Here is a 72,089-nt window from a genome sequence, read left to right on the forward strand (position 1 = left end):
CTGTGCAGTGACAACCGTACAGAACAGAGGAGCTCTGGACTGCTTCAGCCGCAGTCAGAACCAATGAGGAGGACTGAGCTGCTCTCTAAGGAGGACTGAGCTGCTCTCGTGGGGCTGTCAGTGCACGGGCTTCGTGGATTACTGCTGGACAAAGGCTTCAGGTAGGTGTTTGGATTGTGGGTTTGCTTCGGTCGCTGGATTTGGATTACCAGGTAGGTGTTCGTTCGGTCGCTGGAGTTTGGGCTGGTAGGTGAAGGCTTTATATCGCTGGCATTTGGGCTTTTATACTGCAGAACAAAAGGTGTGTGTGTAAATTGCCCCAGTTACTATATACTGGTGGCTAGAGAGAACAAATGGTGGTGGGTAGAGATACTCAGGCTTGAACCCTGTACCTTATATGCAGGTGTTAAGGACCTGAATTCCCTACCCACCATCATTTGTAAAACAAAATTGCAGATTTTTGTCTCATATTTGATCTGATCTGTTCCTCATAATATCTGTGGTTTCTAAATGTTGCAATGCTTGATATTTGATGGTGCAGTGGTAGCATTGTTGCCTCACAGCTGCAGGTTCTCAGGTTTGATTCTTGGCTGGGGTGCCTTCTGTGTGGGGTCTGCATCTTCTCCTTGTGTTTGTGTGTGTTTGCTTTTGTGTCCTCCCATGTTACAAAGACATGTCTGCATTATTTCTTCCTGGGCCTCTGCTGAAAATAGTTTTTTTGTTCCAAGTCAGATTGTCCTGATTAACATATGTTAAATAAAATTGACAGGCATTTGAATTTCAGACTTCAGGTTTCTGAATGTTTAATTCCTTGCATATTTGATGGTGCAGTGGTAGCATTGTTGCCTCACAGCTATAGGTTTTCTGGTTTGATTCTTGGCTGGGGTGCCTTCTGTGTGGAGTCTGCATCTCATCCCTGTGTGTGTGTGTGGATTTGCTCTGGTGTCCTGCCATTTTACAAATACATGTGTCTGCAGTATTTCTCCCTGGGCCTCTGCTGAAAATTGTTTTGTTCCATCAGAAGTAAAATTGACAGGCATTTGAATTTCAGACCATATTCTTCAGAAAATACATAGTAACACAACCTTTTATTCTAGCAATCTTCTAGGTTTATAAGATGAATATTTGAAATTTGTCCTTATTTGTGGGACTGTATTACCCCATTATTGGCTTTGTCCAGGTTTTTTGTGCTAAGGTTGACAGCTATGGCAAGAACTGAATTCACTGAATATGTTTGAGGGCTGTATTCCCTCATTACTGGGTTTGTTCAGGTGTTTTGTGCTAAGAGGTTGACAGCTATGGTGAGAACTGAATTTATTAAATGATAGCCGTTTAAGTTTCAGTCTTCCTCTCTTTCACAAAGCAGCTGATTTGGCATAGTGGTATGTTGCTCTGACTGTTTTGCACAGGGACCATGGCAGTAAAATGTATGGTAGTAACATGGCATTTTTCTTTCAGAAAGCAGGTGATTTGGCATAGTGGTATGTTGATCTGCTGTTTTGCACAGGGACATTGGTAGTAAAATGTATGGTGGTAACACAGCATTTTTCTTTCACAAAGCAGCTGATTTGGCATAGTGGTATGTTGCTCTGACTCTTTTGCACAGGGACCTTGGCAGTAAAATGTATGGTGGTAACACAGCATTTTATTCTAGCAACTTTCCAAAATTATACAAGCAATGTTTAATGTGTCCCTGGTTTTTGGTCTTTTGACCCCCCCCAATAAATTTGGCTTTTTCCAGATGTCTTGTGCTGCAAAGTTGAGATGCAGTTGAATATTGAGTAGATTTTACAAGGAGCTGAGAGCTGCAGGGGAAGAGAAGTTTAGTGCTGCTTATGCTAAGTCAGCTTGCATTGTTAATAGCACAACAGGTTGTGTACTTGCTTTTGATGCAGAAGGTTGTTGGTTCTACTCCCACAAGGGGTGAATGCTGCCGCCCTGAAAAAGTTAAGATACCAACTATGAGCCTGTTATCAGTTTGTCATCCATTTCCTATTGCAATATTACTATCTTATCATTTTAATGTAATATAGGCAATTTATTCCTCAGTGGCATCAGACACTTTATTTTTTGATGAAACCACGAAATATAAAGTTGTTTGCTAGCAGCAACCTCTTCATTAGTTACATATTTATTTAATGTGGAATTATTTAGATGACTTTTTTACTTCTTCAGAGATTGTGCATATTTACTGATAATGGTGGAATGTAGAATTGTGCATATTTACTGATAATGGACTGTAGAATTATGCATATTTACTGATAATGGTGGACTGTAGACGTTTGAGTAGACTTTTATGATGGAAATGTTCTGAACTGGGCAGTTTTGTCATTATAGGTGCATGCATTTTGCTTCATTGTTTACTGGAAATATGTTCTGAATTGGGCAGTTTTGTCATTATTGGTGCATGCGTTTTGTTTCATTGTTTACTGGAAAAATGTTCAAAACAATAGGAAGGTGTATCAAAGAGCACATGTATGTTTCATATGCAAGGGGCCTATGATTTGAAAACAGCCCAGAATTAATCTTTATCTGCCACTGGTAAAATGTATTTTCTTTGAATGTGGGTTTCAATGCTGTTTCAATGAATGTCAGTTTCAAGGGCAGAGACGTTTTAATGCTAAGTTTGTTTAGCAGATGTCTTAGTGTTTGGGCTGTAAAATGCAAAATAAAACTTTCAAATGAAGTCCAAATCATCATAGAAGTAAATCAGTATGCACATTAGTGTTTATGGTAAATGGAGTGAAATAGCCAAGTAATGGATCATTGGAATGGCTGCAGGGGGAGGCTCCATTCGACCATGATTTTGTGAGGGGGAAGGGCGGCAAACTTAAAGACAGCCCCAGCTGAACTATACCTCCCAACTGTCCAGATTTTCAAAGAATGAATAGATTTTTGCTTCTTATTTTTGGTTTGTTCCTCATAAAATTTGTGGTTTTCTGGCAAATCATTTAGGAATTAAGTCACTAAATAATGACACACTGAGTTAAAGACTTTATAACCTTCAGAAAAATGCATGCTAAAGTTAGGCTGTTGTTCTATCAACTGTCTCAGTTTATACAACAGCAATTTTTACTGCTGTGTATATGTTCCCCCAATATATTTGGCCTTGTCCAGATTTATTGCATTAACAGGTTGAGAGGTACATGCAAATAAATTGCTTTATAGAATTAGGCATAGCCAAACCTCTCAACTGTCCCTGATTTTGGCTCAAAATGTTGCTTTTCCCCCTAATAATCCCTCAGCAAAATAGCAATTTTGGAAGAAAACATGGAGGGTTTACAATTAAGAAATAACTGTAATAATCAGAGTTATAGATTACTTTTATTTCAGAAATGCATGTAGATTCTTTTATTTTTGTTAGCTGCTCAAGTTAGCAGTACTAATATTAAAGTGTCCCTTCTTTGACAGGTTCCCAGCTGTATTGTGTGGCTATTTTATATTTGTACATCATATTTTTGGTCCATTTTTCATAAAATTGTGAATTTTTTTGGCAAATTAGTGACAAATCATTAAAGACTGAAGTTAGAAAATAATGAGACATTTGAGTTTCAGATTTCATACCATTCAGAAAATTCATACTAATGCAAGACCTATTCTATTATCTTTCTAAGTTTATAAGAGCAATATTTTAAAAATTGTCCATATTTTTGGGGCTTTGTCCCACTTCTTTGTATGGCTTTGTCCAGATTTCTTGCTCTGAGGTTGAGAGGTATGACAAATGTGTCAGGGCCATCACAGTTAGCCAGTGACATTTCAAATTGTGACATACTTGTTGCACCCCACTCCCCCATGTAGTGACTCTGGATGTGTCGAAGCAAGGCAAGGAGTAGTTATGCAGTGTAAATGTGCAGAGTATCACCCCATCCAAGGTAGACACAAGTACTAGAGTGGCTTTTCATCTGTCCTTGATTTTTGCAGAATGGTCTGGTTTCTGTCATATTTTTTGTACTGTTGATTTATGCTTATTACTCAAAGTGCCTGTTGCTCTGTGTTTAAGTAGCAATACTTTAATGACCATCAGGTGAGCATGACTGAGATTGTAAGATGCAAGTAAGCTTTAATAAGCATACTGTTAAAGAATTGCCAACATTGAAAGTCTTTCTGTTGTTGCCATGTAGAGAATACTTAACTAGGTAATGTATAAGCCTTGGGTATTGAAATGCATATGCCAGTATTTGTAATAAAGGACAGGATTACATTATTTTAAGAAGCTCATTACACTTGGATACTTCCAGTCATCTCTGCAGGCTTTACCCGTAAACTAAACAGAATGCCAATTGTGTGGTCCATAACCTGTACAGTAATCCTTTTAAGCAATGTATCTTGAGCTTATTTCTTGTTTGCTTTTCATTTTTTACTTTGATCATGTTTTCCCCATCAAACAAGTAGTTGTCAGGCAGCAGGTCTTTTTTTGGATAAGAAACATTTTTACAAGTGGGGGCATCAGAGATTTCTACTTTCAGCATGTTACTTGGTACTTTAATAAAGCTGAATATAAATTGTAATTAGAACTGCAGTGCAAGAAGTGGTTTGAGTTGAGTGCTGCTTGTTTTTCTTATTCTTGATTTTGACTGCCATTCCATTAATGTATTTAAAAAGTAATTTATTTGTTCATGCCTCACAACCTTTTTGTTTCCATCTAGATATTAAGTAAACTGTCATGCAGCCAATGCACTGAAATATTTTTATTCTTCTACACTTCATTTTGTCTTGATTGGACTCTCATAATGACAGTTTGGCACCCAGGGCAGTGTATTTAGTTAGTTTTTGTGGTTTTGAGCATAGCTCCTCCCCTTTCTAGTTGGCCACACCCCTTCCAATTGACCCCACCCATTCAGCTGTCTCCAGCAGCCCCCCTTTGATTTGAAGTCACCAGCCGCCACTGGTATAAAGAATGAATGTGGCAACTGAGGGTGAATGCCACTAATCCCCCTGGGTTGAATGAGGCTGTATCCCTGGCCAGTTATTTGAAATTAAAATATGATTTCCACCTATAACAATGTTTTAAACAGCTTATGTACATTCATTGGTATTGCATGTAATATTAGTATTTTTATGGTGTATTTTATGACCTGTTTTGCTTGAAATATCAAATTATTTGCTATCAGCTAGTTAGGATGTTTTTATCATAGTAGTAGTATATTACATATATATATATATATATATATATATATATATATATATGTATGTGCAATTTTGTATGTATTTCAGCATTGCACTTTAGATAGGAAAATGTACTTGACATTTTAAATGTTAGCAATTACAGTTCATAGATTAATTGGTTAATTAGATGCATAATTACTTGTAGGCAGAGGCTTTATATTGTAGTTTTAACATTGAAGTGTCATTATGATGAAGTCATTTTGAACTGACTGATGAAAGCACTTAATCCATTAAACATTTTGTTCAGCTTGAAGAGCTTCCTTGCTACTGTGTTTTTTACTTCTTGGTTTGCACTGAATACTGGTTTGTGGCATATCTTCAACTTCTCTGTTTGTTTTTACTTTTACTTTACAAATCTTCTGTTCTACATTTCCTGTTTGGGATCTTATTTTTTTGTATTGTAAAATTTTCCATAACTGGATGCCTTTGCCTTTATTTCTCTTTGAATATCTTTGGGACTGCTTTTTTGTACTGATTAATTTGGCTTTCTCCTTTGCATAAATTTAAGGTCTTCCATAAGACTTTGTTTATGAGCCTGGCCCAGTAATCAAGGAGCATCAGTCCTCACCCACTGGCAACATTGGGGAACGTACAGACTGGGAGGATAACACACACAGTAAAGTGCCATTTCCCTTAAGAGCACACAGAGATCCCAGTCAGTCTGTGGCTGATTTTTCTCTCTTTCTCCAGATCCCCAATAAGACTCCTCACTGGCACAGCTATAGGGTTGAGATCTCAGCTGAGTGGCCAAATCAAGATCCCCAGTACCCTCTCTGTCCAACCAGTGCTTCGTGTCCTTGCCCAAGTAGCTGATTTATACACACACACACACACACACCTGGGGAAGGCTGGCACAGGTTTACTAGCTATGCCCCCTTCTGCCCAGACTATAAGGTAGTTCTGACTGCCACCAGCCAACTCTTATCAGCTACTTTAAGGCCCTTAACAAAGGGTGTCCAATCTTACTGTATAATGTTACTATTAATCCAAATGGTATTCTGACCAAGAGCAATGCTATTTAGGAGTGGCCTGTACAGTGTCACCAAATAGATATGCAAGTACTCTAAGAGCTTAAATATCTCTAAACATACCAGTCACAATTAAAAGGTTTAAATACATTTAATAATAAAAGAGCAAGACAATACACAGTAAACAAACACGGTTACGTCAGAGTTCAAAATCACATGAAATATTTAAAACATTGCAGGACAGTCTCAAATAAATAAAGAAAACATCTAAGCTATACTTTACTATATTCCTATCTGAATCTAAAATAGTTACTATGCCCTAGAAATTTACTTACAGCAAGACAAGTGCAGAGGTGGTGATGAGTGGATGTTGCTAGGTCAAAGACAAATACAAAATGCTCTCCCTCTCTCTCAGAGAGTTCTTAAATTAATATCAAATATTATTGCTGGGTTAGCTTGGATGACATCACCTTTTGTCACCTGACTTTAGTTCCCAAGTTAAATGCCCTTTGTCAGAACCTAACAGAAATGCCCTTTGTCAGAACCTAACTTAATTTAGCATCTCTCTGTGAAAATACATAGCCTTCAGATGTTTGCAACTGCTAGGAGACATAAAACAATAAAACACTTACAAAACAATGCAGAAGGCACCCTAGTTCTAGACATACTATCTCCTTGCTGCATTGAAACTAACTTTTATGATGCAATAATAAACAGATTTAATTTCAACTATTTTCTCTGAATTGTTTTCACATTAACCTCCTGTGTTTCAGTTTCTGTTAAACATAAACATCTAAACAAACACAATAGTGCAGGTACATTCCTGTTCTATTCCAATAGGGCATGCTGTGGTTACATTTTAGCTCAGTACTTTACACACACTTCTGTATAAATCATAGCAATATTCACAAATGACATAGAATTATTTACAAAATTCCAGAAAGCTGGGCTGGCAGTGTGACATAATGGAAGAAGATAGAACAGAAGGTGGGAGCAGAATGTTACTGCATGTAAGAAGAGCAAGCAAGATAGGCTTATTTCTACTTCTACAATCAAGCAAATGTAATGTAAAGTAATTTAAAGAGGAATTTCACATTTTATTCTTTTCCAGTGAATATAATAGAGCTCAGCAAGTTCAAGGTCTGGCTGACTGCTTAGCTAACTTTCTTATTTGTAGCAGGACCACTTCAGGAGATTGGTAGCAGAAGCCAAGATATCATCAAGCCAATTTCCACAGCATGTGGAAGGATTGCAGGAATATTAGAGTGGTGGCAGATGGCTACTTTCTTAGATTCAGGAAAGTAACAAGAGCATTTTATAAGATGGGGGAAATATGTCACTCTGTTAAAATAAGGCAAGCCCAAGAGGGGCCAGTGAGATGGCCCACCCACTAGGACAGCATTAAATTTACAAAGAAGGATTAACTCACATGAAGGTACTTGCCCACATAGCAGCCATCAGGTTGTTTTAATGGCCAGTGGGTTTGGAGGATCATACCAGGGTGTTTCAGTTAAGGAAGATATTACAGGGCTGGAAAAAACAGTGCACAAAAGAACTGGACAAAAGACAGCCTACAGGACAAAATATCTTTAGGTGTTCTGGAAGGAGTTGCTCAGAAATTGCTCTAGCAAACAGTGGCAGATTATAATAGAAGTGATTTGGGTGGTCACCTTGGGCCCAAAGATAGATTTAATGCATGTAAGCTAACTCTTTCCAGTTAACTTATGTGCTGAAAGTAAAAGTGACTGATCACTTACTAAAAACTAAATCCTTTTTTTTAGACACGAAATGAAAGACAAAGTGAATATTTAATATACTTGCAGTTACCTGTGATTTTTGCATGTGCAACTTAGACCAGTAAAGATCTTTATCTCAGGTCTCAGGTCTTTTTATTTATTAAGTACAGAAATATGTATTTACTTAAAAGAACATAGAAATATATGCCTGCAGCTGCAGTGACCATTTCTAAAGCTCTGCAACTTTCTGTTCATTGCTGTTCCATTATCCATTGGGAAAGCAGAGAACAGGAAGACTGTGTGCATATTAAAAAGTGCATCTGAATAGTTGCAGGAGCTAGTGGATTGATGATTTGAAGGCAGGTGTGATGTTAAGAGAAAGGGTATAGGCTAATGTGAATGTGTTCCCAGACAGGTCCATTTCTTTCAAGTAACGTTTTTCCAGGGTCACTTGAAAAACTAGCTTGAGCTTTTGGGGGGGGTGATGTTATTAGGTAGTGCCATCTGTGTGAGGGAGATTAGGGCAGTACATGTACATATGCCAGCATAACTAGCTGGTGTTTTGTAAACAATTTTATGTTATTTGACTATCACATTGATTTGTAAAGATGTTTGAGTTAAATATATTTGTAAAGGTACTTGTGTTAAAAATGCATCAACAGTAGATCCTGCTGGACAGAAAGAATGCATGCATGTATGTATAATAGGTTGTATTGTTGTAATTAATCAAATCGGCATGTTTATCAGAGAACCCTGAAAGGGTGGAAAGTGTGAAATTGTATTATAGCTTTCAGATGCTGCCACAGACCTTAGCAAAGCTTTGTGTTTGTACTGTACCAGAGTCAGATGACCAAAGGTAATGTCATCCTCTAGCCAGCATCTGATTTCTTTGGAACCCTCACAGCAGCACTTTAGAATCTGATGGGAAACATTTCTGGCAGAAATATATCTCACATATCCACACAGACAGATAGAGACATAATCTGGCTTTTGCTGTGGTAAGACACTCAGCACATGTCCGCTTACCGTGCTTAGTAAGTAGTCAGGGAAAAGTAATTCTTTAGTCAGTCAGGGACATTTAGTGAGAATACTTTAGCATTGTTTTCTGCATCTGTGAGAATCAATCCAACTGCATTATTTTTATATCTCTGTGGTTGAAACTATGTTGTTTATTGTATTCAGTATTCTCTATTTCCTGTTTTATTATTTATCATTAAATATTTTAATACATTTCTTTGTGGCTGGTTCTTTAAAAAATACTTTTAACATCTTGAGAGTAGTTAAGCTCGTTTTAGAGGCACTGGGCCACTCCTGAAAGCCTTGCTGTTTTGGTCATGCTCTACCATTTGTGTTAGTATTAAGTTTACACAGTATAATCGGGTACCCTTTGTAAGAGACGTAGGGTAGCTGACTGGTGGTAGCATGATTACCTCAGAGTCTGAGCAGAAAGCTAATAAATCTGTTGCAGTCTTTCCCAGGTGTGTGTGTGGGGGGGGGGTTCCAAAGTGCTGGAAATTTCTGTGGGTCTGGAGCATCCTCCCTGTGTGCACTTAAGATAAATTGGGTTTGGTGCAGGGAGCTCCATCTGAAAATAATGTGTGACTCCATCTTTGCTCTTAGTGACCATCCCTCACCAGAGTCGGTGGTGAGGGTTGAGTCTCCTCGATTGCTGGCCTGGAGTACGGGCCCATCACAGCTATTATTTTTTAATGCTGGCAGGTAAGGGGGCTAGCTGGGTTGTAGATGAATGCAACCAGATCTCTTCAATTGCACAGTTTCAAATTCTTAACCTTCTACTCAAAATGGTGAGTCCCCTGTATTATGAGCCTTTGTTTGCTTTTCTGTGAAGTGTAGAACCACAGATAGTACCCTTGGTACCTGCATAGTTTAAAGCCTAGCATGAAGGCTAGCATGTATTTGGGTGATATAAATTGTGATACTTTGTTTCTAGTATGTTTCCAGTCAACCACATTGGGGGTGATTGACTTGGCTGTGGATGAAAGTAATTTGCTCAATTTAAAGCCTGGCAGTAAGGGCTGATGTGCATATGTGTGAAATAAGTTGGATTACTTTTTGCTTTAATAAGCTGGCATGTGACCATATTGGGGGGAGTGGGGTTAGCTATGCTGTCAATGAATGTAACTTGCCATTTTCATCTGCTCAGTTTAAAGCTTGGCATTACGGGCTAGTTTGTATTTACATGAAATAAATTTGCTTATTTATTCTCTCTCTCTCTCTCTCTTGGGAGGTATAGTTGTGCTGTGGATGACACCAACATGCCTTCTTCATTTTTTCAGTTTAAAGTCTGGCATTAAGTGCCATTTGGCTAGTGTGAATTTGCATGTAATAAATTGGAATTTCTTTTCTCTGTTTTTGGGAGATGGTTAGCTGTGCTGTTGATGAAAGCAACTAGCCCTCTTCATTTGTTCAGTTTGAAGTCTGGCATTATAGCTAGTGTTTAATAAACTGCAATATTTACTTTCTTTTTAATATGCTGGCAGATGCAAACACATGAGGGCAGCTGTGCTCTAGATGAAAATAATTTGCCCTTTCATTTGCTCAGTTTAAAGCCTGATATTAAGGGCCAGTGTATATTTCACATGTCTGTGAAATAAATTGGAACACTTATTTTCTCCTTTTTGAGGTAGTAGTAAGCTGTGTTGTGGATGAAAGTAACTTGTCTTCTTCGCATGCTCAGTCTGGTATTAGGGGATAGTATTTATTTGTGTGAAATTGAAATATTTTGTCTGTCTTTTTAATATGCTGGTAGGTAGTCACATGGGAGGGGTGATAGATGTGCTGTGGAAGAAAATAACTTGTCTTCATTTGCTCAGTTTAAGGTCTGGCATTAACTCCTACTGGGCTAATGTGCATTTGTGTGAAATAAACTGGCATATTTACTATCTGTTTGGGAGGTAGCAAACTGATTGGCTGATGAAAGCAATTTGCCCTCTTCACTTGCTCAGTTTTAAAGTCTGGCATTAGGAACTAGTGTCATTTTTGTGAAATAAATTGGAATATTTACTCTCTTTTTTAATATGTTGGCAGGGGCAACCACGTGGAGGACCCAGCTGTAATGTGGATAAAAGTACCTTGTCCTCTTTACTTGCTCATTTTAAAGTCTAGCATTATGGATTATTATATATTTCCTTGAATAATTTGGAATGTTTACTCTTTTAATATGCTGGCAGGCAACCAGATGGTGAGGGACTATCTGCTATAGTTAGAAGCAACTTGCCCTTATTTGCTTTGTCCGATGTCTTGCATTTACAGCTACTATTCATCTGTGTGATATAAATTGGAATACTTACTCTCTGGATCTGTTTTAATATGATGGCAGAGGCAACTACATGGAGGAGCTAGATGTGTTGTACTGTGAATTAATGTAACCTGCCCTCTTCATTTGCTGAATTTAATGTCTGACATTAAGGACTAGTTCTCATTAGACTGAAATAAATTGAAATATTTACCGTCTGCCCAATCTTTGTATGAATATATTTGCGAAATATTTTTGGTCTGCAACTTATAATTTTGATGTTTAGCCAGCTTGCAGTTGGGCTTTACAGGACTAGATTGCTATTTGTATACTTTAGAATATTTACTCTCTATGTACTGTTTTATGAAACCAAGCTGAAACTTTTCATGAATTTGCAGAATGTCTTTGACTTTGCCTCACATTTTTATTCTGAGCCTCTTAAAATTTGTGATGTTCTGACAAATCACTGGCTTAGATGAAAGCAACTTATCCTCTTGTCATTTGCTCAGCTTTAGGTCTGGGTTCACTAAACTGCTTGTGTGAAACTCTCCCAGATTTTGCAGAACATCACCGGGTTTGTCACATTTCAATATGTCTATAGTAAAATGTTGTTTTTCTGCAAATTATTGAGGTTTGCAGTCAATAAATAATGAAAAACATTTGAGTTTAAGACTTTGCATTTTTCAGAAAATGCATGCTAATGCAATGCAAATAATGCTCAGGCAACTTTAAGTATATCACAGTAATTGTTAAAATATGTCCCCAATTCTAGGCATATATTCTTCACTATATTTTGCTTTGTCAAGATTATTGCTTTAAGAGGTATTATTTTTTACCACAATCGGATGAGGTGTACAAAGCAAAGTGGCTATAACTGCATGGTGGGTGTGGGGATGTCTCTGGATGAAAGTAATTTACCCTCTTGATGGATCAGTTTAAATAGCCTGGTTTTGCAGGCTAGTGCACATTTTCCTTTAATAAACTGGAATACATTTGCTACTATTGGTTTGTGTGAAACAAACCCGAAATGCACTATTGTGTCCATAATTATTTTACCACAATTAGATATTGGAGGTGTACATGGTCAAGAATGAGGCCATGCTTGCCGAGTATGGGGGATGTCTGTAGATGAGAATGGATTACTAAACTGTCATGATGCCATTAAAAAGTCTTTTTTCTGTCTTTGCAAAACTAACCCACGGTGGTGGTGCTGCGGTAGCATTGTCGCCTCACAGTAAGACGCTGTCCGGTTCGATTCTCAGCTAGAGCGTCTTCTGCGTGGAGACATGCGTGAATGGGTGTACCTTCATTGAAGGTTGTGCGTCAGGGCTGGTAACTCGGCATGAAAAATCAACTACCAATCATTAGCGGACCGGAGTTCCACTGTGGCGACCCCTAACCAGGAAAAGCCGAAAGACACAACAACATTCTGTCTTTGCAAAACTAGTGTGTTTATTTAAAGAAAGTTAGAATACTGTACAGTGGTCACTTTTTATCTGAAGTGGAAATACACAGTGAGCTGCTTTTAACTGATGGGTATGTGCATTTGTGTATTACAGAGGCAGCAGTTTGAATAGTCTTAAATCAGAAAGTTGGCTACAAATGATCATGTACGTTAATGGTTGGTACCCCCATTCAAAAAGGGGGGACATGGCTTGAAAACTATCCAGGGCCCAAGGCTCTCTTAATCCTCCCCTGCTAGCAATTATTGGACATTGCTGCTCAGAATATGCTTCTTATCAGTACTGTCGGGAAAATTCAAGGCTTTGGAGATTGTACAGCCAGGTAAGGTGACGTGGCAAGATGACAGATGTTTAGATAACAGATGGTGGGTAATGTATCTGCTTGGTGAGGTCCAAATTAGCGGTCTTTCTGAGAAGTACAGCAAAGAGTCACACAATTGTGATACTTGTGAGCCTGAACAAGCAAGTACAGGAAGAGTGATGGGCAGAAAGGGCCTCATGTCAGTAACCTATAGAAAGTCACACAATATACCACAATTTCGCAACATGTCGAGAGAGGTTAGCAGATTGTGCAAACACCAATACTGAATAAAAATGTCAAGTCAAGTAAAAAAGAATGAGGTGTACTCAATGAAGGCAGCAGTGAAATAACCACACAGATTACTATAAGGAGCTGCAGCAGAAAACATCATATGTGAAAAAATATACAAACACAGTCACAAGACAGATGACAATCACAAGGAGAATAGCACAAAGCTCACTGGCTGGTAACAGCACAAAGCACCTTGCAGGCAACAATGGAGCAACAACCAACATACCCACTTATGGCTACTAACATTAACAAGCAATGTACACTCTCACAACAAACACCAAAGAATAAACAGTTCTACTTTAGACAAAAGCATGCAGCACAAATGGTGTGAGAGACCAACACACAAACAGTACAATTCTGTACAGCTATATCATGACACACCCCACCTCCTAACAGGGTAAAATGATTCATGTTGCTCCCCTGCAGCAGGGCCAGTTGGCAGCTATCCACTCTCTGATTACATTTTTGTAATGGGAAAATACTATGAATATGCATGTGTAGAATACAAACCCAAACACAATCCAGACAATAACAGATACACCTGATGTGAACGGAGACCGTTCCAATGACCAGCACTTGCTTGCACTTGGAACAAAGGATACTACCTGTTAATCTACACTTCACAGAAAGGCAAACCAAGACCTATAGTACAGAGAACTCTCTGTTTTGAGTAGAAGGTTAAGAATTTGAAAATGTACTAGTACCATGTAAGAAAAAACAGATACAGATGCCAAAGTCAAGCAGTCATTGTCATATCAACTGGCAGGGAGAAACAGTAAACACCCCATCATTATGCCCCAGACAAAGACATCCAGTTCACTATTATGATTCTTCAAATGGTACATGAAATACCCTATGGCACTAGAGATATCCCATAGAAAGTTGCTCAAGATGGCTTAAGAGATGTGCCACAGCAGGTAATCAAATCTCTAACATCATGGAAATCTCTGTTCCAGTCTGTAAAGACATAAGAAGTAATCCACTGGTCTAGCTGAAAGCCTTACATATATATGAGGGACTTCATTCTTGTATATTACCCTCAAAGGAAGGGTTTGCTCCTGCACCAGGTACACCAAAATGACAGCAGCAGTATGGCTGTATAACTCCTAATAACAGCTTAGAATGTTAGGGGATCTAAAAACAATAAGATAGTGCTTATGTTATAGATGGGACATTTCTCAACTCAAGCATAAGCAGACAGTTATAATGTATATATATATATATATATATATATATATATATATATATATGTGTGTGTGTGTGTGTGTGTGTGTGTGTGTGTGTGTGTGTGTATGTCAGCTTATGGGAAACAGACCATGCCTTTCATTGCTATTGTGATGCTCTGTAGCTTGTAGTATATGATATCATTGTATTGTTACTGCTCAGTATAGGATCATAGGATGTTACCAGGCTAACGGCCCTGAGGCCCTTATAAGCCTAGCCAAGAGTTTAGCCAATATTTAAACAAGTCAGCACCCAAAGCCCCTGTCCAGCAGGGACACAAGTGAAATCCCATGGGTGTATTTTCTACTTCCCATCCAGTTATCCAGGTTACACTTAAAAAGGGATAATGAGGTACTCTGCTTGACATGGTGAGGGAGTCTATTCCACAGATGGGGGTTCTCTGAGATACAAATCCGTCCCGCCAACAAATCCCATTGATGTCACACACCAGGTTAAGGTTGCACGTGTAGGTTACTCAAATGGAGCTTGACTTGCAGATATGCAGCAGTCCCATCAAGGCAGGGACTGAGATTGCTTTGCATGCCAGAGGTCACCTCTGAGGATTGTGTATGAAACTGAGTAGAGGTACAGGGATTTCAGCCTATCTGTGTAGGGTAAATGTTTGAGGTCCTGGATTCTCCTGGTGAGGAACCTCTGTGGTCTCTCCAGCTACTGTGTGTGTTTTGTGAGGTACATGCTGAAGGGGATGTTGTACTCAATAAATGGCCTTATAAGGGAAGAATACAGAGATGTTATGACCTCCTTGTCCCTGGATGAGATACCCTTACTTATGAGGTGGGCCATGTAGAAAGCTTTCTGTACAATGGAAGCAACATGGTGGTCAAAAGTCAGGTTGCTATCAACCTGGGTGCCCAAATTCCTCACGACTGCAAGATTGCATGCTTAGGAAGTTGTTATTAAAGTGATAATATGTGGGAACGTCACTCTCCCCAAAGGGGATGATGATGCATTTTTTGCCATTCAGCTTGAGGACATGTTTCTGGCACCAGTCTTTTGTGGTGGATAAAATGCCAGATGCAGAGAAGGATCTGAGGATAAGACTATCATCTGCCTGTATTGTTAATGATTAAGAAAAAAACAGGTATGAAAACTATTGCAAAGTTCTTTCCGAGGGCAATGCCATGTTTACATAGTTCATATTATGTGGAGGTAAGGAAATAAGGCTTGCAACGTTGTATGGCATAGATACAGATTTCCCCCTGTTGTGCATGTGGTCAGCTTGCTCTGGTAAACCTGCTGCCAAAGCACAATACCAAGTGTATTCAACCAGCCTTCAATTACATTTTCTGGTCATCAGAAAGCTGATCCAACACGTGGTGGAGAATTGTACTCATGGGCATTGGAGAAAGGAGAGAATTAGGGCTGCCAAGAAAAGAAGACTCCTGCATATATATCCCTCCATCATCGTATGTTATGATTATGTATTTAGGCTTCCAATGGTCACAAAATGCTCTTGAGCTTATACCACAGACTGTAAAGCATGATGGGTACAAGGCAGTCTTCCATGCAACAGCTGCAACACTGTTTAGAAAAAAAGGAGAACATTTTCTGCAAGGTGGGGTAGGGCCGTGCACTTCTCCTGTGGGATTCATGCCCCCCTCCTCTTGAACACATAGGTTCATACTAGGCTACCTGCCCTGGGGCATTTATAAGCCTAGCCAGAGTGTGTTTGGCTTTCGCCAAACATTTTAAATTAATTTCGCTATGCCCTTTTTCGAGGTTAGTATACTGTGCCTCTGTCTAACAGTGACACAGAAGTGATACCCGGGGTAAACCTACGATCTCCCATCCACTCATCAAGATTCCTCTTGAAGAGAGTTAATGAGGGACTCTGCCTAACCTGGACTGGGATTTTATTCCAGAGTGAAGGGAGCCTCTGGGTTATGAATCTGTCCCTCCAGCATGTCCCATTTATTTCAGTGCTGAGGTTCAAGTCTCTCGAACGCGTAGCTCGATGGGATTTGGATTTTCTGAGGTGCAGCATGTCCATTAATTCCAGGTTGGACATGGCTTTATATGTCAGGCACAGATCGCCTCTAAGCAGGCGGTATGCCACTGAGTAGATGTGCACGTGTGTGTCCTTGCGTGTGTGCGTGCGCACGTGTGTGTGTGTGTGTGTGTGTGTGTGTGTGTGTGTGTGTGTGTGTGTGTGTGTGTGTGTGTGTGTGCGTGCGTGCGTGTGCGTGTGTGTATGAGAAAGAATGTATTTTATATATATCAACTCCATGGTTGTGCAGTCATAAAGAATGAAGAAATCTCCCTAAAGAAAGGATCACTGAGGAGACACACATGGAAACCACAACAGCAGTGAACAGTGTGTTCAGCTTCACCGTGAGTTCTCCCAAATAGGCAACTCATCCAGTTTAAGTTACACAAGGTGCATGGCAGCCATAGCTGTGTGTGTGTGTGTGTGTGTGTGTGTATACGTGTGTGTGTGCGCACGTGTGTGCGTGCACGTGTGCCCTTGCGCGCGCGTGTGTATGTGTGTGTTTGTGTGTGTGTCTGTACGTGTGTATGTGAAAGAATGTATTTTATATACTGATGTTTTATTTGGAATTAGTTCCTCTAGCTTGCACCCTTTCCTGGAAAGGTTATAGCGCCCCTGTAACTCAAGAGATGAATAAAAGAATGAATGAATGAACCAAGTAATTAATTAAATTGTTAGTTTCTTTATATTTTATTTGGCACTTTTCTCTCTGTGCCTCCACTTAAAATACACAACCTGGTGAACAAAATATAAATACATTGATAAAAGTGATGTGAATGGATATAAAATGCTTTCTCAGTGTGGATAAAGGAACTTGAGTTCCCTAACCATACAGTATTTTCTAGAAATACTGCTGCACAAGAATGATGCACACCCTGCTGTTTCATGCTGCTTAAAAAGGAAATACTTGTTACCTTTTATTAAGAAGTTGTTTTCCCTTCCTAAATCCTCTTCATTGCATTGTAATTGTTTTATTAGAACTGACACCTCAAGCTGCCAATAATTACCACATGCATACAGTCTCGCAATATATACAGTTAACTTTGCATTCAGATACAAGACCCAGTTTCTGTACTTACAGATACCTGTACTTGCTGACTCACCCAATAAACATTCTTTCACTGGTAAATGTCAGTGTGCTGTGACCTAACAATTATGTCCTTGACTGAGCTTGCAGTAGAAAGATTACAGAGTGATTCACCCAGAAAGCCAATAACCAACACCCTCCCCAAGAACTCTTTGATCTCTTCCTGCTGTCAACCTGCAATCTAGTGCAAATGTGAGAAGCTTCAGCTTTCAACTGCTGAGGTGTCTTCACAGCACAAGCTACTTTTTTACTGCAGTGAAAAAAGTGGGGGAAATTACTTTGTCTCTTGCTAGCGCAACTTTGCAGAATGTGACTATGGTTTCAAATGTTTGTTGTAAATGCACACTTTTGGCCAATAAAATGTGCAAAACTGATTTTAGAGACTGTAACTAAATCCAGGAGGCCTTGCTAAGCAGCTAAGATGTCAGCTCAGATGCAATTATGTAACGCAGGGATATACTTGTGCTATAATAGGACAGGTACAAAGATAGCACACACTTGCTTTCTCCCTGCTGTGGTCTCATTTAAAAGGTTAGCAATTTCTGCAAGTGGTTTGTAACTTATGGTATTTTAATTTGCTGTTTCTAAGTTTTGTAGGAGTCTTGTTCTGTTTAAGACATTTCTTTTTACTTAGTATTCTGCATTATGATATTATGCCATAAAAATGACAAGCCACTGCTCTATAACACACTAAATATTATATATATATATATATATATATATATATATATATATATATATATATATATATATATATATATACTCCAAAATATATCTTGCTAGAGAAAAAAAAAATGAATGCAAAGAACAACCTGCTAAGACAGCCACAGAAAATAATGAAAAAGTGTTGCAATAGCACAGCAGTTAGTGCTTTCAGCTCTCGCTCTCAAGGTTTAGGGTTCAGCTCCCCCCTTGAAGTGGAGTTTGCATGTTATTTTTATGTGAGCGAGCCCTGGGCTCATTGAGAAGAATAACCCAGATAATGTAAACAATAAATAAAGGAAGGCAGCTAATGCAGAATAAGCTGCTGTCAGTATTCGAGGGTTCGAGTCCCTTACTTTCCATTTGCTTACTGCGTGATCTTGAACAACCCACTTAACCACAAGGTCACACTTTAAGAGGCCAGTTCAGATTCGTAAAAGTCTGTAATACTTATTAATAAGCATTTCTAACTAGTAATACAACTGTACGTAAACCAGCACTTAACTGTTTCAATGCAGAAATCACTTGGAATTTACTAAAGGTAACTATAAAATGCAGCTCCCTACAATGAGACAACTGTATACTTTATGCTTAAGTTTCTTCTGGGTTGCTTTTCTCTGTTTATAAAAAGGTTCCCTTATACATTGTTGTCTTTTCCCTCTCTGCATGTTTCTGAATTAAAAATGTGTTCTTGTATGGTCGAATCAACCCAGTAAACAAATGTAAATAACGAGCAAATAAAACACAAAAAACATTAGGGCATTTATCTTTACTATTGTCTTTAGTTCTACTTTCATGTTTGATGAAATACGACTTGCCCAATTATCACGTCTTGTCAATCTTTGTACACTTAAAGTTAATGTATAAGGAATGTTAAAACGTTCAATGCAACTTGCTAGGGCAAACATTAATGTAAGCCTCATGTCTCCATCAATCTGCATTTGCTTTAACTCTACTTATTCGTATGGATTACAGCATGCCACAGTCATGATTCAGTAACCCCAAACATAACCACAAACTAGTCAGTGGTGTTTCAGTAGCATGCAATAAATTCTGACATTCCCATCTTCTCAAAGGTTCCAGTGTTAACATGCCTGATGGCTTGCAAAGATACTAAATTCCAAGTGATTTCTGCATTGAAACAGTTAAGTGCTGGTTTACGTACAGTTGTATTACTAGTTAGAAGTGCTTATTAATAAGTATTACAGACTTTTACAAATCTGAACTGGCCTCTTAAAGTGTGACCTTTGGGGTTGGGAGGGTGGCCTAATGGTTAAGGTGTTTGCCTTACAAACACAAGGTGCAGGGTTTGAGTCTCACAAGCGATAATTGGGTAGGCTTAAAATGGCTCGCAAGGGCAGTTAGCCTACTACTAATCCATGAACCTTATAAAATGGAAAACTCTGTAGTGACACTGATAGGTGTCATCTCTGCATAATCAGGATTAGAGAAAGTCTAATAGGTAAGATGGGCAATGCCTGTGAGATACAAGATGAGGCTGAGTGCCATATCTGTGAAACTGTAGGTGGCGCAGTGCTGCAGTGGTTAGCATTGTTGCCTTACAGCAAGAGGTTCTCTGGTTTGATTCTCGGCTGGGGTGCGTTCTGTGCAGAGACTGCATGTCCTCCCTGCGTTCATGTGGGTTTCCACTGGGTGCTCTGGTTTCCTCCCACATTCTAAACATATGTGTCTGGAGCATTTGTCCGTGGACCTCCGCTGAAAATGGTCTCTGTCTCAGTCAGACTTTCCCGGTAAACAAATGTACAATAAAGTATCACTATCACTGTTTCTCCTAATACTACATGTTAGAATGTTTATAAGGTAGAACTATAATCTTTAAATATGTAAATGTTATAATCATCTGGGATTGGAAAGAGGATTGAAAGGATTTGCAAGAAGTGTGGAACTCCCTTTTTAACTGGGCAAAGCTAACAGGTGATACTACCCCCAAAAGGCAAACAAGTACTGCTTCTACAGACTCCGTGAAATTCTCCAGTGAATATAAACAATTCAAAGTGAGCTTTTGAATAGTTTCTGTTATGAAGTACAAGCAAATCCAGATACCCACATCAATTATTAATAGTCCCAGGACTCCAACCCCAGAGATCACAGCTATACACCTTAGCTGCCTATAGACCAGTCTTTCACTTCAAACACATTACTCAGAGATGTTAAAAAAGCCCCAATAAAATTAGACAATATAATAGGCTGTAAATGATCTAGTCTTCACCCTTCTTTCCTCCGACTGGCAGCTCACACTTTCATACATACATTCTTAACTTTTCACTCACAGCAGCTACATTTCCCACAGCCTTCAAACATATATACATCATTCCCCTTCACAAAAGATCCTGCCCTAAAAAATGAACCATGGATTTAGGAACTCTTTTAGCACTATAACAACCCTGAACACAGCAACAAACTCCAGGCGACTAGCAGCATGGATTTAGAAAGTCTTTTAGTGCTGTAACAGCCCTGAACACAGCAACAAACTCCATCTTACATAACATTAATGAGTCCAAATTAACAGGTGGACTCTTCATTGATATGACTAGAGTTTTGAAATAGCAAATGTTGACCTAGTTCTCCATAAACTTAGTAAATTTAATTTTAGACTGAGTACCTTAAGTTGGTTCAACAGCTATCTCCAAACCAAACTTTCCAGGTCTATGCAGAAAATAGCTTATCTTCGCCAGAATCTATCACTATAGGACTATCTCAGGGTTCCACTTTACGGCCATTATTGTTCACCCTCTTCATTAATGATATAGCCTATGACCATCCACAACTCAACTCTATTGTATATGCTGGTGATGTCTTAATACTGGAATCAGCTACCAACGTCAGTGCCCTACAACAAAAATTGCAGACTTGCTTTACACACTTACTTCATGGGACACCTAGAAAATGCTAATAATTAACCATAAAAATTCACACATTGTGGTAATTGGTACCCAACAAAAACTTCCAAAAACCTTTAAAGTCATAGCTACAGACACAAAGGATAACAAGTTCCCATTAATCACTGAGCGAATAAACCTGGGAATAATCCTAGACCCCACACTTTCACTTAGTAAACATGCTAATTATGTCATAAGCAGGACCTAATACCAGCTGAAAATATGCTAAAAGATAAATCTCCGTACGTTTACAGCATGTTTAGCTATAGCAAAAAATGTATCGATACCAAAGACAGAATACAGACTACCCCTCTTGGCACTACACCTGTGTGCAAATACCCACAAAATTCAAACTCCTATTAATAAAATCAGTCATTTTGCACTGTTGGCCGATCCACCCACACCCACATGTACACAAACACACACCACTGCCAGCTGCTAGAAAAATTCAAGTGACTTCCCATTTTTTCCTCCTTTGCTCTCAAACGTACAGACTTCTACTGCCCCCCCCCCCCCCCCACCAGACAACACTATATCACTCAGTGTGTAATTGGCTTGTTTTATTTTATCAGCAGGAAGGGTTATTGTTTACAAGACCAGGATTCAAAACTAGCATGGGAGGAAGAACATTTACCACACTGGCACTAGCAACCTGGAGGCAACCACCAGATGAAATGAAGCAGCAACCACCAGATGAAATGAAGCAGCAATCACCCACCAAAAGAAATGAAGCAGCAACCACCCACCAGATGAAATGAAGCAGCAATCACCCACCAGATGAAATGAAGCAGCAACCGCCCACCAGATGAAATGAAGCAGCAACCACCCACCAGATGAAATGAAGCAGCAACCACCCACCAGATGAAATGAAGCAGCAACCACCCACCAGATGAAATGAAGCAGCAACCACCCACCAGATGAAATGAAGTAGCAACCACCAGATGAAATGAAGTAGCAACCACCCACCAGATGAAATGAAGCAGCAACCACCCACCAGATGAAATGAAGCAGCAACCACCCACCAGAGGAAATGAAGTAGCAACCACCAGATGAAATGAAGTAGCAACCACCCACCAGATGAAATGAAGTAGCAACCACCAGATGAAATGAAGTAGCAACCACCCACCAGATGAAATGAAGCAGCAACCAACCACCAGATGAAATGAAGCAGCAACCACCAGATGAAATGAAGCAGCAACCACCAGATGAAATCAGGCAACAAAGCACTCTGGACAAATTCAAAACCAATTTAAAAGCCCACCTGTTTACTAACACAAAATGCTCATGCTTTAGAGATGAAGGATAATACTATACTTGACATAATGTAAATAATTACTGTGGATGTAGCCCTTCCTATACCCCTCAGCAAGCAGTTTCTCAGTCCCTAGTCAGTGTAATGTTACAGTCCCTCCCTGTATGTTCTAACCCATTGGCTTTTGTTGTGCCCCTCCGCTACTGTGAGTGTCCTGTCTGAGGTGTTATAGGCATAGAACATTTGCGGCCCCATTTTTAAATATATAGTGAATTTGGAGCTCCCTTCCCTTGCAGCGTTCCCTTAGCAGTGTGCTGACCATGTAAGTAACTGTATTCTAGTATTGTTTAATCATGTATAGCCTTTATACTGCAACTGGAATGTTATAAATACTTGTTTTTAGTCTGTTGCTACAGTTTTACTGTGTTGTAAATGGTATTTAAATATCAGGGATACGTTCTCTTGCTTGTTTTTTACAATGATAGTGCTTAGGTAACTGCTGTAGGACTTTGTGATGCATTACCACTAAGACTAAATGCTATATTTACATGTATAGGTGGTCTTCTTCCAGCTTTTCCTGGTTAGGGGTCGCCACAGCGGATCACCGTCCGCTCCATGATTGGCAGTGGAGTTTTTACGGTGTTGAGTTGCCAGCCCAGCGTCCAACCTTCCACAGAGGGCACACACATGCACACACTCATGCCTAGGGCCAATTTAGTGTGTCCAATCCACCTACAGCATGTCTTTGGGATGTGGGAAGAAACCAGAGGAAACGCACACAACCACAGGGTGGACATGCAGACTCCGCACAGAAGGCACCCCAGCCGAGGATCGAACCAGAGAACCTCTTGCTGTGAGGTGGCAACACTAACCGCTGCTTTTACATGTATAGGTACATAGTGTAATTATAGCCAGTACGTAAGTCAGGAAGCAGTGATAGCCAAACTCTGTGCTGAAACATATTACTAGGTCTTGCTAATGTGAATTTCTTGTCCTGTATAGTGTAAACTTTCTAAGCTAAAGAAACTGCTAACTACTGTACCACTCTGTACGGGGAATCATACAAGTCTATTGTAAATATTAACCTCACTGATACTTTCATTTACCTAATCCTTCTCCCCATCATACCTTATCTCACCTTTGTTACCCATGTCCTACCTAATCTAGTTGTTCTCTGTTTATTTCTTTATCTTTTACAGTTCCTTTTAATTAGCAATTGTGTGCTGACCACCCCTTGAAAGGCAGTATCTTGGACACTGTACCGCTCACAGAAAAACATTGGGATATCACTCAGTTTGTATCAAAAGTGTATGTATCTCTCTGTCTGACTGTAAGCATGTGATACTATTTGTTATGCTATCTTTGAATGGCATGCACACAGCTAAGGGCTCCTCTCTAGGTGTCCCAGCTCCTCCAGCAAAATATATTAGTTCACATACATAAAATACGTGACTTTTTCTCCCTTCTATGTCTATGTACTGAGAAAATAAGATAAAGAAAACATAGAACAGGATAATATAGCCGACGCTATAATACCTTTGTTTGTAGCAGACTTCCAGTTACATGGGCAATCTCTCTCCCCCGCATTGATAATAAGGGCATAAGTTAAAGACAACTAAAGCAAAAGCGAAAGAGAAAAACTAAAATAAAACAAAAGGCTGCATGTCATATCCTGTATTTGCTATTGAAATACTTACAAGGGCTACAGTGGTAATGGGTCTGACTGCTTGTTTTTCTTTGAGAAAGTGCGATCTCTGCTTTCCATTTCAACCCACTCCATTCGCTCTCGCGAGCGCTCGTGCTGACTCTGCCCCCTACCCTACCCCCATTCCCACCCACCCCTTTCCTCTCACTTATACTTAACTAATGACACACACCCCACCTCACCCAATCCATATTCTCCACCTCAACCAATCATCTCTCTCCACTAATCTAGCTTACTGACTACTCAATATCTCTACACACCATGAAGGTAATTTCACCTTACAATCAAAACTCACTTGACTAGATATCCTAGGCATATATTTTCCCCAACTATATACATTTAATAACTACAACAATGATACTCTCCAACTCTAAGTTCTCAACCATGAAAACAATATTGAAACACCTTGTTATCCTTACTATGTTATTTGTGGCAGCCCATAACACTAGTTACCATACTACCGTTCAACAACCAGACTCACACCAGGTAGTAACCTCCACACACAGCAATTTGACTCAGTCATCTGCTAACATCACTATATCACCACCCATCTTCAACATATGTATACATCATTTCACTCACTATTCCCTACTTCCTCATGCCACCACACCTTCTCCTTCTCTAAAATACAACAGGCACCTACTTAAATTCCTGAAAACTCTTGTTTCTATCACCTCCAACTTAGCACTCAGTGGTGACATTCATCCCAACCCTGGTCCTCATACAAATCCTCACGGTTTTACTACCGCTTATTCCAAACAAACACAATGCTCAACAATCCCCACTAGGGGCAAATCTGACCTTCTGATTCTAAACCTTAATATTAGAAGTAACAGTAACAAAATTCAGGACCTACATGCAACTCTAACACTATACTCCCCAGACATAGTCCTACTCACAGAAACATGGCTTAAAGCTGCCACTACCAATAATGAGATTCTTCCTTCCGGATACAATATCCTACAGCTTGACAGATCAGGGAAAAGGGGCAGTGGTGTTGTCTTTCTACATAAAAATCATCTAACACTAGAAGCCTCCAAACTAAACACCCCATCTTTTGACAAAGCAGGAGTATTGCTTGCTAAACTTATCCGGAACTCAAATAAACATATTAACCTAACTGGAGCCTACATCCCTCTCAGCAACAATACCCTTACATTGAAAAACATTTTAAGTTGCTCTGACAAATCCCTACCCCAAGAAACAATGATCCTAGGAGACTTTAATATAGACTGGTCAGCTTGTAGTTCCAAATTCCCACTAATCACATAAATCTGTATAGCTTTACCCAGCTCATACAAACTCCTACCAGGATTAGTAAAACATCCAATAAACAATCAGTACTAGACTGGATATTAACTAACAAACCACCTGAACTTGTCCAACCTGGCTATCTCCCAGATTGCCTAAGTGATCACCTCCCAACCTACATAATTGGACAACGAACCAACTCAAAGAAACAAGTAATTTTCAAACAAATAAGAAGCACTAAACAATTTAACCCCAACCACTTCATCAGCTCCCTAGTCCACTCTAATTGGCTCCCACTGAAACGTCTTCCCCTGAAAGATGCTATCCACCACTTCAACAATACCATCCACTCTATTCTAAACACTCAAGCCCCCACCAGAACCATACATGTAAAATCTAATTATGTCACATGGCTAAAAAAAGAAACATGGTCTCTATTAGTTGCAAGAGATAAAGCATGGACTCAGTGGTACAAAACTAAATCCAATACCACCAAACAAAAATACCAAGATCTCAGAAACAAAACTAAGAAACAAATCAGGCAAGATAAAATAAAGTACAATACCGAAATCCAAAATAAACATCAAAAGAACCCTCAAAACTTCTGGTCAGCAATAAAAAACATACTCTAACCAGGAAAAGCATCTACTCCACAACCCACTACCTCAAATAATACAGATAACATAGCTACACAATTCAATAAATACTTTACCAAATCTATAGTAGCCCTATCTAGTAAGCAGCCACCCTCCTCAATCCTAGACAATTCAAGTCCCAATAAAACTGAAATCCCCTTTTCCATTCAGCCAGTCTCAAATAAAACAATATCAAACATGCTTAGTAAACTGAAGCCTACTACTCTAGCCGTAGACAATTTACCACCCCAATATCTAAAAATAGCAGCAATAACATACCCAGTTTCAATACTTATAAACAGATCCATAGTTGAACACCAAATCCCAACCTTATGGAAGACTTCCCACATAATTCCACTTCACAAAGGTGGAAACTGTACTGACCTAACCACCTACCGTCCTATTGCTATCTTACCCCACTGTCCAAAATATTAGAGAGAATTGTTCACACACAGCTCATGCACTACCTGCAAACAAATAACCTATTAACTCAGTCACAACATGGTTTCCGTCCACATCACAGTACAACCACTGCCCTGTTATCTTTTACCAAAACAATAAACCAACATAGAAACAACCATAAATATGTACCCTCTATTCTCTTAGACCTATCAAAATCTTTGATATGGTCTCCCACAACAAAACTCCTAACCACGCTCTCTTCCCTAAATTTTTCTCAAACTGCACCTGACTGGATCCAAGACTATTTGACTGAATGCCAGCAAGCAGTACAATGGCAAGGAGAACTATCACCCATTCTACCTACCACCATAGGTGTCCCCCAAGGCTCCATACTAGGTCCCCTCCTTTTCTCACTATTCACAAATAACCTCTACACCTCAATTGCACATGCATCCCTAATTCAGTATGCTGATGACTCCAGTGTAATTTGTGCTGCCACTACAATTCCAGAATTACAAGTGCTCACCCAACAATCATTTCTTGCAATAGAAACCTGACTATCAAACTCCCACCTTATCCTGAACCCCAACAAAACAAAATGTATACTATTTCATCCGATCAAAACTAAAATAGCTCCCTCCTCATTCACTATAGAATCTGTTAACAAAACCAGAATCTCTCCCACTGTTCATAGTAAGCTGTTAGGTGTTGAAATAGACAATAATATGAGATTTGATCTCCCTATATCCCAAACAATAAAAACATCCACAAAAACTAGGTACTCTGTACAGGAATAAACATCTCACAGACAACACAAAAGCCACAGTAGCTCAAATACACTTGCTCTCAACCCCACTGTACACATCATCCATCACCAACCTTTGGAAATCAGACCTTGCAAAACGAAACATGTTACAATAAAATCGCTAGATTTACAACCAACTCAAACTTCAGATCTCATCACTGGACAACTCAACTGGCTTGAGTTTTCTCAACTCCTACTTTACACCCAACTAACTATGGCCTACAAATTATTCCATCAGAAAGAAAAGTCACCTTCCCTGAAAAATCTACTACAACCTTACTCCAGTACCAGAACTTTACGATCCAATAATAAACCTCTGGTAAACTTCTCTACTGCCAATAATCAGGCTGAGGAATCCCTCTTTTCAAACTGTATAGCTAAAATCTGGAATACTTTACCTCCCAGTACAGTAACCACCATAACCTCACCTCAATTTAAACCTTTACTAAAAAAAAAAATCACCTATCCAAAAACTAAATATGTGTATGGCTCCAGACTAACCTGTTGCTAATGTTGATACTATATTGGACTCAGTTTTACTAAATGTATAAACACAAAGGTTCTGTTGTATTATGTTCAATCAACCATTTGTCTCAAACTGCATATTTAACTGCGTTCTGCTCTGTCTTATTATATTTTAATTGTACCTTTACTGTATTAGCTGACTTTTAATGTGGAGCTTTTCTCCCCGCACTTCTGCTGAAAAAGGACTTGCGTCCAGTTGGACTTTCCCAGTTAGCAACTGTAAAAAAAATAAAATAAATAAAACTAAATAATTTACATGAAGTGTTAATAATAGTATGTGAGTGCCTGTGCAAAAGGCCATTGCTTCTCCCATTTTTGCAAATCTATATAAATTGCACTCTTATTAATACTCAGTATGCAGCTGATTACTATCTATATATAGTTCTTATACATCTCAACTATCCAGATTTTTGTCTCATATTTTTTGGTTTGTTCCTCGTAAAATGTGTGATTTTCTACCAAATTAGCAAGGATTGAAGTCACTTAATAAAGGTGTATATTTGAGTTTCAGACTCCATGTCCTTCAGAATATGCATGCTAACAAAAATCCTGGTATTCCAGCAACTTTTCAATTTTATTACAGCAATATTTAAAACTGTCCCTATTTTGGGGCTTTTGCAACTCCATTATTTTAGGCTTGCCCAGATTTCTTGTGCTAAGAGGTTGCGAGGTATTATAGTTCTGTATGGGTGTATCACTGTTGTTTTAACGTGTCCTTGTGTAAGTCTACTATGTGTAAACATTACTATTTGTAATGCACCACTGTGCCCGGGTTGTGCCTGAAATCATCTAACTAAAATAAATACATCAATCCATAACGGATCCATTTCATCCACAACCAGACTCTGCAATATAAATATATATACACAAGGCACGCGAGCGCAATATTAAATGTAAACTAAACAAGATTAGAAATAAAATAAAAAGGCAGTCCGTCCAACATCTATCGTTTCTTTGAAGGTGTACGTATATTGCAACCCCGTATAGAATAGTCGAGTTCATTATAATACACACACACACAGTGAATGCTGACAGATACAGGTGCTCTACTAAAATATAACAAACAGGTTTATAAGAGCTAATATTTACTCAAAAAGAGAGAGAAATGAGTGCTCCAGTCAAGTCACACCTCTCAACTTCTCACAGGAAGAAATATAGACAAAGGCATAATATAAAATAGGGACAGTTTTTAAAAAAAAAATGCGCATAGAAAGTTGATGGAATAACAGGTTTTCCATTAGCATGAATTTTCTGGTGGGTATGAAGTCTGAAACTTAAATGTTTATCATTGTCTTCGGACTTGAATATAATGATTTGCTACTAATTTGCCAGAACACCACAAATTTATAAAAAAACAAACGGTAACAATCTGGACATTCTGCGGAAACCTGAACAGCTGAGAGGTTTGGACAGTAATAAAAGAAGATAGTGAACGTCCATAGTTAGGCTGACAATAATTGCCACTGTAAGAGCCCATACTAGGCTAAAATTTGTTAGCCGTACTAACTTCCAGAGAGTTCCCACCCAGATGAACCTCTGACACAGCAATCATTTATCCTTCGTTTTAAATAGCCAGAAGGACAACCCGTCCATAGTCCACAAATGTGGGAGGGCAAACGGTGCCGTGGGAAAAGGGAGGACTCAGTCAGTGAGTGGGCGGGCCCGAGAGGCATAGTCAAGGAAAAAGGCGGGGCCTGAGCCACGAGTGACAGGCCGTCCGATAGGAAACGCTTGGAGTTGTACATACTCGGTGTCCATTTGTCGAGGCAACTTTGGCTTTTTTAGGGCAGCTTCTGAGTCCTGCAGCTGGATGAAGTCTGAACTGGAGTAGCTTGTCGATCAAGCACATATTTCCATTTGATTGTGTCGGGAAGGGTACCGGTACCGGGTGCTTTGTTGATGGGGATAGGTGATCGAAACCTTGTGTTGCAGCAATTGTTGAGCCTCACACCCTCTGCTTTGTCTTGTGTTGGTCCCCGAAGCACCACGTATTGTCGGTAAGTACAGTAAGAAAACTTTCTGCTAACCGTGCTGAGCTTTTGATCACTGAATGGTAAATGCCTGTTTGCTTTTCTGCTAAATGCTAAGGGATCGCTAGCTGAATGGAGCCAGAAGAGTCCCCCCCCCCCCCCCCCCCATAGTCAAGGTGTTGCAAAGCCAGGAGTATCCTTCACAACTGTTGCCGGCCTGGGATGGACTCTTTTGGAAGAAGGGGGACCCCTTACAGTTTTAGATACTCGGAAAAGTTGGAGTTCAGCTTTTCATACGGTGGTCTTTTCTGGGATATGAACGGGGGGGGGGGGGGGTTGCTATTAATACAGTAGTGCAACGCATTGCTAAACGTGCAGAAATAGCAGGTGTGTGAAATAAATGGTCATTGAAAGACCGTTATTCATGTCTGACCATTCTAAGGTGCATACTGAACTGATGTTCGAGATAAACAGCATCCTTCCAAAGCACCTATGGGGCACCCCGATCCAGAATCTAACTTTTGCCACGTTTGGATGGGGCGAGGGGCGCAAGTCCACCACTGCAAAATGTTTCAAGGTGCTCACAATAGAAAGAGGTCTATTCCTTGATCTATCTAATCTTATCTAACTGTCTTTTATTTTTATTGAGGGGATAGTATTTCTAAGCGTATCAAGGCACCACCACCACTACGTATTTATTGACCACCGGAATGATGAATAAAACATGTTATTAGTTGCAGAGGCAAGCCAGTCCTGAGGGGAAATACAAAGAAAGAAGGATTGTGAAATAATGAAGCGCAAAGGCACAGTCCATCTGTTTGAAAATGGGAGTGAAGGGTTTTGTATAAACAAGCTGTGTCGTTGGATAGGCATCTGCTACGGAAATGGTAAGCTGAAATGCATACTGTAGTGGAAACTGGAGCAGGCAGCCCAGTCTGAGAGGTAGACTAGAGTTTATCAGGGACATGTTGCCTACAGTTTTTTTTTTTTTAAATGAAATGTATTTTTGCTTCAGCATATTAAGATGTTTCCATTTAGCGCTTCTAATGGTTTACGGAGACTGTTAACTTCTTGTTTGAAACACATACATGTATTGGATTTTTTTTACAGAATTTAACACAAATCTTAATTTAAAAATAATATCGGGCTGGGTATAAAAGAAATCAGATTCAAGTACTTGTTTGGTTGGGAACAAATAAATATACCTTTTTTGTTAAAAAATGCAATTTAATGAGTTACAATCCATATATTTTCATTAGTTGGCTACTCTAAATTGCCCCTAGGTGTGAGTGTGTGCATGTGTATGCCTTCTGTGGAAGGTTGGGCGCTGGGCTGGCAACTCGACACCGTAAAACTCCACTGCCAATCATGAGCGGACAAGATGATCCTCTGTGGCGACCCCTAACCGGGAAATGCCGAAAGAAGAAGAAGCAAAATCCCAGCCTGTTAAATCTTTTGTCACTTTAAAACTGCAGTTCCACACTGAAAAAAATTATTTTTGGAACCTTAAATGTGCTGATAAAGGTAAATACCTAGAAGTTCATGTTTCAAAAAGCAGCTTTGTAGAATAAACTTGTCTAATGTATGAATATGTAACAATAGCTGTCTTATGATGCTTTGCTTCAGAAACCAATTTAGCAGAACTTATTTTTGGTGAATAGCTCTGTGAATAAATGTGTGTACTATTGTTAAGTTGCATCTAACTATGTGAGAGGGTAGCCTAAAGAAATGAAATATTAGTTTTTTGGAGGGGCGGGGGAAGTATGTTGCAGTCAGGGGTAAAAAGTACATAGTGAATTCTGGTTTGACAACATCAGTAACCGGTTTGTACTGTCAGAGGAGTTTCAGTTACATTAGGTCTTAAATTTGAAGCTGGCAATGCCCTATGTCATCGTCACACACCTGCAGGCACCAGGACAGGTGCATTTGGCACATTGTTGCTCAGCTAGTATTTTGATAATGCACAGTGAATGCACTTGCACGGCTTCTGTGTTTTGCTAGTATTGGGAAAGCACACACCAGCATTCTGCAGGGCAAAAAAAAAAAAAGCACAGCCATGTCAGTGTTGCCAGAAGGAAAGTTATGAATTAGTTGTTTCTTACATAAGGTTCATAGTTTGTGAAAAAACTAATGTTCAGTTGTGTGTGCCTTTTGATAGGTCATATTGTAGTAGAACTTTTGTTGTTGTTGTATATAAAACAGCAACTGTCTCTTGTAAAGCTTGCTTTTTGTTCTATTTTGCACCATTCCGTTGTAATGCAGTAATGTCTTTTTACTTGCTTTGTATGTAGTTTTCTTATATTATTTTTACACTTCAGTTTTGCATTTTAATGTTTTATATTGTGTTGTTATTAATAAACAAACCCAAAAATGTAATTGTTACTACATATTATTTGGTGTACACTGGTACCAAGAATTGAGACCAGGTGACTCTCAAAAGATGTCAATATGTTTGGTTGCTAGGATTTTAATGCATAGCTTGGTGTGAACATGGTTCCATAACCTTTGAACTGTGTTACAGTAAGTTTCTGCCTCAGTTACTTAAATCCATTGAAAGCACGTTTCCTTTTTATAACACAGTTGCTTAAACTGGACTGAAATGTGTTTTCAATGCAGAGAAAAGTGAACAGCAGTATATAATTCCTATTTCTTTCCCACAGCAGTCCATTCCCATGTGTCTAAGACAGCCCTTTATAAATACAACTGTACAAAGGGCAGTGAATCGCCATATCATGCACAGCTAATGAAATGCTAATATGATGGGTGAAAGAGAGCTGCATTTAGCATTAAGAGTTTTACAGCACAGTATTTTACTTGGATAGTAAGTTTTCTTCAGTTTCCCAAAACTGTTTTGTCCTAGAGTTTTCCTACTGTTTGTAGTCAGGCATGTGAAAATTGCCATTGTGTGTGTAGTACTATAAAATGGTATTCAGATGACAGGCTAGTAAAATGCTGTGCAAAGCACTGAGCTGAGAATACAGTTTGTAGAATGTATACATACTTACAAAAACACCTGTAGAAACGGGTCTCTTCAGTATTTGCCTTATGGCACAATTTTTGGTTATAAAAGGGTCTTTAGCAGTCCAGCTACTCAGTGAACAAATGATAAATGAATAATAAAAGAAATACTTCTTAGTCGTTCTCTGGCATTTATGGTCAAGGAGAAATGAAGACAAAGTTAATTGAATTGTGGTAGTATAGGAGATACTGAATCAAAGTTAACGGAATTATACATACATGTGAGGGAGTGTTGTAGATGGGTACAGATTAGCAGGATGTCCAGTGTGATGTCCAGTGTGGGCATGCTTAGGCAGAAGCAACACAAGTTCTTCAACTGGCATATGGTCAAACTGGAACTCCTGGCAGCTCTGGAGGTGCAAAGAAAAGTACTTTTATTTTTCCTGACAAGCCTGTTTTCCTACCTCCTTCAGTTTATTTTTGTTCGTTTGTTCATCTGGAAGTAAAACTGGGCACATTCGGGGCCTGTAAAGAAAGACACAAAGTTTCATGACAGCTCCACAGAATAACATGGTTTGCATAAACACAGACGTATGTAGAAACCTAGAAATGTGCAAGTGTAAAATGTTAAAAGTCAGTTGAAGCAGAGTAGATGAGTTTTACTTCTGCTGCTGCCAAGCAACCGTGTCATTCTGAAAATGACAATTTGTCAACAGTAGGCAAGCACTACAATATTTGATGGATACCAGCTGCAGTTTGACAATATGTACGAATACTGACTGCGACGCTCAGCACATGTACTGACTTACTAAAAGCATGAGAAAAGAAGCTCGCGTGTAATAATTGAATTTTCACTGGACTTTATGAAAAGTCCAGGCAGGGTTGAGGAGAGGAGTATGTTTAAGGAGTGTAATGAGCTAGTGTGTCCGTTAGAGCCACAGTTTCGGAAGGAGTTTGACTTTCCATTAGCTGGGGTGGGTGTGGTGTGTTGGACTTGTTGAGTTTTCTCTGATAATCTTCTAAAGGTATCACTGCAGGGGTGTAGTACTGTAATAATGTCACCTTGTCAGGGAAGTGGCGTGGAGCTGGGGGGGGGGTCTTCATGCTGAATGTACCTATATGCTGAAATTACTTGTTGGGCAGAAGGTTAAGCTGTTAATGGATGAGTGTACATGCCCTGCTGTGCTGCTCATTACTGTTGCAATATTAGAAGCACAGAATTTGTATTACGTTATTCTGTTCGCTTACATTGTCAGCAACACTTTTGCTGTGTACATTGGCCTAGTGCCAGGCACACAAAGTACTTTGCATACAATGCTGGTGTAGATCTTTACAGTTGCTGCTCTTGCTAATGTGAAAAGTCCTGTAGTCTGGTTAATGGCCATGTCTGGTTGACCACTGAAAGTACTTCAGCTAGTAATAAGATCAACAAGTATTTATAATTAACAGTTGGATTTTTAACTTTTTTCGCTTCATTTTTTCTGTCTTGGGAACCTTGGATTTAGCTTCACTCATGAAATCCCTGTTGTACTGTCACATTCTGTGATCCCATGTTGCACTCCTGCTGTGTGCGGGGTTCGTTCTAATTCCCAGCACACTACAGTGACATACTTTTCTCTGCATCATCCCAGTTGTGCATTTCAGTGAAATGTTGTCATGGGTTGTGAAAATCTTAGAAACATCCCTGCCACGTTGTATACAATCCCAAAAATCTCTCTGCGCTGTGTATTGGTGTAGTGCTATGCATAGTCTGTCCTATGTTGTTTAAGATTCTCAGGAGCCTTCTTTCTCACAGAAGTTGTATACAGAGTCATATTACAAGCACTGCTAAATATATTCAGGGTCCCAGCACTCTGCTTGCATAAACACTGATGTTATATCATCATATATTATTCAATCCCATGATGCTCTGAAGATGGATTCCATCCCTTCTGAGATACAGCATGTAAAACTGAGGGGGATTTCAAGTTATGAAGTAGGGGAGAAGCCTCCGTGCATAAAATCCTATTTGGAATTTTGTCTTATTCCCGTTTCACCGTAACTCCTTTGTGGAAATGATCATCTGAGAATTCTTCTGTGCAGCACTGTACCAAATCTACAGTCATACATAACAGCTGTATACAGATTGCTAGCTGTAACAGCTGTATAAGATTTCTAGCTATACTGTGTTTGTCTCCATTTGCACGGTGTTTGCTCATATACACTGTAGACATGCAGAGATTGCTAGAAGCACCCCCTCTACATCACACTATCAGACTGTACTCACTACTAGATTCTTGGAAGCAGCCCTGTCACATATATATTGTTATGCAACAACTGTGGTATGTGAACTGGTGTGGTGACATGCCCAGTGAGACTGCTGCCTGCTTGCACCAGCGTTTTACAAACACACACGCACACGCGTGCACACTGTTTTGTCCTTCTGTATCAGATGCTGTCTTGTTTCAAGTGTACAATTTTCATGTTTAAAACTATGAAGTGTAGCTAGATATTTACAAAACAGAGTTAACAAATTGCTTTCAAACATTACTGTTGTCCACAAATCCAATTACTCAGCATAACAACCAAACAAGTCCACCTCTGAAGTCAGGGCAGATAAACAGTTGCCTGCTTTCTGTTTACCCGCAAGCAAAATGCAGAGTAGTCAGTCTGTCAGTAGACAGATGCTGTTCTCAGGTGCTGATTTAGTATGTAAAAGTACAAAAACGTTTGATGTGTGTTTTATGGTAGGTATTCTGAAGGTGATAAGTCTGGGCATGTTCTTTTTGCCTTCGCTTACAAAATGACATTGATGCAGCTGTTTAAAGATAAGTGCTGTCTTACAGCTATTATTTTCTGATTAACAATTTGAAACTAACAGTTTCCTTTTATACCACAGAGTAAACAGTCCTAGTTTTAACAAAATGCTATGGAAGATGTGCCCACTTTGGGCCACTACATTATACAAACACATTGCTTTTACATTTGTTGCAAGTAAAACAAAAACACATATTTAAGGTTTTGCTAGATTGATTGGTCCTTGCAAATAAACTGAAAATCACGTCTTACTGTTTTGCTGTTGGTAAAACATTAGTTCATCGTCAGAGATGCAGAAATAAGTGCTTAAACTATCTGAACAGTAAATGAAGTAAAACCCATTTAGTGTAGCGCATTAGTTCTTCCTTTTACCCAGCATGCTTTAGAAATGATTTAACTGTACATGTGATGAGGAATGCTGCACATTACTTATTGCTGCTACACCTTTACTCTAAACTGTTTCTCTCCATGTGTCTACATTGTTGACTGTAGGCATCAGAATGCTAATCCTCTTACGCATGTGAGTGTGTCAATTTTTTTGTGTGACCCCCCCCCCCCCCAAAAAAAAAAAAAAAAAAACTTGCCTGAAGTCTCATCTAATGTTTGTCCAGTTAGCCTACTTCTGGTTCTGGTGGACTAGGGAGCTGGATATTCTTGGGCTAGGAAAGAGCCCTATAACCCATTCATTTCTGTCCCAAACCCCTGCCTGCCCTCTGTTCCCTGCTGAGGCTCAGGTGATAGAATGCAGGCTAGCGTCTTGATCCTGGGAGAAGGTCTCTCTTTCCCCCATGGGAACATCCCCTCCCAGTGGCTTCTCCGATCTAGTGGTCACTACCTTCACATAGTAGTTTCCTGAAGCTGCACACTGTATCTGAAGCATAGCTCAATCTCACGTGGCTTGGAATGCCACTGGATGAACACATAGTGCTCCTGCTAGGTGTCACCTATGTAATGAGGCAGAGCTGCCTCCACCACCGCAGGCTGGGTGAGTTGACAGCGACGACTCTCTCCCACCATTCCCAGCCAGGTGTCTTAGGCACACGAGGCACACAAGCTGTTGGATAAACTCATGTCAACGGTGCAGTAGTCAGGGTGTTAACCCGCTATGCCAAAGGGCTGACTTGCTTGAGGTGTCTTTTAGCACTAGACTTAAAATATCCATATTGTTGTTGGCTTAGTCTGTCATAAATTGTGAATAAATCAAGTCTAGTTAAAGGTTCCACAAATTTTTCATTATCTTACTATGTACTATCTCAACTATGTCGATCACTTTAATTCTGGAAGACCACCCCAGGCTGAACATATTTCTGTGGATGGGGCCTAAGAAAAAGTAATCGGCCACAAAACTGACACCACGAAGTTCAAATAAGTCCACAAACTGGTTTTTAATGTAAAAGCACACCAACTCCACCATCTTGACTTAAATAGCAGCTTGCCATCAATTAAACAATTTAAATAATCAATTAAAACCAAATTGAATTGTATATTTATATCTTCAAATAAAATACTCAACATATGAATTCATTCATTAAAAGTTGAACAATTGAAAACTTTTAGTTAAACACTACTATGTCTAAATAATTTATTTACAATCCCATAAGTTGACATTTAAAAGGTTGGTTATATGCTTGTGAATAAGATCTACAAACCATGCCCTAGACAAAAAATGCAAATAGCATCTGTGTGTAGATGTTAAAGTAAATACATGGGTATACAACAAGGTCCAGTGATCAGCCAAATGCATTAATATGACCAACAAAACTGGAAGAAAAAGGGAAAGGAACAGAAAGGAAAGAACATGTGCCTACATAAACAAGCCATGTATATATCCTAGCCTAAAACCACCGCTGAAGCTTGTAACTATACGTGAGCATAATGTTAATAATGAAAAGTAGTGAAAAGCATCTACTTATAATCTGGCCCTTCTTAATTTTAAAATCGGTTTTATACTGATAGTATCATTTAAACCAGGCCAGCTTGACGCATTTAACTTAAGCTGCCACACTAGCTCCCTATATTCTAGGGTGGCTTCCCAATCCCATATTAATGCATTTGGCTGATCACTGGACCTTGTATACCCATGTATTTACTTTAACATCTACACACAGATGCTATTTGCATTTTTTGTCTAGGGCATGGTTTGTAGATCTTTTGCAGAGCCCTTTTATTCACAAGCATATAACCACGTATAAACACGGCAAAATGTTTTTCGGTAACATAAACCTTTTTAAATGTCAACTTATGGGATTGTAAATAAATTATTTAGACATAGTAGTGTTTAACTAAAAGTTTTCAATTGTTCAACTTTTAATGAATGAATTCATATGTTGAGTATTTTATTTGAAGATATAGACACGCACAACATATATTTTTAAAAATATACAATTCAATTTGGTTTTAATTGATTATTTAAATTGTTTAATTGATGGCAAGCTGCTATTTAAGTCAAGATGGTGGAGTGTTTCAATAACTTGACAAAGCTAGGAACATCCTAGCGAAAGCGCTTGTATTACGTGTTTTCTTTGGTGTGCTTTTACATTAAAAACCAGTTTGTGGACTTATTTGAACTTCGTGGTGTCAGTTTTGTGGCCGATTACTTATTCTTGGCTCTGGTCTCTTGTTTTATTGGATTGTGTTATAGCGTTATGGCTGCTGAAGCGGACACCTTCGATCCGGTTGAAACACCAGAAATTTTGAAAAATTCTGACTCCGATGCTCCGGTAACTCGGGCGGAGTTCAACTCTGTGTTAGCAGCTCTATCTGAGATTACTAAGCTCCTGAAAAGGAACGAACCGGATGCGGACGTAGTGGTGGCTAGCCAGCAGCGCGCTACACACGCCACAAGCAGGTTTGGTGGAGCTTGTTCGGGCACCAACGCGTTTGGATCAGCAAACGGCTCTGATGGAAATCTTAATGGAAAGACAGTTGGTGACACAGGACCGGGTCGAATTGAACGGTCCAACGAAATGGAGAGGAACAACGTCTCAAGAGCGGACAAGAAACAGCAACGCAAGGACTTTTGTTTTGAGGACTGGATGGAGCGACAGTTCTCATTTTCTAAAGGTACTGTTCACACTAGTAAAACAAGTAACATTGAGCTTGAGCTTGCTGAACTAAAAAAGAAACTGTATGCTCTAAAAAACAACCAGATTGAAGTGGACTATCTGAAAGAATGCGTGAATGTAAAACGCATTCCAAAAGGTTTAAGAATGTTTAAATTCCCAAATAATGTCCAAGTGGGAACACCGTATTATTTTAAATTATGCGACATTTTCAACAGGGCTGGGGTTGAAATGTTAACTGTGATGATTGAGGAGTATGAAGGAAAGCAAAAAGTTCTTACAAATGATTTAAATGCATTAAATAACAGTATAGTATCTGATTCTAACTTTTTGTCTATTAAGCTTGATTATGGCAAAACATTTGATGAAGTTGATGCTTTTTGTAACAAGGTGATCAACAGAAAAATACGCAAACTTGAGAGGGATTTACATGAATATAGGGAGGGTGTGGCCTATCCTTTATTTAGGCAACCTAGGGCTGAGGCCCAGAATGTGAATAACACAGAAAACTCTGCATCTAACAACTGGGAGGGGGGAGAACAACCAAGGAGAAGTGAAAGACTTGCTGGCAAAGAAAGAAAAGGGTCGGCACAGGATTTTCACCAACCTCCAGGCAAAGCGGCGGGGTGGAAGCAGAAGCAGCAGGGGACACGCTTTTGGAACACATGAGCTTTGCCCTGGTTCCTGATATCTTGAGGGCAGAAAATGAGAGCAGGTTTACAGATAGAAACAACACAGTTGGAAGGGGAGTTAACAAAGTTAATGAAAAAATTAACGAAGCAATAGCAAGCTCCAAGCATGGAGCATGTACTCTATACACAAAGTCTAACTTTACTATTTACAATTATACAGAAATTGTTATTGATGACACTGCCTTTAATGTATTTACAAAAGGGCTACATTTTGTTCCTTTTAAAAACTGCAACATACCCCTTACTTTAATTGATGTTAGGTTATTTACTAGAAGTCTTAACCTACATCAACTATTTAAACAGCAAGTACGCACACCTGCTGATTTGGATAGAAAAAGCTTATACAATCCCCCGATGCATTTGTTGATTAAGCTTTTTGAACAGCTGGTAGAGGATGACCTAAGGAATTTACAACATACTCAGCCTGGGAAATTTAATTTTCAGCAAGTGGAGTTTGACTTTATTCAAATGTTAAAGAACGAAAACATAAGGGTCATGAAGCCCGATAAAGGGGGGGACATTGTCCTTATGTACGAGAAAAATTACGATGAGCATCTCCATCAAATATTGCAGGATGACAGTCAATACACGCTGTTTTCTAGAAATGAATTGCACATTTGTTGGTCCAAAATTAAGTATTGTTTAAATGACCATTTATGGCAGCGTGTTATTAATGAAAAATTGTTTAATTTTTTGCTTGTCCCAAAACCCAGGTCACCCATAATATTTGGGATTCCCAAAACGCATAAAGGGCTTGACCCTTTACCATTTAGACCGATCGTGGCGGGTGGTGGAGGTATAACGGAACCACTATCCAAATTTATTGAGCATGTAGCAAGTAAATATGTACACTTGTTAAGTTATGTGTGTAGGGATTCCTGGGAATTCTTACAAAAGGTTCCATGTAGTAGTTTTGAACCAGACACATTTATGGTAACCATTGACATAAAAGATTTGTTTCCAAGCATACCTCATGAAACTGGATTGCAATGGTTTGGTGAATTTTTTATGAAGGAAACAGACTTGGGTTCAAATCTAACAAATTTAATTGTGGAATTCATGGGAATGGTGTTGGAAAACAACATTGTGTGTTTCAATGGTGAGTTTTTCAAGCAGCTCAAGGGGGTAGCAATGGGGGCACCTTGTGCCACCATTTATGCCAACATCATTCTTCACAGATGGGAGCATAAGAATGTATTTATACCCCCCTGGAGTCAACACTTGCTCTTCTACAGGAGGTTTCTGGATGATATTTGTATCCTTTGGAAGGGCACCCATAATACTTTACTTGAATTCCTATCTCACATAAACAATTCAACTAACTTCTTGAAATTCACCCACACAATAGAATTACACGAACTGCACTACTTGGATGTGAATTTATACAAGGATTATAGTAATAAAACTTTCCAATCGAAAATTTACCGTAAGGCTTCATTTTCAAACTCGTTTCTGCACTTCCAAAGTGCCCACCCTTTTTCCCAAAAAAAGGGGATTCTCAAAGGTCAATTAATCAGGGCCTCGAGAATATGTAGCACAGAGGGGGACTTTCAGAACGAGGTTGCGTTGTTGCAAAAAATGTTTTTGGAAAGGGGTTATCCCTTGGATTTATTTCAGGTTTTATGTAATGAAGTGAACACTAAAAGAGGCACACTGTATTCCCCTTTATTGGGAAAAGAGGTTACTAGGGATCAACTAGTGGTTGAAAAGGATAAGATCAATGAAAAAAACAATGAATTTATGGGACCTAAATTTATTTACACTTTTTGTAGTCAAGCAGATGATATTGAGAGAACTATCACAAAGTTTTGGCCACTTTTAACAGCACATGAAGAATTCAAAAGTATTTTACCGAGCAGACCGAAATTTGTTAGAAGGAAAGGGGTAAATTTGAAACATATGTTTGAAAGAAAACTAATGTTAGACAATTCAAGAAAATCTGGCACATTTAAATGCGGTGCATGCCAACAATGCCACGCAATTTTGAATGGAAAAGGCATATACCTACCCTCTAGAAAGATGAGAGTTGTCTCCCCCATGCATTTTACATGCAACTCGAGAGGGGTGGTATATTTAGCTGTGTGTATGTTCTGCAAAAGTTTTTATGTGGGAAAGACGGAAAGGGAAATCAAGAGAAGAATGTACGAGCATTTTTATGAGATGAGTAAAAGTAAGGAAACGAATGTTCTCTTTAAGCATTCCCTCACATGTCCCAATCACAATTTTAAATTTATGATTCTGGAACAGATCAACAGGGACTTGAGAGGGGGGGGATTGGGAAGCCACCCTAGAATATAGGGAGCTAGTGTGGCAGCTTAAGTTAAATGCGTCAAGCTGGCCTGGTTTAAATGATACTAGCAGTATAAAACCGATTTTAAAATTAAGAAGGGCCAGATTATAAGTAGATGCTTTTCACTACTTTTCATTATTAACATTATGCTCACGTATAGTTACAAGCTTCAGCGGTGGTTTTAGGCTAGGATATATACATGGCTTGTTTATGTAGGCACATGTTCTTTCCTTTCTGTTCCTTTCCCTTTTTCTTCCAGTTTTGTTGGTCATATTAATGCATTTGGCTGATCACTGGACCTTGTTGTATACCCATGTATTTACTTTAACATCTACACACAGATGCTATTTGCATTTTTTGTCTAGGGCATGGTTTGTAGATCTTTTGCAGAGCCCTTTTATTCACAAGCATATAACCACGTATAAACACGGCAAAATGTTTTTCGGTAACATAAACCTTTTTAAATGTCAACTTATGGGATTGTAAATAAATTATTTAGACATAGTAGTGTTTAACTAAAAGTTTTCAATTGTTCAACTTTTTAATGAATGAATTCATATGTTGAGTATTTTATTTGAAGATATAGACACGCACAACATATATTTTTAAAAATATACAATTCAATTTGGTTTTAATTGATTATTTAAATTGTTTAATTGATGGCAAGCTGCTATTTAAGTCAAGATGGTGGAGTGTTTCAATAACTTGACAAAGCTAGGAACATCCTAGCGAAAGCGCTTGTATTACGTGTTTTCTTTGGTGTGCTTTTACATTAAAAACCAGTTTGTGGACTTATTTGTACTTCGTGGTGTCAGTTTTGTGGCCGATTACTTATTCTTGGCTCTGGTCTCTTGTTTTATTGGCCTAAGAAAAAGTCTTGTATTTCCAAGGAAACCATAACTTGTTGCCTTTATTCTAGGAATGTAATTACAAAATAGTGTTTAGTACTCTGCTAGCTGTTCGTATCAGAAAATACCCTGATTCAAAGGGCAGTAAATGGTCATACTACATATTGTGCTTTTGTCACTTACATGTTCCTCTTTCTTTTGCAGAGCATATTCAGGATGTCGGTCAGCAATCACGAGAACAGAAAATCTCGATCAAGTTCTGGATCCATGAATATACAGCTGTTTCACAAACTAGGTCATGCAGAAAGCCTTCTGACTCAACTTAACCTGTTGAGAAAAAGAAAGCTCTTTACAGATGTAGTTTTAAGAGCTGGGAATGAGATGTTCCACTGTCATCGTGCAGTGCTAGCCTCCTGTAGTCGTTACTTTGAAGCTATGTTCACTGGAGGACTGAAGGAGAGTAGAGATGCAGAAGTCGACTTTAAAGAGGCACTTCATCCAGAGGTCCTAGAATTACTCTTGGATTATGCTTACTCTGCTCGAATTATCATTAATGAAGAAAACGCAGAGTCTCTCCTCGAAGCAGGGGATATGCTACAGTTTCATGACATCAGAGACTCCTCTGCTGAGTTCCTGGAGAAGAACCTCCATCCAATGAACTGCATAGGAATGATGCTTCTGTCAGATGCTCACCGTTGTGAAAGGCTCTTTGAGTTGTCATGGAGAATGTGTCTTGCCAATTTTGCTACAGTATGTAAAACAGACGATTTTCTGAACCTTCCAAAAGACAAACTGCTTGAGCTGATTTTAAGTGAAGAGCTAGAAGTAGAGGATGAAAGCGTTGTATATGAAGCTGTTATTAATTGGGTGAGGTACAATTTACAGAAACGACATGATGACCTTCCTGATCTGCTACGTTGTGTTCGTTTGGCTTTGCTGTCAGAGTCTTACTTGAAGACAAATGTGAGACTGGAAAAGCTGGTCATGAGTCATAAGCTAGGAAGGGAAGTCGTTGAAGATGCTGTTCGCAGTAAGATGAAACTCCTGCAGAACGACGGACTGGTCACTGGATTCTGTGCAAGACCTCGCAAAATTAGCCAGGCCTTACTGCTACTGGGAGGTCAGACTTTCATGTGTGATAAAGTGTATGCAATTGACCACAAGACAAAAGAGATCATTCCTAAAACAGATATACCAAGCCCCAGAAAGGAATGCAGTGCATGTGCTATCGGTTGCAAAGTGTACGTTACTGGTGGCAGAGGTTCAGAAAATGGTGCATCAAAAGACGTATGGGTTTATGACACCCTGCATGATGAGTGGTCGAAGGCTGCTGCAATGTTAGTAGCCAGGTTTGGCCATGGCTCAGCAGAACTTGAACAATACCTGTATGTTGTTGGTGGACATACAGCAATGACGGGCTCTTTTCCAGCCTCTCCATCAGTGTCTCTCAAGCAGGTAGAGCAGTATGACCCCCATCTGAATAAATGGACTCTGGTTGCTCCTCTGCGGGAAGGAGTAAGTAATGCAGCAGTAGTTGGAGCCAGAATGAAGTTGTTTGTGTTTGGTGGTACAAGTGTACACAAAGATAAATTGCCGAAAGTACAGTGTTTTGATCATTGTGAGAACCGATGGACTGTTCCTACCAAGTGCCCCCAGCCGTGGAGATATACAGCTGCAGCTCTTGTGGGAAACCATATCATTGTCATTGGTGGGGACACTGAATTTTCTGCAAGTTCAGCTTTCCGTTTTAATTGTGAAACATACCAGTGGTCTAAGTTTGGAGACGTGACAGCCAAGCGAATCAGTTGTCATGCTGTGGCATCTGGGAACAGACTGTATGTTGTGGGGGGCTATGGGGCCCAATGCTGTAAAACCTTAGACTGCTATGATCCTTCCTGTGATACTTGGAGTAGTGTGACAACCGTTCCATATTCTCTTATTCCTACAGCCTTCGTAAGCTCATGGAAGTACCTTTCTGCATAAAGTACTTGCATCTAAGGTAATCTTGATACATTTACCTTTAAATTAGTGTAAAATTTGTAGCAGACTACCTTAATCTTGATATTTTTTCAATGAAAATGCATTTTCTATAACACTGGTACTTAAACTTTCATATAGTGGGCATCCCACATACCTTAGAAATGTCTTTGAGCCTCTCATAGCTATTGGAAAAGAATTTTAGATCCCCAATTATAGAAAAATCATAAGCTGTGCCATAACATACCTACACATTTGCACACGAAAATATCTGGTTTGTCACAATAATCTTTTGCTACTAATTTGCAATGAAATGTGTATATTTAGTGAACATGAATTCAGTACAGAATAGTTATTGTAAGTATACAGTATTTGTCCAACTGGGAATTCTTATTTTCATCAAACCGCAGCACATCTTAGAAATGTCATATCATCTGCTTCTTTAGCAAAATGAGGCTTTCCCTTTGCTTTCTTTTTTTAATTGCGTTTATTGAAATTTTAACAAAGAGCATTAATATATGGCAATAGAAATATTATAAAACAAATATACATATCTAAAAAAAACACTGAACAACTGAAGTAAGCATTTACAATATTTCTGGGGTAACACAATCTCAGAGTTAATATATTTACCGTGTAGAGATGTGAGGGCTTAACCCCCATGTATTTATTTTGTTTATTTATATTCTGTTGACAATGACCATTTTCAATGGGAGCAGGTATGAAAATATAATAATTCTTATAAAGAAAGCAAGAGAAAGAAGAAAACATCTTAATTCAGCATTGGCTACTGTGTAGTTATTGGCTTAGGGTGCAATGCTTTGCAGACCGATTATCTGGTACTGACGTATTGGCTCCCTTTTTTCCCATTTTGTGTATAGCGTTGGAGTTATTATAAGAGGTAATATGACAATATAATCAGCGGTGGTACAGCGGTAGCATTGTTGCCTCACAGCAAGAGGTTCCCCTGTTCGATTCACGGCTGGAGTGCCTTCTGTGTGGAGTCTGCATGTCCTCCCCGCGGTCGAGTGGCCTCCGAAAGACATGCGTGAATGGGCGTGCCTTCGCTGAAGGTTGGGCGTCGGGCTGGCAACTTGGCACCATAAAAAAATCTACTGCCGATCATTAGCAGACTGGAGTGCTGCTGTGGTGACCCCTAACCGGGAAAAGCCAAAAGACAGCAACAACAACAATATGTTTAGCAGAGGTAAAAGGATAAAGCTAAATGGGTGGAAAAATAGGGGAAAGAAAAAGAGAAGTTGCAGTAAAAAGGGAGAGTGAACAATGGCAGTAGAAGCAGGAAAAGTGCGCTGCAAACATATTAAACCTACAGAAAGACAACAAGCCGGAGGAGATGGCTGCTAATTGTCACAATACCTCACAAGTGCCATTATTCTAAGGCGAGACTTTCAGGATTTCTTTTCAGAAGCAGTGGGGTTGTCACAGGATATATTCTCTTGCAGAAATGCTTTTTTTTTTTTTTTTCACCCACCACACCCTTGCAACTAAATGCGCTAACCTCCTCAGGTCGTGTTACACCACATAGAAGGAAAATCCTGTTTTGACAGAAAACCAAGTAACTATTTTATGTCCAGGGTACTGTAATGTTTCTGTAGATGAATCTTAATAAAATATCTCATGGACACTTGTTGGGCCCTCCCAGGTATGCTGGCATTACATGTAACAGCCATATATGAAGGTCCAGCAGTGAGTTCCTTTCCTTACAGTATTTCTCATACTTCTGATTTTGGAAACCATCCTGTACCAACGTAGAACTTTGCTGTCATATCCCACAAGTGTGTCTGGCACTCCCAGTTTTTTATAACTGCAAGGCATTTGAGTAAGAAGGAGATCTGTTTGTATTTATGCCCTACGATACTTTAGTTCATTAAATAAACAGCGTTCTCTTGACATTCATTTACTAGCCGGCAAAAGGACAGCTCCGGTACATTTAATCTTTAGCTGCCCTTCTGCCCCACACCCTTCTCCCATTTACAGAGTGACCCACTTCTTTTGAAGGCTCCTCCAGCTCAGGAAACATAATACATTTGTCCACCACCAGAAGTATTTCAGGCTGTCTAGGTTAAACATATTTCCTTCAGTCTAAGGAGTGACCTCCTCTTCCTTTCTCTAGTGGATTTTCTCAGATGCTCTATTTAACAACAACTTATACCTAACTCATCTTGCCTGGTTTTCCATTCTTCTTTTCAGGTGAGTGTAGCCTAAAATTTCCCATTCTATCCTCATATTTTCTATCTTCCAACACACTTAGCCAGCCTGGTTACCATCCTGTCCTGTTGATCAGCTTAATGCACCTGCATCTCTGTATGTGACTACTTTTCTTCCTAACTCATCGGTTTGTTTCCCACTCCTAACATTTTATGCCTCCCATCAGCACACAGATGAGCTTAATGCTGAAATTCAGGTACTGAGATGAAGCCTGCCCACTTTGTTCACTGTATCACCTTCTCATGTTCTGCCCCCACAGTCTCTTATCTATTTTCTCTCTCCTTTTTCTTCAGTTGCCAGATGAGCTGCACTTTTGTACCTTTTTTAAGCTGTAGATCTTATAACTTCCTAGGCTCACTGATAAGTACTGGGCTGTCAGTCTGCACACTGTTACAAGCATAGCCAGTAGCCAGAGATCAGGATCAAACCTTGTACCTTCTAGCTGTGTAGTAAAGACCTTAACCAGTATGCCATCCCTCCCCATCTTTGGTACTGGAGTACACTGTCATGCTACCCATCTCACTCCACTTTCCATGTAGTACTTACTGCTTCCCTCATTCATTCCTACATGTGCCACTATATGTGGCCACTCCCTACCCTTTGTTGCCATGCTGTCAGCAGTCTGCCCTGCCCTAGCTAATGTTGAGGCAGATGTTATTACCCCTACTACCCTGCCTAACTCCTGTAGAGACAGACTGTCCAACCACAATACCTGCGGCTTTCCCTTTTTACTCAGTACTGCCTGATAATTATTTGCTGATTAAAGTTGTGATGTGTCCTCATTTCAGCATATTCTGTCTTCCAGGTGTTAAATCTGTATATATTGCACTTTTCTTCTACCCACTTACTGCGCAAGGCTATCTCTTGTTGCCTGCCCTTCTGCGGCCCATACCACCTGTCCCACCATAATGCCACACTCACCTTAGCTTCTCAGCCCTTTCCCCACTCTTACCGCATTCTCAGCATTACCACTGAATCATTTCTAATCCATCCCGTATTATTTTCTCCTAATACCTGTACCATCTTGACTGTTAGATGCCGGCTTCCCTAGTTTCCAGCTGATTGGTCGACTACTTCATCTCACCCCATAAGCAGTCCCACACTTCAAAACTGGCCTAGTTATCATTCCTGCACCCAACCCAGAAACTGGCCTAGTTATCATTCTGGAACCTCACTCGGAAACAGGCCCAGTTTTCATTTTTGAACCCCTCTCAGAAACTGGCCTAGTTATCATTCTGGAACCTCACTCGGAAACTGGCCCAGTTTTCATTTCTGAACCTCACTCAGAAATTGGCCAAGTTATCATTTCTGAACCCCACTCAGAAACTGGCCTAGTTATCATTCCAGAACCTCACTCAGAAACTGGCCTAGTTTTCATTTCTGAAGCCTGCTCAGCAAGTAAACCTGAGCCCTGCTTCAGAAAACAACAGCACATTTCTAAGTAGGTTCCTTCACCCTTTACATACAACAGAATAAACACATCTCCCCCAACAAGCAGAAAACTAACTAGCTTCATGTAAGCACAAATAATTTGCTTAGTACGGCCCCCTTCTTCTGTCTTAGTCACCGCACTTCCCTTTTTATTCTACAAAATGAGCCTTTTAAACTGAAACGGTGAAGTTTAGCTAGCCACCTTCTTGAGGATTAACATTGTGTGCTAAATTATATATGTACTGAAAGACACCAAGTTTAGTTTATGGTGTTTTGTGTGTGTGCTTGCATGTACCTGTGCATGCATATGTACATGTGTGCAGTACGTGTGAAAAGAGGTATGCGTATATATCTGAATGTATATAAGTTACTCTTCATACAAGTGCATACTATAGGGATATGTAGTTTGAGTAGTGTTCATTTATTCAAAGGCCACTAAAGTAATGGTGAATAGGTCAATCATTATATTAGAGTGATTGCTAACCTAAACTACATAGCTGTGTATCTGTAAAGGTACACTGCTCATGACATTGTTCACAGCTCTGTGTGTGTGTGTGTGTGTGTGTGTGTGTGTATATATATATATATATATATATATATATATATATATATATATACACACACACACACACACACACATACATCTTTCTAAAGATATGTGTGTATATATTATACATGTGGGTGCATGAGAAGGGGGCTGGAGGTATCCTGTTATTTCACGATAGTAAAGGATTGTGTTATGCACTAGTTTTGAAAGACGTAATGCTCGTTTGTGAATTTGCTGATGGAAGTGTGTTTTCACATCATAAACATTTTCATGTTGTGTTTTTTCGATTGGATTTGTTTTAATAGGTGGATTTCGAAAAGCAGGTTTTCACTTAAATGGCATGAATTCTGTAGCATAATAAAATGGTGAACTAGATCTAGAGTAGGACAGGTGGACGTTTGTTTTTAAAGTTGTGCACATGCTACTGGTGACCTGACCTTGGGACTCAAACCCATAGGTGCCTTAGTGTCTAGCTCATTTATTTTATTCCCTTTTAAGTAGACTGTAAAATGTACCCTGACTGAAACTCCTCTTGTTCAAGATCAGCTGTATTTAGAAATGTCCAAGAGTGTGTCATTTAAAATAGAGGCAGAGACTGAACTCCCATCCTGTTACTGCCTTCACTGTGTTGCTGCTGTAAGTACTGTCACCAAAATATCACACATAAACTGAAAGTACTTTCTACGTTTTTCATACTTTTTATCAATTATTTGCATTCATTTTCTTATTCAAAAGAAGAAGAGATAATACAAAGAGAGCGGGGGGGGGGATACCTTGTCACATGACATTTATCCTGTGGGGAAAAAAGACCCAAATTAGACATTCCGTCAAATAACCTCTCACATATAAAAAACTTCTAATTCTTAACCAAAAACATTGTTAAACAACAAACTATTTCCTAATAAATTCCCCCACCCCTCGTACAAGGTTACGTCTCGTCCACAGGTGCTGCACCGTTCTGAAATTCCAAGCACGTCCATGGCTATGACAAGCCTTCATCGTCCATGCTTGATGTGGTCCCTCAGTTTTCACTCTCTTGGAATGCCACAGTTGCACTGGCCTCTTGTAGTCCTCCCTATCTGAACCAACACCGTTTATGGTGAAGGAACAAACAGAAGCTAGCAGCAGATAAAGTAGAGCAGTATAAAGTGAAAACTAAATGGAAAACAAAACAGCTCTACAGCACCATGGCAGAAAGTACACAAAAAGCACTGCACAAGTAGAAAAAACAGTCATTTAATAGTAAAACAAAATAAACACCGCTAAGCACTTTCACTGTAAACAACAGAGCACTTCATCAGACCTGTTCATTTTGTTTTACTGTTAAATTATTGTTTTTTCTACTTATGCGGAACTTTTTGTGTGCTTTCTGCTGTGGTGCTATAGAGCAGTTTTGTTTACCATTCATGGCGACCCTGCAACCTCAGTCCCTAAGTATTGGACTGTTTTACCAGTTCTTCCCTTTGTCTCGGTCTTCCAGTAAACCCTCTTATGTTCATCTTCCTTTATTTCCCTCCCGACACTCTCTTCATCCATTTCTGGTCCAAATCCAATGTGTACCACTAGCATTTTGGTGATTGCATCCATCCTTTCCTAAATGCTGTCATCAGTGTTCTATCCTGTCCGAGGGCATGTCCGGTCTCCATCTTCCCTCTTCCTTTATCCATCCATCCCTTCCTTATGTTTCCCCAGTTCTGCTTAATCTCTTGCTGAGTCTGCACCCCCTTGCACCTTATTCCAACCTTTCTCACCATGTAATTCCTCTATTGTTGCTGTGTTCTCCATTTTTCGTATTATACTCTCTGTGTTTTTCTTGTACTTTTGGGAGGGGTAGTTTTTCCCCTACTGCTTCATACTGACAGCTGTTTTCAGTGCCCTACATCCATTGCTGGATCTACCAGACTCTCCAATTTATCCCCTGGCCCTGAACAAGAATCTGTAATTTTTACTGGGGCCAATGCAGAACTGAAGGACATCCTGGGAAGATGCTGTTCATCTCCTGTGGGGGTTCATTTAAGGCCTATCCCTGCTTTCCCCAGGAGTGCAATGGTAACATGCAAAGTCTTACCCCGGTCTCTGCAGAAGCTCAGCTAAGTCCCCCCCCCCATCCTGTTAGACTGTGCCCTCCCTGTCCTATCCTCAGCCTCCCTCAGGGCCATCATGGGACATCCACCAAAATGCCCTCCTTCCTTGGGATGGACATGTCCTCCATCCCTCCCTCCCTGCCACTCTGTCAGACACCCAAGGCCTGAGATGCTATTCGAAGATAGATAGCCTGAGTCACAGTCAGGGCTTTATCTGTGTACACCACTGGAGTGGCATGTTTTGATAAAAAAACATATTTAACTGTAAAGCCAATGGCCTTCTAGTGGTGTGCAGTTATGTATCCTTTATTGTACTGCATGAGCATAAGTTCTAACTGTTTAGACTGGTCAGTCCCACACTAGGAAAAGGACATTGAAGGATATGTACAGATAACTGGTCAGTCCCAGAAAAAGTGTATACACATGGCTACAAACATGAATACATCCTACAGCTTAAAGTGTTTCAGAAAACTTTTTCATTTGTTAACAAATATTCTTAGGAAGCAGGAAAAAGTGCCATAATAAAGAAGTGGTGCATTACATGAAGATTCATGTCCTATATTTCCTTGAGTAGTCTGAGATCAATTTTGTTTATCTTCTGAGCTGCATTACACAGAAGTCATGAAAACTTTCAGTTTTGATGCGATGTGTGTAGTGAATTACCATTATATATTTCTATAAAAACACTAGTAATACCCAGATGTAGTATTGTCATTGATTGCAGTAAAATTATTTTATTTTAACTAGTTTACAAAAAAGTGCCTAACAACATATGTTTTAAACAAAGAGACCACTACAATTTATTACTGATTTGTTGCATTTTCTACCATCCCTTTTGTAATCTTCTCTCGTCACTTTAGCAGAGTGTCATTATGTTCACAGAATTTCTTCAAGATGATATTCGTCATCTGGAGCGCAGAAGGAACTTGCATTTCCTGTGCTCTGTCTGCTCCCTGATCTTTTATTGCCTTCTCTTTAAAATCAAATAAGTTACACTCCATGTTCTGCAGACTAGATAGTGTCTCAGAAAGGTTGAGAAAAGGCATGAAGGCTTGCCATACATTCCAGAACTCTGATCCACGAGACCTGGGCCATTTGCTTCTGAATTAAACTACAGACCCAATTACATAAGCGTTTAGTTAAGGACCTCTAGTTTGGTCTGTTCTCAATTTACAGTTCAGAAGGACCTACTGTACAATTGCTTTTGTATATGCCTAGCAGAATATGTAGGTAATATTTGGGACATTAAAGACAGCTGTCATCCTGAAAAAAAATCGACCCTCTGAAATCAACACTGTTGCTTTAAGACTGCTTTAAGACTGGCTGAGTTCTGTTACTCTGACTACTGAGCAGGTTTCCAGTTTCAGAAAACTATTAAGAGCTGCTGGACAGGAACTCCAGGATCGCCTTTCTGAAAGATCACTTCAGTTAAGGGTCAGGAAGTAAAGTTCGGGTCATTTGCTTGTCAGTCTTAAGAAAGGTCAAAAGTCCAAGCAATGGAAAAGGGTGAGTGCTGTGAGGAGATAAAACAATGACTGCTGTATTCAGTCTGGTGCTAAGTTGTCACATGACAAGGTAGTGAACCAATACATAACCCCGGAATTTGTTTCAGATCAAATAGACTTATCAGGAGTATGGGCACAAAAACGGATAATTAAATGGTGTGTACCCTTAAACTCATTTCCGACCATACCAGGGTGCATAGAATTTGAGAATTTGCCATGACAAATAAAGCTTGGGACTATGTGCCTAGCTGTTCAAAGATGAAATAAAGCACAGTTTTCTTCTTTGTTAATGCTGTCTCTCAGTTATACTAACTTACACTGAAGGTGATTGCCAGTTGTTGTCATAGGATACCAATCTTTTGGTGATTGCCAGTTGTTGTCATAGGATACCAATCTTTTGGCGATTGCCAGTTGTTGTCATAGGATACCAATCTTTTTATTATCTTTTTTACATCTTTACTGAAGAATGGCACTTTATTATGGCATACGTTTGCTGTTTAAGTGCTTGTGCATGACTTGAAATTAACTTTAAAACACAGCAGACTTTATAAGAACTTGCTAAATTGAAGCCTGTATTTACTTATAAATGTAGACAGATCTAAAGGAAAGAGGCAACATAGTTGCCAGAATGCCAGTAGACATGCTAATTAATTTCACCCCTTGCCTCTCCCCACACATGGATGCACATGCAAGTATGCAGCAAAACACACACACACACACACACACACTCATGATTAAAACACACCAACTATGGGTAAATCTTCAACATACCACACCAATGTCATCAGTTATTGTTGTAATGGCTGCCATTTTGAATAGTTCTTCCTCTGCCTGGAATTCTTGTAAATGAGTCTTGGTCTGTAAATGATCTGTAACAGGAATGTAGTTCAAAAATGCATGTAATTTTGATTCACAGAAACTATCTTTGTGTGGTAATATTTTCAGTCGCTAACATGAACAGTTGGCTAATGTTTCTGTTTTTGTTTTCCTCATCCAGCTTCCTCGCTTAATTCTGACTTCTGCGCTGTGGATTTGGCATAACTAAAGTCTGCTTCAAATGCTGCTGTTAACATAGAACCTTAAGAGCCTGGTCAGTAGTGATTCCGTGGAGTCCATTGTCCTCGTGGACACTGACCGAATATTCATTGGAATATTCCAGATATTTCTGCAACTCTAACTGAACAAGTAGCATTGACAGTTTTGAAATGAGTGGAGCACAAAATGTCCGTTTTAATTTACTTCCAAACTACCCCACTTAGTGGCACACTAAAACGCGAAGGGCAAAGAGTAAGCTGTGCTCCACTGGAAGACAACTTCAGAGTATGAAGTTTGCCATTCGAGCAGTTATATTTCTTCTACGTGTTAAAAGTTTTCTTCAGCCATGCAGTTCTGTTAGACTTATTTAACGTTTGTTGACCAAACATTTTGATCTATTTTGTATATTTTCATATCCGTTTATGATGCTGTGCATATTGTGTTTACTTTTGCTGTGCAAACAAGTTTGTATTGCATCTTTCACAGGGGATATATTTTGTCATCTTTAGTGATGTCTTTATATGAAGTGCATTGTTTTTCAGGACTTCTTTGTTATGGAAAAAAAACCAGAAAAGAAGAAACACACCTTCAAATCAAGTTTTTAAAGTCGCCAGGGGAAAATATCAAGGCGGCTGCACACTTTTGTGACCTGTAATATCTGCATTGGAAGGTCTGAAAAATGAAAGGGAATTATGCTATAATTTGTTTCCGCTCCCTACAGAAGTAACTGGCTTTTCTTCCAATGTCTGAGCACTGGTGGATGACATTACAGCCATCGCCTTGTCATTGGGTAGTATAGAAGACGCCAGCCATGAGGTCCCTGTGACAGGTGTAGAGAGTTTTTGGGCACTTCCCCTAAACAGTGTAGTGTGTATTAAACAGTTACATTTAAAACTGTTAGCATGTCCTTTCGTGTTTGTTAGGAGAGTAGTCCCCTTTTTTATTCTAGCACTGGATATAAAATGCCTGGGGGGGGTGAATAAATTATTAGCTACTTAAAATGTAAACAACATTTGGGGGTGGGAGTTTACTAAGTAGGCTAAACTAACTCCCAGTTTGTTGTTAGAGTTAGTTACTCATCCTGTGGTAAATAACCGTTGTAAGCTGCTTTTAGAGTGCATGTTTTTATCAGAACAAATTTTATGAGCCAAAAGAAGCCTTTTCATAGAAGACTAATTATTTTGTTGTCTTATGTCACAAGAAGTAGTAAATGATGGCTTTCTTTATACATTGCCCTAAAGTTAAATAGAAACACATGATGGGGTGGTATTATGTGAATGAGATGTACACACACACTCCCACACTTCTGCAAACCCTGGAATATCTTGATTTATGAACTTTTGTAATTGTTAACCTATCACCATAACAATGATTTGTGATGTTGTGGTACAGTAATGTACAGTCTTTCCCGCTAATTGTCTTCTGATAATGCAATTATGTGCGTGTATGTTTGGGTCTCTTTCACTTACGCAATTGTACACATCATCGAACACCAAAATATCAAGCTGAAAATCCTGAATAATGGAACATCAAAGGTGACATTTGACTGGAACCTGTACTGCTTTAGATCAGGGAAGTGTCCTTTCCTTATTATAGTGTGATCTTGGATTTGGTATCTCTAATTAGCAGGGGGTGTGAGAGGCACAGCCCCCCCCCCATGAGAGTGTGCAGGGGGCCTTGCCCCCTCTAAAAAAAGTGTTCTCTGTTTGTCCTGCTTCAATATTGTGTGATTTTACTCTCAATGTTCTTGGTGTTCCATTTTGTAAGCATTTGTAGAGGTGAAATCGATTTGCATATTTCTAGTAGCTGTGTAAAAGACAGTACTTTTCCATATCCAGCATATAATAAGAATGTGGTTTATAAATTTTTTTAAAGCAGCTGACATTTTCTCTGCAGATGATTCAAGAAACTGCCTGCCTGAGGAATCCATAAAGTTTTGTCTTAATTTTGTATATTTTTAACATTCTATGTTAGCAGGCTGTGTGTTTTCACTCACATAAATAGAACCTGCGGTACGACACACCTTATGTCTTGCTTGGTAGTGTTCATTGGTGAGCCTAGATTTCTGGTGATCAGACCAGCCTGTCTTATTCCTTGCCCTCTCTCTCTATTCAGTGGCAATCATGGGGTTCTGGAGACCAGCTGGTCACATTCTACCTCTTGTTTTTGGTAGCGGGTGGGGGGGGGTTCTGGATTTGGTTGGGAGGCAGAGTATAAATTACCTAGCAGGCATATCTCTTCCTCCACTGGTGACTCACTTTGCTTGTTCACTAAATGACTTGACTTCCAAGTGGAGACCAAGGGAAGAAGTGCTTTAGATAAGAAACAATGAGAAATGGCATAGGATGCCGCCATTTGTTCACGTTTCTCTTCCTTTGCATGTGTGTCATGCTTCAGCAATTACTTTTGAGGAACAGACAATAAAACCTATTGTCATTTACAGAATTTATAAGGAGCTTCAGGCATGCTTCTGACCAGTGGCTGTATCTAGCAGGTAAATGTATGCCACACAGTAGGGTTGGGGGGAGGGGTTGGCAGCAAATCAACACCATAACCAGGGGACAATGGCAAATATGTAGTGTTTGTGCCATACTTTAGGACTACTAGCCCAACAAAGGCATGGCATATGAAGCATGTGGCAGTCCAAGCAAAAGACTGGCATTAGCACCATGGGAAGGGAAAAACTGTACTGGAAAGGGGAGAGGGAGAGAAAGAGAAACAGACACCAAGTTCTGTGTCTGGTTAGAAACTGCCATCTAAAACTAATGTCTTTCGGCTTTTCCCAGTTAGGGGTCGCCACAGCGGAACTCCGGTCTGATAATGATTGGCAGTGGATTTTTACTGTGCCAAGGTAGCAGCCCGATGCCCAACCTTCAAAGAAGACACGCCCATTCACACACGCACCTACCTTCATGTCTTTTAAATGTCACTTGACCGCAGGGAGGACATGCAGATTCCACACAGAAGGCGCTCCAGCCGAGAATTGAACCAGAGAACCTTTTGCTGTGAGGTGACAACGCTAACCGCCGCACCACCATGGGTTAGTAACTTCCATCTATTAAAAGCAAAACAGAAGATCACTACAGTTTATTTTCTCTCCCACAAAGCAGCAGTGAGTGACTTCAAGAATTATTTTTGTAATTTTGCCAGAAAAGTAATTGAGAAACCCTTTCTTCTGTCCAAGTCTGGCAGAGTCTCTATAGAGTACCCGCAAACTACAACATAGGAGGTAATCCCCTGAAATCTGAAGAAGAAATAAGGGATCTAGGGACCCAAGCAGATAGTCAGCTTTCCTTTGATAACCATGTTGCCAAAGTGGTTAGAAAATCCTTTTATGTGACCCTTCTGATCACGAAAGGGTTCGCATCAAGATCTAAGGATGTAATGGTGCTCCTCTACTCTTCCCTAAACAGACCCATTATTGAGTACAATGCACCAATTGGAATGTACCTGGCTAGACATCTCCAGCAGCTGGAGAGACCACAAAGGTACCTAACCAAGAGGATTACTGGCCTCAAACAGTTGCCCTATGCAGCACGATTGAAAAAGCTATGACTGTTCTCTGTTGCATACCGCTTTCTCAGAGGCGATCTCTGTCTAATGTACAGAGCCATGTCCAACCCAGGATTGCTGAACATGCTCCATCTTAGCAAAACCAAATCTACTTGAGCTACACGCTCTAGGGATATAAACCTCAACACAACAATGAATAGAACATGCTGGAGGGATAGATTCCCTTCGCAGAGACTTCCCTTACTATGAAACAGGGTCTCGATCTACATAAGACAGAGCCCCTCACTACCATTCTTCAAGAGGAACCTTGATGAGTGGATGGGTAACAGAAAGTTCACACCGGGGATCACACCAACAGCACTACTAGATAGGGGACAAGGGTACTAGCTGCTAGTACAAGGGTCTAGGGAACTACTAAAGGGGTGGTGAATACCGCACAACGTGGCTGGGCTAATATATGCCTTCGGGCAGATATCCCAGTACCAACCTATGAACCTATATTCCTGCATCCTTTTTTTCCCCAGTTAACCTTCTGTTTCCATCATAGTAATAGGAATATGTTCTAGTCCTGCTTGAGCTGCCTTCTGTAAACCAGTAAGTGGAACTGCAGTGTGAGAACCCTTTCTGCGAACCAGGTCTCCCTTTTTATCTCTTTGGAGATTAGAGGCAAATCATGCAGTGGCTCAGTTGCATGTGTGCATCTGCTGTCCTTCCCAGCTCTGATATTTACGTTTCCCTAACTTTTGTTAGTGGTTGCAGAAACACTGATCATAAAGGTAGCTTATTTTCTGTGGTGCAAGTCTGTCTGTTTGACACATTTGCTTATGTCTGAGAAGCTAGTATTTGTGGCCTCTTGCTTCATTCCTGAAACATGGGCATCTTGAATTCCTGAGCTGATTTGATGGTTCATTGTTATGCTTCCACAACTTGAGAAGGATCACTTTTCAAAGGGTGTGTGTGTGTGTGTGTGTGTGTGTGTGTGTGTGTGTGTGTGTGTGTGTGTGTGTGTGTGTGTGTGTGTGTGTGTGTGTGTGTGTCTGGTGCGCACTGGTTCACTTTTACCTACTTAATCAACAAAATAAGCAGGCAGAAGGGTCACAACACACAGTTTGTATACAGAAGATAAAATCAGTCTTAACCATCACCTTCTCATTAATTATTGGACAGAACTTTCTTAAAATTGGACTTTAATTAGCTACTTAGGCAGCTTTCTAGTTTGTAGAACTTACCAGACAACTAACTAAAGTAACTTAATTCCTAGTTTAATGCTTTTCCCATTTGTTTCTCTGAATTCCCATTGTTGTATATGCTCATTGTTTGTACCCTGTGATAATTGTTTTGTATTTGTTCAGCCTGGAGCTGTTTACAGTCTTTAAATTAAAAGTATTGTATTTAAGCACCAGCTACGTGTGAGTTTATTTTCCTCCACATTATCACTGTGTGTTGAAGTGGTTACATATGTGTTATTTAGAACATCAGTGGGAAAGAAGTGGGTCTGATTGTGATCCGTATTGGATTCAAATAGCTAAGGTAACTCTTGGAGTATGACACTCAGAATTTTATATACAAATTCTAAAATTCTTTCTATAGTGACATTCATTCTGAAAGTGAAAGATTTGTTTCACATTTTTGCAAATAACACTCCTTCTCACAAGCATATGTTGCACATTATTTCAGTACTGTGTGAATATTGTTCTCAAATGTGACAAAAATTAAAACTTTGCAGGTGGTAGAAAGCACTGCTACGTGATTAAAAAAATACATGGAAAATTGTTTCCCTGGTGACAAAGTTTCCTCTATTTGCGTTCTACTTGAGAAGCTGAGAACAGTTCCATCTAAGACAAGAATGTCTTTCGGTTGGTTAACTCAGGGAAGCATGTTTATTTTAAAATAAGCCAAGTATGTGCAGGATTGGTTGACGGAGGAGTTATCACTTGTCATGGTTACCAGAGTGGAACGTTTCCTAGCTTGAGTTTGTATAAAAAGAAACAGTTGCTGTTGCCAAGCGTCTCTTCAAAGAAAAAGAGATTGAATACAGAAGATTTTGGAAAATGAAAATTAGCCTGTACATTGTACTGTCTTCCCAGGGGACTTTTCTGCAAGTTATGTTTCAAGTCACCTACTGTGTAACAAAAACAGCTAGGCCAGTTCTGAAATCCACAATAAGTCGTCTATGGTTTCACCACTTGGCTTCAGTTTTAGTTTGACATTGTTTTTAATTGAAATGTTGTCTTTAGAAATTATATTTTGTTTTACCTATTTTGATGTAGAATTTTAATCTTCCTACTTTTCTCTGAGTTTATTTATACATTTGGTTAATAATAATAATTAAATGTCACGTTTTCTTCTTCCTTCCCATTACTTCAGAGGGGAACCTATCCATGAAAAAATGTCACAAGCCTCATGTCCTTGCCTTTGCAAAGGTTTGCTGGCAGTGACCTGGGGGGGGGGCATTTTACAGTCCCCTAAACTGTGACCCAAACCCTGCATCACCTGTAGTTTTTTTTTTTTGCTTGATAACTGCTATGGTGATATGGGTATGACATGCTACATGGGTAGAATCATTTGCACATGGCACACTTCCCTGCACAGTGTGGTGTGTGCCCTTACAGTAGCAGGCGTGTGTTGTTTATGCTTGTACATGTACACATTTGAGTCTATGTGTCATGCATGGGCACACACATGTGAATTATGTGTGTGTGTTTTGTACGGACAGCCCTCAGACACCATTCTAGAGACCTCACTAAATCTATGCATTTAGAGACATATTCATACATATGCACAGCATGCAAATACAGAATACAGGAGAGTCAGTTGCCCAGTAAGTCAGCATCCCTGTTTCTGGAACACGGCAGCCCTACTGCAGCAATGACACACAAGTCTGTGTGGTACTTGTGCCAGTACAACCTAATAGTGTTCTGTAACATGGCATGCCAGTTGCTCATCTGAAGGAAGGTACTCATGGGGCAGTACAAGTCAGGATATTTATGAATTGCACTAGCTGTTCCAAGATACTGGTAATACCGTCAATGCTCGCATGATCTCCTTGCTGTAGCGCTTTCTTCACTGAGCTGTACAGGATATGAATTTGCATGTCAGAATACATGTATTGTGTTTGTGAGGTACCTGTGTAAGCACAACTCAGCTGTCTATTTGGGCAGGTGTTGATAGTGACACCTGCAGTATGTACTTGCAGGACACCAAGTGTGTTCTACTGTACAAACATACCATTTACCTGCCCGCCCATGTTTTGATATGGTTTATGCTGAGCTGCAATGCTGAGCATCCTTCTCACAGCATGTGAACACTGCCTGGGCAGCAGTAGTGCTTGCGTTGTGATGCTGAGCACCCTTCTCATAGCATGTGAACACTGCCTTGGCTGCTTGCTCTGCTGAGCACCCTTCTCACAGCATGCACACACTGCCTGGGCAGCAGTAGTGCTTGTGCTGCGATGCTGAGCACCCTTCTCACAGCATGCACACACTGCCTGGGCAGCAGTAGTGCTTGCGCTGCGATGCTGAGCACCCTTCTCACAGCATGCGCACACTGCCTGGGTGACAGCAGTACTCTAACACTGGTGAATGCACAGGCTACATTGTTGTATATCGTTATATCAGTTTACTATCATAAGTATGAAATGCAGTTGGCTGAAATGCAGTAATATTTATTTGGAAAAATGAAAATGGAGTGTACCAACGTGTAAAATGTCAAATCTACATATTAATATGCAAATTCAACCTTACTCAACATTAATAGAATGCAGTCCTACACTGCACCAGACTTAACGTGAGGATTTGGCAGGGTGCATGCCCCCCCCCCACACCCACTGCAAAATATATATTCCAACTCCGAGATCGCACTTACAGTGGAGAAAAAGGTAGATTTCCTGATCCCCACTGTACCACGATCTCTAGTTCAATGACTGACCTCATCTTTGCAAATGCACTGAGCATTTGGTAAAACAGAACTCGCACAAGGGAAGAATCCAGCAACATGGGTCGGCCAAATGTCATTCGACAACCTGTGTTCACCAAAACTTCCCTTGGCAATTTAAATGTAAATCCCATGTATCATTATGCCTATTGTCTAGGTTCTAGCAACACCCATACATCTTTGCCCTGTTCCCACACTACCCCAATGTCAAGATGCTACCATTTTTGGGCATCTAGCAGGTGACTGTGTCCTGGTTTTCAAGTAAAGCCCCAATTCCTGCTACACTGAGTGCTTAATTGTTATTATCACTGCACCAGAGATGTGAACAATATCCTGACCTGTTGTCCAACATACCATTCACTTTGCTGAGTGTGAGAGACAGCCGTTTCATTTGGCTGTTAATACAATGACTGAAGCACCCTGCATCTAGTATGCAATGCAAATGGCATCTACGAAGGCACTGCCTGTTTGCATTAGTTTTGCATAAAAGTCTACATTGATGTAATCATACAGAAACAAACAGTTCTGTAGTACTCATCTCATTTTATGTCTTCTGTTTTCCTGCTTTGATCTGTGGTGAGGAAAAGTTTTACTTATATTATATATTCTGTCCATTTTCACAAAGTTCAGAAAATTGCTGGAGTTGCATACATTTCTAGATGCTTTTTGTAGTGTGACAATATTTACTTTGAGCAATATACCTGCAATTAGAAGCATTTGTAAAGTAATATACATTTAAAAAAAAACAAGTAATCTCTGTGGTATCTCCGAAGTCTCAAACAACCCACTAAACAAGTATAGTGGGTCTAAAAACAAAACAGTGCGAGAAACTTCTCTGTGTGGAAGATTTTCAGTCCGTATATCTCTAGTTAATCACTGTATATTAATCAGATCAGATAATAGTAGTAGAAGTAACAAACTTAAACTCGTCTTAAGTAAAAAAAAAAAAATATGGATCACCTTCAGATGCCCGAAATCGCGTTTCGCCGACACGCAAATCACCGACAACAAAAAATACCGACAACGCAAAACACCGAAAACCATTACACCAACACACTACACGTAAACAGCACAGTACACTACATAACATATCCACTATCCCTAACCCAAACCCTAACCCTAAGGTCCGACACTACCGCACACTTACCCTACCTGCACCCTAACCCTAACTCACTTACCCACCCCTAACCCCAAGGTCCGACACTACCGCACACTCACCCTACCTGCACCCTAACCCTAACTCACTTACCCACCCCTAACCCCAAGGTCCGACACTACCGCACACTCACCCTACCTGCACCCTAACCCTAACTCACTTAACCCACCCCTAAACCCACAGTCCCTCACTATCGCACACTTACCTGTCCGCTCCCTAACACTAAATCCCTCACTCTATCGCACACTTACCGAGTCCGTCGGGTTCTCACCTTGTCGGTCATCTGCGTTGTCGGTGTTTTCGTCCTGTCGGATTCCGTGTCGGCGAAACGCGATGTTGGGCATCTGAAGGTGATCTATATATATATATATATATATATATATATATATATATATATATATATATATATATATAATATGAAATATTGTACAGAATTACTAAGTATTCGAAAGTAATCCAAGCAAGGTAGGCAGTCTGTTTCCAGTCGAAAATTATTAAGTAAACAGACTGTGTCCTTAATAACAGGAAAGCCACTAATGAAACCAGAGTGGCCTGGGCCATAGTTAGGTCTTCATCACTCTACATCATGGCACTGGTGTTACTTCTGTGCAGTCTTAAGATAATGAAGTCCTCTATTATGGTGACTCTGTAACTGCAGTATGCGGTTGGTATGCAGGCTTTCGGCTATGTATTCAGCCTGGTTAAATCACCAGAACTATTGAATATATATATACATATATATATATATAGCTATATATTCACCTAGAGTGCTGCCTCCTGACCAGTCTGCTCTGTTTCTCGTTTAAATTTACATCTTAAAAAGAAGGACTCTATGCTCCAGACCATATCCCTCACTGGTAAGATCAGACCATAAACTAATCTCACTGGATATTCACATCCCGACTCCACCCCCTGCCCTGAAAACCACAGTGAAAAACTTCTCTAAAGCAAATTTCACACTCCTCAAAACCGAGGTGGAATCCTTCAAAGCCCCTGGGCCTGTGGAAAATATGGCTCAGACCGCAGAATCCTTTATAAACGCATTCTATGAACACCTTCAGGAATGCATGGATCATGCAATCCCAAATAAAACCAAGCCCCAATCCTCCAAAGGCAGACGTCCTGTCTGGTGGACCCCAGCCATAAACAAACTATACAATAGAAGGAGGAAGCTACTACATGATAGAGCAAAATCCCAAAAAGGGAAGGCATCTCTGATCAGTATTAGCAAAAAACTACGGGCACTCATAAAATCGTCTAAGGCCAGCTTCGACAGAAAAATTGCACAGGACACTAAGGATAATCGCAAGGCTTTCTTTAGTTATGTTAGGAACCTGGGTGGGAATTCCCAGATATTCTCAGAATTAGTTCAGAATGAAAAAAAAGACACCAAACCCACAGACATTGCCAACATCCTAGCTGACAGGTTCCACGCAAACTTCTCCCCCCTCCTCCCCACCAAAAGGGCAAATATCTATCCCAGCAGAGTGCTGCCCCCCAGACATCTCAGATGCTCAGGTAAGAACTGCCCTCTCCAAAGCAAAAAACACAGCATCAATGGGACCAGACAGTGTCCTGGGCTGCATCCTACATGAACTCCAAGAAGAGCTAAACCCAAACATAAAACTACTGTTCAATCTCAGCCTTACTACAGGATATGTACCCAAAGAGTGGCGTACAGCAACAGTGGTCCCTCTCCACAAAGGTGGTGCCTCAACGGATCCTGGAAACTATCGCCCCATAAGCCTGACTAGCTTGGTCTGCAAAGCTATGGAAAGGATCATCATGGACCTCATAAATAAAGATATTGGGGACCTACAGACACTGGATCCTACCCAGTTCGGCTTTGTTAAGGGCAGATCCTGCCTCTTAAACCTGGTTGATTTCTTTGAAACAGGCACCAAGGCCATTGACGAGGGAAGGTGGTCCACACAGCCTACCTGGACCTCGCAAAAGCCTTCGATACAATACCCCACTTGGGCATTATAGATAAGCTCACCAGCTTAAATATAAACCCCTATGTCACTAGATGGGTTGCAAACTGGCTCAAGGACAGAACCCACATGGTTAGAATTGCTGGAGCCATGTCAGACTCCAAACCAGTTACAAGTGGCATCCCACAAGGCTCAGTCCTGGGACCTCTCTTGTTCGGTATATATTTCTCGGAGGTACAGGCCAACATGGAAGGACTGTGGCTGACCAAGTTCGCAGATGACTGCAAACTGGGCCATAATCGACTCTCCAGCCGACGCAAGCATCCTCCAAAAGGGCCTCATAGAAACAGACAACTGGTGCCACAGCCATGGCCTCAAGCTAAACGCCAAAAAGTGTATAGTCATCCCCTTTGGCAAAAATAAAGTGCCCACAAATTACCACATAGGTGGTAATCCATTAAGTACAGAAGAAGTAATTAGGGACCTGGGGACCCAAGTTGATAGCAATCTCTCATTTGACAACCACGTGGCCAAAGTGGTTAGAAAAACATTTTATATAGCCCAACTAATCATGAAGGGATTCACATCTAGATCAGGGGAGGTCATTGTGCCTCTTTACTCATCCTTCATCAGGCCCATAATTGAGCACAATGCCCCTTTTGGGATGTACCTTACCAGACACCTGCAGCAACTGGAAAGACCCCAAAAGTACCTCACCAAGAGGATCAAAGGGCTCAAACAGATGCCATATGCTGCCCGGTTAAAGAAACTCCAGCTCTACTCAGTGGCATACTGCCTGCTCAGAGGCGATCTGTTCCTGACGTATAAAGCCATGTCCAACCCGGAATTAATGGACATGCTGCACCTCAGAAAATCCAAATCCCATCGAGCTACGCTCTCGAGAGACTTGAACCTCAGCAATGAAATAAATAGGACATGCTGGAGGGACAGATTCATAACCCAGAGGCTCCCTTCACTCTGGAATAAAATCCCATTCCAGGTTAGGCAGAGTCCCTCATTGACTCTCTTCAAGGAGGAATCTTGATGAGTGGATGGGAGATCGTAGGTTTACCCCGGGTATCACTTCTGTGTCAGTGTTAGACAGAAGCACAGTATACTAACCTCGAAAAAGGGCATAGCAAAATTAATTTAAAATGGGTGGCAAAAGCCAAACACACTCTGGCTAGGCTTATAAATGCCCTAAGGCAGATAGCCTAGTATGAACCTATGAACCTGTGAAATGCTAGTGTTGCAGTTGTTAACATTACTTGAGGCAGCTGTTACCAAGGCAATTTTTAAAGGTAAATTCACAGAGGGTGTGTATCATGCTTAGTAGTCTTGGACAGGTAAATAAAATTACATTATTCCCCTTTTCATATTAGTAATTTGAGAACAGAAGTTCAGTGAGGGGTTATTTTACAGATAAATTGCCTAAGCAAACTGAATGGTTGGTTACATTTAAAAATAACTGAACAGATAAATGAAAATTGCTTTCTGATTTTGAAGGAAATGTGGCACCCCTTTTCTAGTTTCATTTGGATATTGTGACAAAAAATAAGGTTCTGAAATTTTCCTTTAGTTGTGTTGTTTTAGTGTAACAGCTAATTTTCTTGCTATAACTTTTATGGTGATTTATTAGAGAACATCCATCCTGTCCTTTTTCTGATTGTTGTACATGGGTTCAAACATCAACAGTGACATCTAAAGGCAATGTTTACATCCCTGGGTGTCTAGCCCTGCCGTGGTTGTTCTTCCATACCACACACACATGGTCACACCTGTGGTCAGTTTGGAGTGTCTAATCCATCAACTCTGGAAGGAAACCAGTGCACCCAGAGGAAACTCACACACAAGGAGGACAAGCAGACTCTGCACAGAAGATACCCCAGCCAAGTATCAAACCAGAGAACCTCTTGTTGTGAGATGACAACAGTTTGTTAAAGTAATGTATTTTAATATTCGGATATAATAAGCAATAGTCCATTTTTGGTCTTTACTAATGTCTTTGATAAGATAAAAGACAATTTACATTTATCTCTTTTATATTTTATCATTCATTCATTTACTTACTTGGGTAAAACACTTATCCGATTAAGTTCCTTGACACAGTTGAATAATTTGTAATTATACACAGAAACTTTTCTTTCTGTGCATACAGCAAGAGAAAGCTCTGGTCGTGGTATTCTATCTGAACAGTAATTATTGCACACACAAGTGACTGCACAGGTAACCATTTGAAATGTTGGGACCTGCTACAGCAAGTCCCGAAACACAGAGACTGAATAGCCCATAAAATGGACTTGTATATAGTAAGTCTGAGATGGCCATTTACCAGACTATTCCCTTTTCTTTGAGGTAGGGTGATCTCAGACTTGATATATATAACTTTGGGAGGGGGGGGACTTGCCCCCTATATCAGGGGGTCCAGAGGAGTTTGCCCTCCAGCATAGAAGTTTAAAAGAGAAGAGCAGTTTTCAAGATTTGCTCTTGTCCTGGAGTTTTGGTCTTTTTTTCAGCATGTCAGGACTTGGCATTTCAAGTGCCAACATTTCAATAGGAAACTGGCTGTATGTTACTGCTGTTGACTGAGTGAAACAACATGCCTGTAATATGCTGCGCCCTTTGTTGCTCTGTAGAAATAGAAACTAAGGAACTGCTGGTGCAGAACTAAATAGACAAGTGACTCGTACCTTACCAGAAGCAGTCAGTGATCAGGAGGTTAACCTGGACTGAATCATGGGCTAATTATCGCCCTTCATTCTGAGGTATCGAGCTAAAATCTCCACCTCCCACTTTCTGGAAGAGACTGGTCTTCTCAGTAAATGTTGAACTAACGTGACTGCTCTCACTCCAGGATCCCACTCGGGATAAGCTGAAGGTTGTGCTCATAGTATAAAGTCCATACATGGACTGATTTAAGTGCACTATGGACAATAGTTCATAATGTTAAGGCTATTTCCTCCACTTCAGTAATCAGTCATCCACATGCCTGCTGTGTATTCCATCTCCCTGTGTGCAGTGCATCTGATCTGTCCACCAACTTACTCACTGTGGGTTTAGCAGTACGCCCTGAAGCTTTTGTTGATGGGAGTGAAAACAGAAAATAGCCAAGCTGAAAGAGACAAGAGACTGATAGTTAGGGAGGACAATTAAGAGGATAAAGTATCTTTCAAAAAGATTCCCTTAAGAATGAGAGGACTACCTTGTTTTCTTCTCCACACAGGTGAGGCACTGACTATGTGAGGATGTAGGTAAGAGAAAAGACCACCAGGACTACATAATAACAGTGACAATGCATCAGCCAAAAGCTTCACTCAGTAATCTAAGACCTTTCCCAGGCCTGGATGGTTATAGAGGCAACAAGGTTATCAAACTAACAATCATCTGTTATAATGCAACTAAGAGTTGCTTACTATTTGTATCATTTGGTTACACTGTGTAGCACAGATCTCTGATCCTAATCTGACACAAAAGCTCTGTGTCCAGGACAGTTAGTACCAGTGAACTAGAATGACTTGGCAACTATCTTCCAGCACCTTTCAGCTCTATTCTTAGATCAAGCCTAGTCCTGTTCTGGAGATGTAGCCCTCTCCCCTCACAGCTTTATTCTTACCAAGCTTGAGAACAAAGCTGTATCCAAAAGGAACTCTTCAGCCCACATGCACCCAGCTGTTGCTTTTTGTTGAATCTCATTTGGAAACATGGGCCATGACAATTTTCCTAACACTGATCAAATTCAGAGATATTCATGACATTCAGAGACATAGCTATGCAGACAGTACTTTTCAGGCAGGAAGTGCCATCCTGTAATTGGGATGGCTACAAAACCCATTTCAATGGTTCCTTTTGCCCACCATATAAGGGATCTGCCCTGAAAACTTAAGGTTCAGTGGGCATGATATTCCCAAGACCTGTGCCTGCCAGGCTTCCCAAAATTATGTTGCAGTACTGTCCTTTGGTGGAATGACCCACTGCACTTTCTTGTGGGACAGTCATTAAGTTAAGACTGCCCCGTAGCCGGATTCACAATAGATAGTTCTTATTGTAGAGCTGGGGGTACATTTTGGCCACCACTCAGTGCAGGGTGTAACCAACCTATATGTACATTTCTTTCAGTTGTAGGTGTCATTGCTGACCCTTCAGTTTGTCTCTTTTCCAAAATAGAGAGTCTCACTGTTCCTCACACCCTGGTTGTAGGGTGACAAACAAACAGAAGCATGAGAAAGGAATCTTGTAAACTGTGCATGAAAGTAATGTAGTTCATCAGGTTCTCTGGTATCAAAGGACTAGTTTCTCTGGTATTAAAGGGCACCAGACACTAGTTTCTCTGGTATTAAAGGGCACCAGACACTAGTTTCTCTGGTATCAAAGGGCACCAGACACTAGTTTCTCTAGTATTAAAGGGCACTGGACACTAGCTTCTCTGGTATTAAAGGGCACCGGACACTAGTTTCTCTGGTATTAAAGGGCACTGGACACTAGTTTCTCTGGTATTAAAGGGCACTGGACACTAGTTTCTCTGGTATTAAAGGGCACCGGACACTAGTTTCTCTGGTATTAAAGGGCACTGGACACTAGTTTCTCTGGTATTAAAGGGCACCGGACACTAGTTTCTCTGGTATTAAAGGGCACCGGACACTAGTTTGTCTAGTATTAAAGGGCACCGGACACTAGTTTCTCTGGTATTAAAGGGCACTGGACAGAAACACATTCGGTCTGCTTGGTGCACATCTTTCCTTGGCTGCTAACCCTTATCCCTTATTCCCATTATGCTGCCTAAAAACTTTCCCACCTTGAAAGACTTTCAATGCACAATGTTCTCTGGCTGCTATTTTTATTTTCAAGTAATATTTTAGCCTTTTAGTCAGATTTTCTGCTCATGTAAGATAGTCTTATAGCCTTCATCTATCTACTTTTTAATATTAAAAAAGTCCTACATTTTCCATTAGCATTTGTTCTCCTTGTCTGTTGTTTTACACAACTTCTGCTTCAGTTATACCTCTAACAGTAGGTACCCATATGGCAAAGTAATTCCTACAACAGATAAGTACCCTAAGTGTTTATATCACTTGTTTTCGACTCTTGATGCCTAAAGGTGGTCGACTTGTAGAAGATATAATTATGCTGCAAAAAGGCACCAGAGAAAACGTTCACGCTTTTTTTCCAGTTAGCAAAACTCAGTTGCCTCAGAACAGAGCCTTACACTTCTGGCTCGTTTTCCCAACCACCTGAAAGACAGCACAAAGAGAGAAGAAATGTAGTCTGAGAGGCAATATAGGTCCTCTCATTCCTCTGCTGAGAGGCTTGAGGACTTCAAAAGCTAATAAAAAAGTAAAGTCTAAGCTTAAAGTCTGTCTCACCTTGGTTATTGTAGAGTCTAATTGTAAAGTCTGTGTCACCTTGGTTATTGCACATCTTCAGGCAGACAAGGTTGCACCTCCACAGCCAGAACCAATTTTGTTTTCCAAAGGCAACGCAGACACCTTCTCAAATCCTTTAATTCCCTTTACCTTCTGTCACATCTGTCTCTCAGAAGACAAAGTGACAAGCACTGTCTCCATTTGAAGCATAAAACTGACGTCAGCATAATGAATGTATTTCTCTGACACTGCTTGGATGGATGTTGCCCCCATTGAAGCATGCCATACCATCTACTGTATTTTTTTATTTTAAAATTCATCAATTCATTACTACAAAGACACAGACATCATCCTGCTGGGGTCTAATTTCTTCCTCCAACAATTGCTCCATCCTACCAGACCTCCACACACTCAACCCCAAATGGTATATTTTCATTCCCTTAATTTTTTTCTTTCATTTGGTGATCCATCTTCCCTCCTTCTGCTCTGTCATATGGATCAACTTAATCCAGTATAACTGCAGAGTGTTCTGTTCTAAACTCCCTGATGATGAAAAATAAATAAATAAATAAAAGGAGTCTTTAAAATACGAAGCATTTACAACAATCTAACTTTTATGAGCACATCTGTAAGGCTATTGGTTATGGCAGCACCTTGGCATTGTGACTTCAGTACAAAGGAATGCAGATACGATATCTTACCTTTAAGGATTATTCAAGTATGGGGAGAGAACTTGGAAGACCCTGCTTCTCCTTCCCTACTGACACCATAGGAGTCTGCCCCACATCATCTTCCCTTGTCAGGTGTATGCGTATCTCCTAGGTGATAGACTGTGGCTGGTAACCATTAAACAAGAGGCTTGAGACTGTGCTGACTGCACCATTTTGTTACTTAAGCAGCATAAACATGTCTACCTAAAGAGTTGTTTCTCATAATCACACTTCAGTCACTTCTTTCTGTGGATGTACTCATTACATCTTCAAGACATTTATTTGCATACAAAGATCATAAAGATGACAAGGAGATTCTAACACATGAGGCCATCATTACCAATTCAGAATTTTATTCTTCAATTTTATGTGCACCCCCCCCCCCGCACATGGTTCAGATAAAAAACAATCATATTAGTAGTAGTGGACTTTTGTAACTACAGAAACAAAAAGTTTCCATTGTTGGATAATTGGCTACTAGTTGCGGACAGAACAGGTGATCCTGTCTGCTACACACAGTCTGTTCCACACTTTTCAGTCCATTGGTGTCTCTGTGAATGTGTAAAGTCACATCTAGTACAGATTTATAAAATGAGTTTCTTAGACACTTCCCGTAATAAACAAGAAATGTCAGGCATTTTTACCTCCAGTGAGGTTTTAAGATGTCTTTATTTTGAACAAGTTAGATCAGGCAAACTATTATCTCCTCACTCTAGGGTCTTGACAGCTGTACGACAGATTCAATACAACAATCCTGTAATGAATTCTCAAAGAGTTCAGGGGTCTCATTATTCAGATCCATTAACTACTCTGATCACAACTTCCACTGCTTTTGAAAGGCCTTTTTGATGGTGAACAGTCTCACAAAAGGAAATACTTCCAAGGCCAGCTGTCTGGAATTTTGTAAATAATTATATGTCATTTGTGAATATCCGCATGATTCATATACTTGTGTTACAAATGTATTAGAACTGTATGTGAATATACTGGTGGGTTAAGCACTTATTTTCATAGATAGGTGAGTGGGTGTCAGTTCACCACTTTTGAAGGGCTGGCAAACCTTAGGTAAGGGAACTAGCCCTTAGCACTTTGCCTGAGGACATGAGAATCTGGTTAAAAGATACACAATGTAACACAGCAGATGAGTTGGGGAAAAAAGGGAGACCTATACTTAGCAAGCAGGGCACTGTACAGGAAAGGGATGCCCAGTGCTGCTCATGGGTCTAAGGGAACTCATAGTGGGCAGCCTAAACCACCCCAACAGAGTCCGCCAGTAGCAGGGGAAGCCACTAGTCCAGGTACAGGTCTAGGACCAAAGATTAAGTGTTTTAAATGCAACCATTGGGGTAATGATACATATAGATGTCCACAGAGGCAAGGTGGGGAACAAAAGGTGGGAGAGCCAGTTAGTGGGAATGACAGAATGCTAGTAGTAAGTTGCCTGGAGACAACAAGAATACCAAACTACCACCAGAGGTCATATCTTATCTTAGTAGATTGGAAACTAGGCACTTGAGTACCCCAAGTTCCACAGGGAAGCAGTATATCCTAGTGGTAGTGGATTATGCTACCAGATACCCTGAGGCAGTTGCTCTTTGCTTCATTGAGACAGAAAAGGTGGCAAATACTTTAGATATTTTCAGCAGGGTAGGTTTCCCAAAAGAAATACTGACTGACAGAGGTGCCAATTTATGTCAGACCTGCTAGCTTGTCTGTGGAGGCACCTAAAGACCACCCCCTACCATTCCCAGACTAATAGTCTGGTTGAGAGGTTAAACTTTACACTAAAGATCATGCTACAGGCATTTGCAGACCAGTTTAAGAAATAGTGGGACAAACCTTTGCCCCATCTGTTGGGCGCTTACAGGGAGATGCCCCAGGAATCCACATGTTCTTTACCCTTTGAGTTGCTGTATGGGCATAAGGTGCAAGGAACTTCAGATCTGGTTCATGATGAGTGGGAGGGTGAGTGTGAATCCCACAAAGAGTCTGTTGTGGCATATGTCCTAAATCTTAGGCCAAGGCTCAGGGAATTCAAGGGCTTGGCCCAGGAGAGTCTGGCAGAAGCCAACAGCAGAAAAAGGGTCACTTGAAAAACTAGCTCGAGACTTCAACAGTGTGGGGGGGGGGGGGTTGGGGGACTGTCATGAAAGGAGATACAAAATTCCAGAAAGATGGGCTGGCAGTAAGTAATTATATGTCATTTGTGAATATCAGCATGATTCATATGCTTATGTTACAAATGTATTAGAACTGTATGTCATATAAGATGGTTTGGACAGACGTGTGCTGAAGAAATATTTTGTAAACTACTAAGCTTAGAGGTGTGACCACAGTATACCCTGTTGGATTAGAACAGAAATGTATATACACTATTTTAAC

General features: G+C 40.0%; 1 protein-coding gene across 1 annotated transcript; it reads left to right on the top strand.

The window, feature by feature from the left end:
- The first annotated feature begins 29,398 nt into the window (after positions 1-29,398).
- Positions 29,399-55,955, top strand: LOC122817678 (ectoderm-neural cortex protein 1-like). The gene is made up of 3 exons (XM_044090747.1): positions 29,399-29,674; positions 42,498-44,292; positions 53,064-55,955. Exon 2 carries the CDS (start codon positions 42,510-42,512, stop codon positions 44,274-44,276), a length of 1,767 nt encoding a protein of 588 aa, XP_043946682.1. The 5' UTR covers positions 29,399-29,674; positions 42,498-42,509; the 3' UTR covers positions 44,277-44,292; positions 53,064-55,955.
- Positions 55,956-72,089: the final 16,134 nt, after the last annotated feature.

This window comes from Protopterus annectens, chromosome 13.part0 (assembly GCF_019279795.1).
Source record: "Protopterus annectens isolate FY-2018-M chromosome 13.part0, PAN1.0, whole genome shotgun sequence".
In the NCBI taxonomy this organism is placed as follows: domain Eukaryota; kingdom Metazoa; phylum Chordata; order Ceratodontiformes; family Protopteridae; genus Protopterus; species Protopterus annectens.

Coding starts and splice junctions, on each gene's coding strand:
- LOC122817678 (XM_044090747.1), top strand. CDS start 42,510: ATGTCGGTCAGCAATCACGAGAACAGAAAATCTCGATCAAGTTCTGGA.